We start from the raw sequence: 60,948 nt of genomic DNA, 5'->3' as shown, positions 1-60,948 counted from the left end.
CGTCCATGTCTGTTCACAGAAATTATCATCATCAGCAATGGTTGGAGCGTCGTCGTCTTCATCCACAGTTGGTACGTTGGCACCCCTCGGCGCAACCGCGCAAACGCGTTCGTGCCACTGCTCACAGGTTCGTCGTCGTCGTCTTATTCTACAGCTGGCTCCGTTGCCACTCATCATTCCAGCATAAAATTTCACGTCACTTTTGTTGTGGTAATGGGGAGGCCGCGTTTACGGGGGTATGAGCCATTCAGTGTCTTATGTCACCGACATATTGAATTTTGAAGCAATTTCATTTTGAAGAAGCGCAAGCGGCAATGGCGGGCGAATGCTGCTAACCACGCCACCGAGCAAACTCGAGACATCGAAGGCAAGCGCATGTGGTGCGACTACAACTTCTCCTCATCAGTGTGATCCGCTCCGACGAATAGCGACACGATGCTTTGGAAATGTTGAATGAACATTACGCTACTAGTGGAGGAGACCTTGGTGAACTTAGTTTGCGGTAAGTGTAAGGAATCTTTAATCAAGAGAAAACGGCCTGCGTTGAGCACTGTGAACGGGTGCGTATACCCTCAATTTGTTGTGATGGTGATAAGCCTAGCTTATCATTCATCTCCATGGAGTGGAAGTGCCGACGATTTTTTCATAAGATGAAAGTTTAGCTGGGGGGCTCCTGCCTGAAGATTGGCTGAAGTATAACGCGTCTGAACCTAGTTATCACGAGCGAAAGATCTGTTTTGACTTGGTTTTGCAAAGACTATGCACACAGCGTTTCAATAATGCACGCTTCCGCGCTTGGGAAGCTTCTCTATAACATGCTAATCTGGCCTCCATTTTCTCCGGTGTTTCAGCAGCCAACTATGCCTTTGCTTGAGATTTCGCAGCCTGCCGTCCAGCTATATCTACTGGATGACTGGATTCAGCCTGTCGCTTGCACTGAAGCGCACGCACAGAGGGCCCAGCCGGCGTGGCCCTCCATGGCAGAACTGAGCGACCAAGTGCCGGCGAAGCAGCCGTTAAACCTTCGCCTAGTCACGTGGTACCGCCGCGGTGAGGCTCCGAGTGAGCGCAGCTGCGACGCCTCTCTGCAGCGGATCACGTGAGGTGATGTCACACCTGCCATGCTTGCGCTACAGCGGCTCAAGGTCATTGCGATGCGATGAATGACCTTGCGATACATGGCGTAGTGGAGCTTTCGCTCTGAAAATTCCTACACCTGACTTTTTTTTTTTTTTTTTTTTACAAATACTACCGTCTCAGTGTGAGACGTTGCAGGGGTGGGTACATAAGTAGCCTAAATAGGCAAAATCAAACATTATATAGCATACAATCAGTAGAGCATGTTACATATGTGCATGGTCAGTACAAATAATATTGCGTGTAAAGAAAGGCATGTATTCAAAGCTACAAAAAATAAAGAGTACACCAGCAGATCTTAGAACTACTGAGAGATGTGGTAGATTTCTTTCGCGAATTGTGCGGGAGGTTTCCATCGATCGGATACGGGGGCTAAGATTGCTAAGATAAGGCTTGTTTTTATGACGACGAAAACCGGAAATTCCAGCTTTTCCATTCAACCCACGTGCGGTGGTGGCTTTTCCCTTTCATCTTTCGCGCTGGGGAAAACGGAAGTTGCCTTGTTTTGCCCCAAAGAAGATGGAAGGACTTCTCTTCCAGTTTCCCTGAAATTCCGTTTCACTTAGCCCCGCACTTCGCTGTGTTCTATATTTGTTTTCCTTCGCTGAAGGAGATAATTATTTGTCATTTCTGAATTCGAGGCACTCCGGGTGAACATGGTACCCACAAATCAAACGAAAAATAAATTAGACACCATTTTTTTTAATCGCTCGGTGGAGAGGCGAACCATAAGTGGCAAAAGATTTCACTTTCTCTGCAGTCTATGTCTTATGCTTCTTCTTTCAGCGCTTTCTTCGGTCAGCCGTCAGTGTGAGCAGGACGCGAGAAAATCTGCTGACGTCACTGCAACCTTATCGCGAAAGCACATCTGGTTCTCTCGCATCAAACCCAAAGTGCAGCAATTTTTAGCGAGCTGCTGCTGCAACGAGCCTCCGATGCACCTCCGAACGCTGTCGCATTCAGCAATACCACGTCGGGAGAATTTCCGGCGACAATCTAGCTGTTGTCGCTTTTATCCGATGAGTTCCAACCTAACCTCCTGTGCACACCACCAACTTGGACGTTCAGCGGGACCTTACTATAGAAACAAAATGCTAGTACCAAAAATTATGCAAATACAATGCTCACAGTTGGAATGTATGTGATGGGAAGCTTTTGTGAAGTGTGGGGTGCGCAACTGTGGCGTGAATAAAACGAAGAAAACGAACCCAAGTCCGGACTCCATGAGTGCTGCACCCTCAACTTGTCTATTACAGTACTGACACGACGACAGATAAAAATTTACAAAATGTTGCGCATTCGCACAGATTCATCGCGTCAAAAATATCACTTGGTTATCACTTACCAATAGACATCTATAGAGAAGTATCGTTTACACAATTTGAGCTCTCTTTTGCAGATATGAAAGGTCTCCAAATGTTCGTGTGCAGCAGTTTCATTGCTATTGCCCAGAATCCTATTATCTCGTTAAACGAAGGTTCACACGTCCGAGACATAATCTCATCTCACTCTCGTTTCATTGAATACTCGTGCTTATTTTGACTCCTGTGAAGCAATTCAAAATTATGTACAACTACATTTCACAGATACTGTTCTCTTTAATCTCACCCTGTGCAACGTGTAATCTCACGCAGTGTTTATGTTTATGCGCGACACCTTTTCCAAGGCACTTTAAAAAAAAAGGCAAACAGTGGTTGATGCACGTGCACGACATGAGATGTCGACGAAGCGATGCGACGAGCATGAAGGTGACGTCAGATGTTTCGCGAGGGAAGAATGGCGAGATGTGCGTGGCGAGAAGAAGTGCGAAAAATATGTCAGTAGATATAAGGCACCCACTGCGTCAGAGTGGCACATCACACTCTGCAGATTGGCCAAGAGTGGGCCCATACTCACTGCCCCATAATCAAGTAAACCAGTAATAAATCAAGAAATGGATCTTAAATGCAGAGGTGCGCCTTGAAGAATGAAGATGGAATGCGAAGCTTAATTACGGTATTATGTGAAAGCAATGTAGTGTATTAAAAAGCATCTAAACGATACTGAATTCATTTTTTATGCATTTCTCAGGCATCTGTTTGCGATATTTATGGTTGATCACTCTGCGGAGCAACCAGAGGCATTCGTGTGTGCCCCTGTTCGGCCGAAAAGCTGCCTGTTCAGAATGCAGACCCAGTTGTACATATTCGGTGTAGTGCGGCATTCTTGTGTTTAGCATTCCTTTTATCAATTTGCTGACAGTTGACGTTCGAGCTTTGGGGCGTAGATTAGCTGGTTTCGTGGGGTCTTTGCCCGGCTTCGGTATAGGGTAGATGAGAGATAGTTTTAGTAAATCTGGCACTAGTCCGGATTCCCAGGATTCATTGACAATTGTTAAGAGCTGTTCTTGCTGAGGTCTTGAAGTTCTTGCCAAGTCACTCCCTCGTGCCAGGAAGCTGACTTCGTTTTGCCTTGTACAAGAATCGCTACGAGTTCACTCAGCGTAAAGGGCGTGTCCAGCTCCTCTTTCGCGTTGTCTATCGTGGCAGAAGGCTGTGGTTCCGGAGGTGCTTCGGTAGCATGTGGGAAGAAAGTGTGGATGACGCGGTCCTCCAGCATGGCAGGTTCTCCTCCCAGAAAGAGTTCCGCGAGAGGAGGCGCGCCTTTGTTTCTCCCAAGCAGGCTCCTTAAAATCTGCCATATAACCTTTCAGACCGGGTTCCCGGCCAAGCTTCGCGCACGTATTGTACCACGTGTGTATTGTGCCCGCTTCCGGGGGTGCAACCTTGCACGCTGTATGGGGAGAGGTCAACACCATTCCCATTGACATGGGAGACATTGTGGAGCAGAGTGTGCGAAATAATTATCGGATCCTTACTGACTCGTACGAAGCGGTGACCGAATTAACGGTACTTACGACAGACGATGCTGTGGCCAACGACACCAGAAAAAAAGCTAAAGAGAATACAGGACAATGGTACAAATGTTGAATATCCTATGGACACCGGCGCACACCGGCATGGATGAGGTAAACGTAGCCACTCACGCACTTGCCGCTCAAGCGGGTGGGCTTGATTACACGTACAGCTCCCCACACGCCATTTCCTCGCCAAACCCCGCGGACAAAAATCCATACCTAAAAATATTGGCCGAAGGCTTTCTTAGCAGAGCACTGATGCATTGCATTCGCACTAAAATAAAAGCAGACAGTAAACGGAGACTATTAGACGCTACACCAGTACATGTGTTTTACGACAAGGGCTGGTTTACTCGAACGTAAGAGGTTTTTTTCAACAAGGTTATGGCCAACGCTGCATACACGCCACACATATATACTTGACAATTAAATGGCACCAAACCAGACAAGCTACGACTGCGAACACTTATACCCGATGCACACATTGTCAGAAGTCATGCAGAGCAGACTTCAAACACATAATTTGAGCGTGTGCAGCTTTTTCACAAAGGAGATCTGACATTCGACATTTACAGCACGGAGACATTAGAATCCTAGGAAATCGAATACAAACTAACCCTGAAACACAGAAGCCATTGCGACATATGGCAGACAAAGTGGCTTGTTTCGAGTAGTGTAGAAGGGGTCGACCAGCCCATGTGAAAGCGACGTAACTGAACATGCACCTGAGTCTGCATAAAGCGGAAGATCAAAGACTGAGATGAAGATATGCCTAAGCCAACAGTCCGGAAACCCATCATTCCTTTCCCACCTAATCCCCAACAGCTGCCTAGAGCCGTCCTCTTCCTTAAAATAAAAGCTTTATTCATGCATTCACTTATTTCTCAATTTGGCATTGGAACCTCATATTTTGGAGACGGAAAATAAATTACGGAATTATGGCAGATAATGAGTAAATTAGGGTGACACAAAAGAGGGTAATGTTTTTTGTTTCGTATAGGTAATTATAGACGGCGCGGTAAACGATTCTATTTCGCTAGCGTGGCCCCGATGCCCAGAGTTCACGTAATCCTGGCTGAGTTTACGTAGTACAAGAAACTGCGTAATCAGGCTAAGATCACGGAGCGGCATCTCTAGAGGCCCTCTCGTTGAGTGGAGTAGTCCCTGCAAGGACAGTAAAAACGTCATTACTATACTGCAGCTCACTGTAAATGTAGAACAGAGGATATACTGGCAAGCCAGATCTGCGTTATTAAGGGTTAAGCAATGTGATAGGACAATGTAACGTCGTTAATGAAACTTGAAATCGTTGGGTACGACGCATGCCTGTTCCAAGAGTGACCCCATTACGTGCCACAGGGGAAGAGATTGGACTCTACGCTGGCCGACATCAGAAGTCAATCATTATCATGAGGTGCTATTTTACCTGGATTATATGACCTCATGGCAGCACGGAACAGCTACCAAGACTATTATGAGTAATTTGCCGAGCACCGGACTGGATTATACGCCTACCTCTTTCCTGTCATTATCGTCCTTGCTCATCCTTTACATTCTGTTTTCTCAATTTTCCTTCTTCATCTCATAAGAGTATCAAGCTAGAGCGGATAGCTCATGCCAGCCTCCCTGCATTTCCTACATTAATTTTTTTTACCTCTCCCTTCAGATTCTGTAAGCTAGGGACGTCCTTGTGTCACAACTGGTAGCAATGTTCTCCTGAGCTTCATTTGCTTTTCTGTATACAAAATGTGAAGGCGCTAAACTTTGCTCTGTATCACAGGCCAGCCATGCACTGGGATCCTGGCCTTAAATGCAGCCAGCCAAAGTCCTGGCAAGATCATGTATGGTTCAAGTGCGGTAAACCCCAACCCATTCGTGCAAGCACACAGCTTTTACATAGACTCAAACTTTGAATTGTCTTCTTTACGCTACTTATAAGGCAACATATGATCAAAGCCACATGCATAGACGTTTATTGTACTCGCAAGGCCTCACAAGACTACATAAAGCAGGCCTGACTATATTTCAGAGTATAATTGTTATATGTAGTGCAGATCTGTACAATATACCTCATTTAATATATCCTACTGGCAGTTTCGAAGATTTATTGATAACGGAATTACTTGGCTCCTCCCTCCGTCTGGTTCCCTGAACGCCATCTATTAGAAGTGGCTGTACCGGAAGAAAGCAACGCGCCTTCCAGCACCACACTTCGCTTTTGAGCACCGTTTGCCCTGAAAGCGCTTCCTCGTTTCCCATCGCGACTAGCGTCATCGCCTGTAATATTGTCTGCCACGGGTTCTTCGAAGTGTCCATGCTTCACACCCATGTCCTTGTTACGTCGTGAAACCCTATCCACGTGCTTGCTGGCGAACAGTCCTGACGCCAGAACAAATGTGGCCAATAGGAAAGCCACGGTCAGCAACAGCCGCAAACTGTGATGTAGATGAGCAAACGGTAGTGCTTGGCGGCGACCCATGCTGCTGCCGTTGTTCTTGGCATGAAGATATCCTGATGGTCTCGTACATTCAAGTAGCTTGTAACAACCGAAAAGGCGCTTGAATATGCCACCGCCTGCCGTCAGGTGGTTTCCGTACTGCACCGACACCGAGTCTACCTGAAGAAGGGCGCGAGATAGCCTCCCTAGGCCTCTTTTAGATGCGCTTTCAAGGCGTGAAGAAGGCCCGTTGAGAGCACTGAACACGACAGTTCGATGCAGGTGTGAAGAGGAGGATCGCTCATCGGGCGGGACGGAGGCTGCTCCAATTTTAAGTGGTTGCTCAGGTGTTCTGACTGCGCTATTTAAATCGGAATTCTCTCGTCGGCGGCATTGTTCGTCCACGAAAAAGCAGGAGCGCCTCTTACCTACGCGCATCTTGTGGCGAAGAACCTCCTTCGCGGACAGCGACGAGGGTGGGCGATTCGAGAAGATGCGGTTCCCTGTCGCATCGGCGGGGTAGGCTGCCTCGAAGAGAGGCTGTCGCCTATTCAAGCACGTCTCGACGCGGTGTACCATGTCGGCCTCGCTGAAAAACTCCGGAGCCGCAGGCATTCCCTTATTCTTGGGCAGCATGTCGCGTTCTGAGAAGGCATCATTGTTCGCTAACATACGTAGTACTGGCGCATTGTGTGCCGAGCTGGGGCTCCACTTCTGATCCAAAGTGTAGAGCAATTCTCTTGAGCTGCTCGTCTTCGGAGGTCTTGAGGCCAACTCGTACTCAGGATGCATTTTCTTTGTTGTCTCTTCGCTCGCTCTCATTCCGCCGAATCGTCTCGCGATGATGATGATGATGATGATGATGATGATGATGATGATCCTTTATCATGGCTCGCACCCACTGAGGGGGATAGGGCAAGAATCGGGCGGCAGTTGGTAGCTAAGACAGCACAGGCTGCAGATCTTCTTCGTCGTACTCTACCATTTCGCAGAGTATTCAAAGGTAGCGTGCATCGCCTCGGCAAGATGTCAATGAAGTTCAAATGACAAAGCCTATATTTAGCAGATTTATAGGTACTAATTCTTCCTTGCACAGAAACATAAACGTTAACAATATTCGTCCTATGCACTTAAGTTCTGAGCAGACAGTTAGGCGAATTGTGGGATGGATTCATCTTGTAGTGTTACCCGGTGACAACAACTTACACGCGTTGGTGTTTACGTCAAAACAAGAACTGTTGGGAGGAAGAGAAATAGGGCAGAATAACCTGCTTATGTCATGTTTTATCCTGCCGCCGTATGTTTGGTCTATTCATTGTGGTAGGTGTGCGCCGTCATCGATGATCATCATCGTAATATTATTCTTTGAAATCTTCCTGCATGAATAGTTGACCTTGTTCTCAAGCAACGGCGCTTACCCTTTACGAGTAAGCGGTATTTGTTATCAGCCCCTTTTCCGTTTCTTCTTTCCTTCAAGTTCGTGTGTCTGTTTGCGCTGAGTTACCTAAGATGAAGCTGCAACAACCTGCCCAAATGTCAGTTTCGATACAATACGAGCGAATGGCTATGGAGAAGCTGGTATTACAGTGGAATTGGTGAATCTTATCTTAACTGCATTGGGACATAGAACACAAAAGTATATTAGGTTCGCATTTACGTTGTCATTGCTCGTCTAAGGTAACCATCCATTCCTTTCCAGTATGTGCGTGCCAGTATATCCCAAGGATCTACTACATCTAATCTTTATTACCTATGTGTACTATGGATGCGTACAATTGAGTTCGGTCATATTAAAATTCTTGTTCTGCATTTCTTTATTCGGAGCTTGAGATTTCTCTCAATATTTAGCCATTTCCACATTATCTGAGTATCGGAAGCGTGTCACGCAGAACCTGTCTTCAACTGAAGTAGAAGTCGAAGAAGACATATAGACCACCCACAGCGCGAAAAATAGCAAGTTGCCTCAACGGACGTCAGCGATGGCCGTCAACATCCCGGAAGTTAAGCCAGCCGAAAAACCGGTTCCTGCGGCCGTTTGTATGGATGGTGCCCTGGTTCCCGTTGGCGCTGCTCCCATTGTTCCCGCCCAGGTTGCTCCAGCCCGCGACTACTACGACGAGCCGGATGATGCCGATGACGGTGTTCAGAAGCAGCACAAGCCAGGCGTGCAGGTTGGTCTGCCGCTTTCTTTTCCAAACGAAAATAAGAAAATAGGTTCAAGTCATTATATGACACCGAGCGTCATTTTAAAGCCTCGGCCTATTTTGCCACTTTCCGGGCGCTTGGTACTACTGGCACGATTAGTAGCGAAGGATATACACCGTAAGCTGCTATGGGCTCATTCTAATAGCTGTTTCGGTTGACGATGGTGTCCGCTGCCGTCGGTGTCCGTCGCAGCTATCGTCGGGAATGTGAAAAAAATTACTCCATCTCCCGCAAAAGGGAACCGTGTGTGGATGCGAAGCAGCGGGGAGATGGTTAGCTTGAGCGGGAGATGGTTTCGCGGCAGCGGCCTCAGCGCTCATCGCGGCGCTGCACAGGAGAGAAAATGAGGCGCGCGCGCTCCGGCATTTTCTTACCGCGGAACTACCGTGGCGCCCCCAGCGGAGCACGCAGCTGTCGCACCACCTGTCGTGCGCGCCGCTCCCGATTCCTAGAGGAGAGAAAGGGGGAGCGTAGGAGAGGAGAGAGAGGGGGAGGGGACGCGCATGCGCTGTGGGCGTGTGGGAAGCCGTGGGACGGAGGGAAGGACACAGCCCCCACCATAAGCTGCTTCGCATCTAAAAAATGCCGCGTTTCACCCGAAAGCCGAATCATCAATTGCGATAGCAACTTAGCAGAGAGCTATACGGAGTAAGGATAGTAGTTTTATCAGCTGTATAAACTTGGACATGCAGCAGCACCAGCAACGCGCAGTACTGTTGTCGACGCCGTCGCCGTTTTGCCCGCGTTCGCACCGAACGCGGGCGGCCTTGGTGACTGTTGCCAGGGCCTCTGGGGGCGGCTCGGAGGTTTTCGACGAGATCAGAACGGGAAACTCGTCGAGCGGCGTCGGAAGTCTTTACCACCTTCTCGCCTCGCAACGTTTCTATATAAACACGCATTTGGTGCCGCAGCTAAACGTCGACTCCCCCCCCTCCTTCCCTCCCGCCCCCCACAGCCTTTCGCGCGACGGAAGAAGTCGCGTTTGCTCTCTATATATGGTGATTGTAAAGGAGGAAAGAGATGCTTAATTCTGCAGCCCTTCAGGGAGCACGGCGCAGAACGCGCGTTTGTTCTCCGCCGTGCGCTCGCTCCACCATAGCCTCCTATATTAAAAAAAAGTTGTCGCAGTTTCACCTGAAAGGCGAAGCATCAATTGCGATAGCAAACTTGTAGAGAGCTATACGGAGTAATGATATTAGCTTTATCAGCTGTATAAACTTGGACATGCAGCAGCATCGGCAACACGCAGAACAGGTGTCGACGCCATCGGCGTTTTGCCCGCGTTCGCTCAAAATGCGTGCGGCGTTGGTGACTGTTGCCGGAGCCTCTGATATGAATAGGCACTGCGTGCCGCAGCTAAACGTCGCCTCCCTTCCCTCCCCCTCCCCCACGGCCTCTCGCTCGTCGGAAGAAGGCGCGTTTGCTCTACATACATGGTGATTGTGAAGGAGAACAGAGACGCCTACTTCTGCAGCCCTTAAGCGAGCACGGCGCAGAACGCGCGTTTGTTCTCCGCCGTGCGTTCACTCCCCGTGAAAGACGCGCCCCTCGCGCCCTTTCACTCGCACATACAGCGTTCGGCGCATTGGCGCTGAGCCGTGCTCCCTCAAGGGCTGCAGAAGATAGCGCCAACCTTTCCCTTTCCCTCAAGAACCACTTACCACGGCGACGATTTCTTCTCCAAATGACGTCATACGGAACCTCACGGCGACGGCGACGGCGACGCCGACGGCAGAAATCTGCTTTTGAGTGTCCATATAATTGCTATCGCAATAAAAATATATAGGAGGCTATGGCTCCACGTGAAAGCGCGCGTCCCTCGCGCCCGTTCACTCGCACATACAGCGTCCGGCACGCGGCAACGATTTCATCGCCGTTGACATCATACGGAACCTCACGGCGACGGCAACGGTAGAAATCCTTTTTGAGTGTCTATATAATTGCTATCCCAATAAAAAAAGTTGTCGCAGTTTCACCTGAAAGGCGAAGCATCAATTGCGATAGCAAATTTGTAGAGAGCTATACGGAGTAATGATAGTAGCTTTATCAGCTGTATAAACTTGGACATGCAGCAGCACCGGCAACACGCAGAACTGTTGTCGACGCCGTCGGCGTTTTGCCCACGTTCGCACAAAATGCTTGCGGCGTTGGTGACTGTTGCCGGAGCCTCTGATATAAATAGGTACTTGGTGCCGCAGCTAAACGTCCCCTCCCTCCCCCCCCCCCCCCACGGCCTTTCGTGCGTCAGAAGAAGCCGCGTTTGCTCTACATATATGGTGATTGTAAAGGAGGAAAGAGACGCCTACTTCTGCAGCCCTTAAGGGAGCACGGCACAGAACGCGCGTTTGTTCTCCGCCGTGCGTTCACTCCCCGTGAAAGCGCGCGTCCCTCGCGCCCTTTCACTCGCACATACAGCGTTCGGCGGCGCGCGGCGACGATTTCATCTCCATTGACGTCATACGGAACCTCACGGCGACGGCGACGGCGACGCCGACGGCAGAAATCTGCTTTGGAGTGTCCATATAATTGCTATCGCAATAAAAAACACCGCACATCCACGAAGTGGATGATGATGAGTGGGCGAAGCACCGGCCGGGGGATCGTTCGGGCAAAACGCCGGAAGCGTTCTCCGGAAGTGGAACCGGAAGTCGGAGCATGGCGTACAGATAGTATACATATACATATGTACGTATACACATATATATATATATATATATATATATATATATATATATATATGTTTATATATATATACTCTGCATATGTACAGTATATACAGCGCTTATATAGCCCTTGTGCACCGCAGCGCCCCTAGCTACGGACGAGAGAGAGAGCGCGCGTTGGGAACGAGAGAGAATGAGAAAGAGAGCAAAGCTGCGCCTCTAGCAGTAGCACTTTATTAAAGTATCGAATGTAGCGATACACCAGTAAACGGCAGAATTAAACCACAAGGAGTTAGGAAAAGACGCACAAATGACAAGAATCGAAAACGTAAAATTTGTTACATAAACATGCAGGGTGATCGCAAGCAGGAAAAATGGCTAGAAATCCAAACGCAGCTGAATGACAAAGCGATTAGTGCGTACGCCTTGACCGAAACGCATCTACGAGATTTGGAGTTATTGACAAATTGACGCCTGTAATTGACAATTTTGAATGGGAAGGGTGCAACAAAATGAACGGGTCAAGGAAAGGCAGAGGCGTACGGATACTAATTAGGCAAAGTCTGAAGTGGCAAAGGTAAACATGTAAGGAGAATTTATGGATTAGCGGCACATGGCAAGGCAAAGAGACGTGGGCTGGGAGTAGCTTACCTATGGGCAGGAAGTGATAGCAGAGAAAAAAAATAAGAAATTTGCTGATAGCATTACAAGTGATAAGGAATTCAAGAAATCGGGCAGGTGATATTAGTGGGAGCTATGAACGAGCACATGGATGGTTTAGACGGATATACTGATTACAACGGTTCTCTAGTGCTGGATCTGTGTGGTGAACAGAACCTTATAGTAGTTCACAGGGAGAATAAGTGTCATGGACCGATAACGTGGCAATGCGGAAACAGGCAGTCATGTATCGACTACACCTTAGTCTCCGAAACGGTTTACAAACAACTATACCAAATCATAATAGGCAAAAATGTCAAAAATAGCCTGGGTAGCGATCATAGACGTTTACCATTAAAGTTTGGGCCATATACTAACGCAAAACACGAACCAATAGCATCTGAATTTCTAAACATCAATGAAGAGCAAATAACTGAGGTGGAAAAACACATAGAGAAGAAAATTGAGGCTTTTCCTGCAGCAGTCTGGGAATATGAGGAACTGGCGGACGTTATGCAGCCTGATATAAGGCAGACACGGCAAAACAATTGTTGGATTTGAAAGAGGAAACCACGTAAGTGGTGGAACAAGAAAATAAAGCCAGCTATAGAAGAGCGTAAGCAGGCATCTAGGGATCATCGAAAAGCCAAAAAGTTGGAATTACACGAAGAAGAGGTGCTCCTCAGATGGAACAAATACCGAGAGAAGCTAAGGAAGGCGAGTGAGGCCATGCAAGAGAAAATTTAATGCGCAAGTGAACGTTGGGTGCATATAACATGCACAAAAACACAAAGGCGCCCCACAAAGATTCTGCAACCAAATAAAAGCACTCGGAGCTCCAACTAAAAACTCGCAAACAGCTATAAGGGACGAGGACGGTAACATCTACGAAGAAGACGATGTGCTGCGATACATCACAGACGTTATTAGGGATAACTTTGGCAAGATAGAAAGCGTAGTTCAGACTCAAAAAGATCCAGTAACAATTGAGAAGCCTGAGAGATCAAAATTTAGCAATGATTTTATTGGGAAAAGGCAGCAGAAATTGTTCCTAGCAACACAGTAGCAGGACCTGATGAAATCCCAACACAGCTATAATCAAAAAATGTCACAGTTTCGCCCTAAGGGCGAAGCAATGAATGCGACAGCAACACAGCAATGTCATACGAAGTAAGGTGAGCGGCTTTAGTAGCAATATGAATTGTAGTAAACATGAGCTGATTAAGTAAGCAGGTGTGCTGCGGCGTAAGTAGACCGACATGAAGAGAGACTCGATGACCACGAGAAGGCGCGTGTGAAACGGTGGTGTTGATGAGAAGCGCTGCCCGTGGGCAGCGCGTGCGAAGGGACACACCTGTAGCGCTGCACTGCCGATCCGAGCAGCATTGTATGTGTAGCGTGCGTTGGAAAATGTGGCCCGACTATTACTAACTGTGGTGTGAGCGCGCACAAACAAACATGAATAGATCACACTCAATGACTGCAGACAACGACTGTCAAAACGCTGGCAGCAAGCGCATATACGCCGCAACGGGCGAAGGTACGTGCGGTCTATCGCTTCAACGGAAACTGAGCGGCGAATGCACAGCGCATAAAGGTCAGAGCCGTGTGGAGATAAGAAACGGCGCGAGCGAGCGACGAGCGCGGTTGTCGGCGGAGTAGAAATGCCCCCCCCCCCCCCCCCCGCTCCCTCCGGCGCTCGCTTCCCGCTTCCTTGCTTGCGCGTGGAAGATTGAGTGCGTTCGCTCTCTGTGACAGCGTGCGTCCCCGCACGCTTCCGCTCGGGCATACGGCGCATGTCGAAGATTTTATCTATACGGAACCTCACGGCGACGGCGACGACGACGGCGACCCCGACGGCAGAAATCCGGTGGAAGTGTCCATATAGTTGCTATCGCAATAAAACCGCGGTCCAAAAAGCAAAGCACTGCTGACTGATGCCATAGAGCAAGTGATTGGAACGACGAAAATTTCAGTAGCAAGATGAGCCTCGTCTACAGAGGCAAAGGAGATAGGGATACAGTGAGCTCACACAAGCTAGTTACAGTAACGTCGGTGATATAAATAATGGCAATGCAAGTTAAAACATTAGAACTGCCGAAGTGGGTGGAGAAAAATTATGTACTGGGGGAACTACAGAATCGGTTCAGGCCAAGCAAAAGTTTAGAATATAATATATTTGTACTAACTCAGTGCATGGAAATTTCAGTAGAGCTAAGAATATACCTTTATCAATAGCATTTCTAGATATTGAAGGAGCCTATGACAACGTGGACAGGCAATTGTTATGGGATACTCTTAAGCGCGAAGGCACAGATGATTTCGTAGAGCTACTGAGGGAGATATATAGAGACAACCGAGTACAAGTTGTATGGGAAGGTCGAAAAGTTAATGAAGTGGCGGGAATTCACCAACGAAAGGGGATGTCAATAAATAATCATCATCATAAGCAACAACATCGAATCGTGCCAGTGGTCACAGCTTAACATGCGCGCCGCGAAGCGTCGATACGCGCAAATTGTGCATTACAGTTGCGTTGTATTCCACCAAGTGTACCGACATGTAGCCGTTGCATGTAGTTAGACCGGGTCAACTCAAGCAGCCTAGGTGACTATTTGTCACCGCCTCGTTTCAAAGGGCATGCAAATAAATGATCATCATCATCGACATCGCCGTATCGTGCCACGGGTCAAGCAATGTGACATGTGCGACGCATAGTCTCGATACCTGTGTTTACTCCTCGGTACACGTTATGGCTCCTCCTTGCTTGAACGAACCCTCTTGTGCGTGCTACACTGTGACTGTGCTGCATGTGCCACCCAGGCCTGTGACATTCTTTTTTGTCGAACGAGGGCTGTGTCGGTGTTCCAGCCGGTTTCGCTGCGAAGCAAACAAGCTCAACGCGTCGGCGTATAAACTTGTCACAGCAAAGGAAAGAGAAGTTGGCGCTGCAACAAAAGCATGCGGAGTGTGTGCAAGGAAGTGGCTAGAAAATATAATGCATAAATGAAAGTAAACTGCAAGAATCGAACTGCGCTGCGTAGTTTGGCTCGAACAGATCGAGTTTCGTGGACCTAATACCTCGTCTCACTTTGAATATTAGGCGTGAATAACTAAATCACATCGGCGAGTTATACGGCATGCTCATCAATATTTGTTTTGTAATATCATGGTTACGTTTGCAAAATGTAACCTGCTACTTGTGTAACATCGCAATACATGTATTTCGGATCGCTATCAATGTCTTCGCCTAGTTATCAACTAGCACAGTGATCCCGCCCAATTCCCAGTAGTGGAGGGGCACGCAAAAGAGCAGAGAATAACCTAGCTAGACACAAAGCTTCAGGAAGAGTTAACATATCGTCGTGTGCAGGACAGCAGAGGTAAAGAAATGGTAATTAATATGTCATTGCATTGCACTCTCGCAGGCGGCGAAGTGGAATTAGCCGCCAGCAACTTCGTCGTTACGAAGTTTTCGCGCATCAGAGACCATTTCCGCTAAGTGTAAGAACATTCACCCCATTGAATGTGCCGCAAACAACCGTTGAAACAAATGGTTTTTTTTTTTCGGAATATAACAAGAACTGAGGCAGCAGCGCACAGAATAGCGGTAGGCACATATATAGGAGCCGTGCAAGATACAGGCAGCGTCATCTCTACGCAATTTTCTTCAGTGCGTTTGAAGCAGCTGGCGAATGTCTGCGATAACACGCTCGGATGGCTTACAGTGGACTCTGGATTATATCCTTATGCGCGGTTGGATTCTTTTCATTTTGCTCTGCAGCTTATATGGGTAATGTTTACTGTGCAGGTGTGCCTGCGTGCCTGTGCGTGCGCGCGTGCGTGTGCGCGCGTGCGTGTATGTGAGAGAGAGAGACAGAGAAAGAGAACAAAACAAAATCATGAATGCGGGTGAGAAAATGTGACACGCTCAAGTACTTTACAAACTTGCTGGCTGGACTAGTGAGTTGGTAATGAATAATTGTACGGGAACAGCGCAAAGGCGACACCGCATGTCCACCTGTATGTTTGGATTTCGTCGTGGGCTTTCCACACAGGACGTCTTCCTACAGCTAAAACAACACATTCTAGATTCCCAAACCTACGACACCAAAGCTATCCTAGGTGTGGATCTCACGAAGGCATTCGATAACGTTACACACTCAGCTATCCTACAGAACCTTACAACCCTGGCAGTGGGCGCCATGATGTACAACTATATCCGAGACTTCCTCAGCCACCGCACAGCTACACTTACCTTCGGCGACCACCGCCTGCCCGGCATAACACTGGAAGCACAAGGTACGCCCCAGGGAACCGTCCTCTCCCCTATTCTATTCAACATAGCACTTCTTCACTTACCCCAACAACTAGCTCAAATCCCCGACATCCATTTCAGCCTTTACGCCGAGGACATCACTGTCTGGGCAAACCGCGGCAGTGACGCCGAAATAGAACATCTACAATTGGCGCTAAACACCATCGACACATATGTACAGGAGCGCGGCCATGACCTGCTCCCCTTCCAAATCAGAGCTCTTTCTCTAGCGCCCCAAGCAACACGATTCAGTCATTCCTGCCATCTCCCTTGCGCTAGGTACCCAACCTATCTCACTAGTATCCAAAATCCGCGTGCTAGGACTAGTTCTACACTCCCACGGCACGCACGGAGAAGTCATAAAGACTCTCCAAACACACGCTCAACAGACCACCCAACTTATTCGCCGCATAGCGAACCGCCGGGCTGGCCTAGGTGAGCGAAACGCACTTCGCCTTACCCAGGCTTACATCATAAGCCGCACCGCATATGCCCTTCCATACCTACCCCTCCGACAGAAGGAGAGAGACCGGGTAAACGCACTCCTACGGAGTTGCACGAAAATGGCTCTACACCTCCCCCCCCCCCCCCCCCCCCAGCACATTCAAGACCGACTCCTCAAACTCGGTGTCCACAACACCTTTGAGGAACTCACAGAAGCCACCTTTACGGCACAAATATCCCGTCTATCTAACTCAGCCGCTGGCCGCGCTCTATTATCCCAATTAAGCCTAACTGCAATTACACACCCTACCGAGGGGGTGCCCCTTTCTTCTAACCTCCGCTCTAACCTCAACATACCTCCCATCCCCAAGAACATGCACCCTGAGCGAGATGGGAACCGCACAATAGCAAGGGCTCGGGCCCCCCCCCCCCCCCCCCAAACAGTACAGCGAGGACCATGATGTGGTCTACGTAGACGCAGCAGAATATACGTCAGGCTCCCGTGTGGCCCTGGCGGTAGCCGACAATCAGGCAAAGCTTCTAACCTCCAGCTCAATTATCACCAATTCCACCACAGAGGCAGAAGAGGCAGCCATCGCGCTTGCTCTCATCTCTACATCTGCCACCAAAATTATCACCGACTCCAAATCTGCCATTCTAAACTATGCCAACGGCTACATATCCCGCACCGCTGCTCACTTACTACGCTTCTGGCAGCCCCGGTGCCCCATAACCCTCATCTGGACGCCAGCACATGCCGGCCTCCCTGGCAATGAGGAGGCTCATTTCCTAGCCCGAGGTCTCACATTCCGGGCAGGAGGAGTCGAGCCCCCTCTACGGGCCAGGGAACGCCTGCTTTCTTTCACTGATATCCTTTCGTACTACCGGGACGAACGAAGGGAATACACACCCCCAGCCCCATCCCTCACCATAGCGCAGGCCGCACACTGGCGACGACTACAAACTCGGACTGCCCCATACCCCTTACGGCTACATGCACGATACCCAGGCCAATTCCCCTCCTCATGCAAACTTTGCGGTAAACCAGGAGACTTCCTACACACACTCCTCACATGCCCCACCTTCCCTCATCCCCCATCACAGACCGTGGCGGAGTCTTACTGGGAGACTCTTTTGACCTGCACTTCCCCTCAAGACCCGTGCTGTATCATCTCCAGTGCTATGAGAAGGATTGCGCTCCAAGGGCTCTCCTTCGCTTTGTAAGGGTGCGTCCTCACAGTAAGGGAGCACCGAAGTGCCATGTAGGGGTCTTCGCCCCCAACATCAATGGCAATAAAAGTTTCTACCACCACCACCAAGGCGACACCAGGATGAGAGCGAGACGAGAACAAGTGCTGACTTCCCGTTGAAGATTTATTGGAAGGTATTCGTAAGTTTATACACAATGCCTCACAACTTCAAGTGTACCAGAGAGCTGGAAGAGCGCCAACATTATACTAATCCATAAGAAGGGAGACGTTAAAAAATTGAAGAATTATATACCCATTAGCTTGCTTTCAGTATTGTATAAAATATTCACCAAGATAATTTCCAGTAGAATCATGGCAACACTTGACTTCAGCCAACCAAGATAACAGGCTGGCTTCATGAAGGGATATTCTATGATGGATCATATCCATGTCGTCAATCAGGTAATCGAGAAATCTACGGAGTACAATCAACCTCTCTATAGCTTTCATTGATTATGAAAAGGCATTTGATTCAGTAAAGATACCACAAGTCATAGAGGCATTGCGTAATCAAGGAGTACAGGAGGCATACCTGAATATCTTAGCAAACATCTACAAGGATTCCACAGCTACCTTGATTCTCCACAAGAAAAGTAGAAAGTTACCTATCAAGAAAGGGGTCAGTCAAGGAGACACAATCTCTCCAATGCTATTTACTGCATGCTTAGAAGAAGTATTCAAGCTCTTAGCCTGGGTACGCTTAGGAGTGAGGATCAACGGCAAATATCTCAGCAACCTTCGGTTTGCAGATGACATTGTCCTGTTCAGCAACAATGGAGAGGAATTAAAGCAAATGATTGAGGACCTTAATCGAGAAAGTGTAAGAATTGGGTTGAATATGAATATGCAGATGACAAAGATAATGTTCAATAGCCTGACAAGGAAACAAGAATTCAGGATCGCGAGTCAGACTCTAGAGTCTGTAAAGGAGTACGTTTACCTAGGTCAATTACTCACAGGGGACCCTGATCAAGAGAAAGAAATTTACAGAAGAATAAAATTGGGTTGGAGTGCATACGGCAGGCATTGCAAAATCCAGACTGGAAGCTTACCACTGTCGCTGAAAAGAAAAGTGTACAATCATTGCATTCTACCGGTGCTAACATATGGGGCAGAAACTTGGAGGTTAACAAAGAAGCTGGAGAACAAGTTAAGCACCGCACAAAGAGCGATGGAATGAAAAATCGTAGGACTAACGTTAAGAGACAGGAAGAGAGTGGTGTGGATCAGAGAACAAACGGGGATAGCCGATATTCTAGTTGACATTAAGCGCAAGAAAGGGAGCTGGGCAGGCCATGTAATGCTTAGGATGGATAACCGGTGAACCATTAAGGTTACAGAATGGATACCAAGAGAAGGGACGCGCAGTAGAGGATGCCAGAAAACTAGGTGGGGTGATGAAGTTAGGAAATTTGCAGGCGCAAGTTGGAATAGGCTAGCGCAAGACAGGGGTAATTGGAGATCGCAGGGAGAGGCCTTCATCCTGCAGTGGATATAAAATATAGGCTGATGATGATTGGTAAGTTTCCCCCTTTGCTTTTTAAGGGAATGCTGTAATTTGCAAGTAAAGGAACCACCAGACACGCGTAGTTAGTGAAGCCGCATAAATGGCTTGCTGAAATGGCGCATGCGTCAGTAAGCCATCGGTGGCCCTATCTGATCAAGTACTGCTAATTCTCGCAAGGAGGCAGCAAACAATTGTGACTGTACAGGGTTTTAATGTTTTATGCACGCAATGATTTGATATGATTGTGTACAATTGTATAACTCATGTCTCATCATCATCATCAGCCTACATTTATGTCCACTGCCGGACGAAGGCCTCTCCCTGTGATCTCCAATTACCCCTGTCTTGCGCTAGCTCGATTCCAACTTGCGCCTGCAAATTTCCTAACTTCATCACTCCACCTAGTTTTCTGCCGTGCTCCACTACGCCTCCCTTCTCTTGGTGTCCATTCTGTAACTCTAATTGTCCACCGGTTTAACCATCCTACGCATTACATGGCCTGCCCAGCTCCATTTTTTCCGTTTAATGTCAACTAAATATATCGGTTATCCCTGTTTGCCTCTAATCCACAAAGCTCTCTTCCTATAGCTCTTAACGTTAGGCCTAACATTGGCGTCTACCTACCAATAAATCGTCAGTTGGAACTAAGCGCTTCTGCTAGTCTCGTTCACGTCCCTGTGCCGACTTTGCACTACCCACGTACAACGATGAACAGGAAAACACGAAAGAAGAGCCACATAAAACGAAATGCCCAAACTATCGGTCCCTGTGATAGTGTCAGCCGCAGTGTCTATGTAACATACTTGTTCGTCCGGCATGTCTTCAAACCATAGTGCATTCGAAGTATCTGTGGATCGGGTGAGAGCAGCAGTTTCATCAACGATCACGCATTTGTGCGAGAACCACACTTATGTTTCACAAAATGCGCTTACAAGTGGCGGTAATGGCTTTGATGCCCTCGGTAAGCATTTTGACATAAAATCAAGGTGCCTTGCTGCTTCGCGTCTGATACCGCTATATGCTTTCTTATTGACGCTTCACTGCTTAGTTCACCGACTGGAAGGTGCCACACTATATGTCACTCTATCATAGTGAGAGCTTGCAGTACTGACTTAACTTCACGATTGCTGAGACGGGCTAGCAAAAGCCAATGTCCCAGATTCATGGGTACGTTCGAAATGCCCTCTACACCTTCCGCTACACGTTAGGTGCACTTAACGCATACGAGTGTCGCAATCAGCTTAACCTCAAGGGCATTCTCGTCAAAACAAAGAGGAAATGGAGTTTTAGGAGGGAAGGCCCCCGAGGCATGCTTCCAACAATCGCCAAAGGTCGCGGTGACACAAGCTTGGTGATGCAACCAGTTTGGTGCACAACAAGCAACTTTGTGACGCAACCCACCACCCAGTTTCAAAGGGGACGCTAATAGTATTCATCAATCCCCACGATAAGGTAGCATCGTTAATATGTCAGTGTACCACTGTTTCTGTAAGAGCGTGCGCAAACATGTCCGTGATTATTGCCAGAAGGAAAAAGCTGCAGAGCGTGACACACGGCATGGTGAAGAAATTGTTTCGTTGGCTATTAAGTGTATTTTTAGCAAGTATTTTGTTTAAATACTGGGATTGAATACTGAGCAGGGTTACAACTAGAATCATCATACAACTCCTATCTTTTTGGCTGTGACGGATGCCTTACTATTTTTGCTTATCATATTCTTGGAAAACGATGACCTAGGTTGGGCTAATTGGAACATAGTTATTCTCGATGTTATGTCGCAAAAAAAAAGACACGCAGGCACATGCATCACAAGCGCCACATTTCATGTGTGAGCATTTCATGTATCTTGGTGTCTTCGTATTTTTGCGCCATAGCAACTTGGAACCAGGCAATTAAAGTGTAAGACTATAGTGACTTGTGCCGAATGCACAGTAAACAACAGTTTACCGATCACGAAATCCACCGAAAGGCTAAACATTTCTACAGCTGGTAACGCAATCTGCACGATACTCGAATTCCTAGCCTCTTGCATTATATGCGAACAACATATTGTTGTACAGTTTTATTGGCTATATGGTCAGAACCTTCTCGGATATTCAATATTTGCTGAGATCCACAGGACTGTAAACTTTTCCGGTGGACTTCGCACGGTTCAAATCCAGGTGCCTTCAGAAACGCACCTGTTTGTTGACGGATAAAGATGTGAACCGCGAATTTGAGATGCACATGGCCCCAAACAGTTGGGTGCCACCCGAGCTGTTAATGATGAATTGCGAATCAACAAGAGGCCCTATCGAAACTTTTCTACGTCTTTCACCATAGGAGGCCTTATAGTTAAGCATTCGCGTAGATGTGAGAGGCGTAATTTAAATGTCGCGCAGAACCATGCCGGCGAAACAGTTACAATCGTAATTTCGGTCAATTGCTGGGTTCTTACGGAGCATCGTTGCTGTTTGAAATACAACATGTACTGACCAAGCTCTATCTTGGGCATGCTCGTGCTTTAGCCAGAACACTGACTTTTCTTGGTGCGGACGTCGTGCTACGCCGAGCTTTCGTATAGTAATAGAAAAGTCGGCAAGTAGCTACGGGGCACCTTCGCACATCCCGATATGACGAGTTCTGTCTCTCTCGGTCGATGCAGACTACGGAGCACGGCCCGAGCCTGACGCTCATCTTCGGCTTGGCGGTCGTCGCCATCACCTTGGCCGCCGTGCTCACCTTCTACGCGATACAGCCAAACAGGCCTGAAGGGACACTCCCACGATTCTCAACGACAGCGACCGCCTTGACGTACGACACGTCCGCCACGAACGTTACCGAAGATGAGAATGCCGACGACAGTAGCGGGAATGCCGACGCCAGCGTCGTTAAAAGTGATAGCGCTTTCATTTAGAAAAACAATTCAAACGGAGTGCTACCAGCACATATCCGGCAGACAACTTGACGCTTGCACAATTCGTGTCTTTCTGTTCTTAATATTTTTTAACACTGGGCGTTATACTCTTGTTGCAGCTATAAGCTGTGTAGTCTCAATATTGCTGTATCAGTCCGTAGGTTTCGCCTTTTCTTTATTACAGCGTGAACTTTATGGATTATTAAATCCATATACTATCTCGACAGTAATTTACGCATGCTGGAAATATCTTTACTGACTCGCACGCAATCACGTGAGGTGAATGCATTGCAATTTTATAGTTTAGTTCCCTAGGAATAAAAGTTTCCAGTTTCCGCTAAGAACATTTCTATGAACATTAGTTCGGAAGCCTACCCATAAGGGTTCCACAGGGTTTCTGTATCTCCTACCTAGATATATGTTAATTTATACTCTAAAAGATCAGGTCGCCCCTCCCCGGACGAGGAGATGGGGGTAAGCGAAGCTTGTATGCTTCATCGATGTTCCTCCGAACGAATTTCACTGACGAGCACCACGTTGTGCTCGAACCACAACCGGTCACACGCACTGCAGCTGGCTCCGAAGTTCCGGTTGAGAAACTCGCGTTGAAACATGGCCGTCGCACCGGGAAAGTTGGCGCTAGCGTTGCCGAGGCGTGCAGCACCGTTGTCGGGTTCCTGGAGGGCTAAACGACGCTGACGTTTGGCCTTGACATCACGCTCCGGCATCTCGGGGTCGGCGGCTCTTCTCAGACGTTTGGCCTCAGCATCGCGCTCCCTCAACTCGGGGTCCGCAGCTCTTCGCTGACGTTTCGCCTGGGCCTCGGAAGCACTCACGCTAGAATCGGCACGTCGACGACCAACCCTTTCCCGAGCCCTTTCATTCTGGATTGATTTCCATGAAATTTCTTCAAAATTAAATCTGTCCATTACGTAAGACAATGAACGGATCATACCCACTTAAGCAATGGCTCATAACCCCGTAAACGCGGCCTCCCTATTGTGACGACAGAAGAGAAGTGAAATTCTGCGCTAGAATGATTAGCGCCAACGCAGCCAGCTGTGGAAGCAGACGACGACGACGAATGCGGGAGCAGTGGCACGAGCGCGTGTCGAGAACGAGCCACCTGAGCAGCTGGGTTGTTTAGCGTTACATTGCCGGTGCAGGTTAGCGTATACAAGCTTCGTTTGAAAAGGAAAAGAAGAGGAAGATATATGAAGGCACGACACGCACTCGAACACAAGCGCACAAGAAATGTATCTACGGTCATTAGCACCAAAGTACCATCCAGTAAGGAAGGAAGGAAAGAGTGGAGAAGGAAAGGCAAGGAGGTAAAATAGTTTAGCACAACCGGTTTGCTACCCTACACACAAACGCGCGCGCGCACGCACTGCACACACGCACAGGAGTAACCCGCGTATATATACAGAGTGTTGCAACGAACACGTTCAATTTTTTTTTAAACTGGCCTGTGGGAGATAGCACAATTTTAGTCCATGAGCTGGGAAGTGGCGGACATTACTTACACAAAAATATGAAATACATAATCGACTAATTAACAGACATTCAATTGAGTTTGCAACTGATTACCTTACGGCACATATTGCAACTTACAAATTCCAGCGGGTGAGACTGCACGGCATATTTACTCGAACACAATGGTGTGGATAGCACAATTTACGATATATTCGTGGTCAAACTTGCGGTAAAAATCCACTGTCATTCCACTTTCTTAAAAAAAAAAACGTCGTTTTATGCATTGAAGCACAAAAGTAACTGGAACGCCAATGCACCTTTGCGCAAAGTTTTGGAATGAATATCTTGAAAGTGGTGTCCGGAGGATTCGTTCGAAGTGTATCCGCCTAGCGAACTCCGCGCCTAGAATTTGTAAATTGCAATATGCGCCATAAGGTAATAAATTAAAACTTAATTAGTCAATTTTTGTTAATTAGTCGATTATGTGTCGTTTACTTCTTTGTGCAAATAATGGCCGCCTCTTCGAGCAGAATAGCTCATCGACTAGAATTGGGTTATCTTCCCCAGGCAAGTTTAAAATTTTTTTGAAAGTGTTCACTGAAACACCAGGTACAAGGACAATACAGATCAGTCCGTTAGAAAGGAAGCACGATGTAGAAAAGATAAAGCAGTCATCACTGCCATCCTACACATTAGCCTTCGCTAAAAGAAATCGCCAAAGACACTCATGGCATGCCTCTGCTTATCAGACCTTACCGCGGTACGATCTCTTTGCTCACTCTGAGAGGACGTCTGTCGAGGATGTTCAAACGGTCACGCAGATGAACCAGCTGTTGGTTATATTTAGGACTACATTTTTACATGACTTGATGTTGTGATTAGGCAAGTACTTTCTTAAATCACCATGATAACCTGACTAACTCCAACAGTGAGACAGTCGTTTCTAACGCCAGACTTGCTGCGGGTTCTCTTGTGACATCATAAACGCTTCCAGGATTGCAAAACGCTTACCATTACTGCAACACGGTATTTTCGACGGAGTAATGAATTCCGGCTAGTTCCCGCTCAGGCAGTTCAGTGTCGCTTTTGTGAAGAGAATTAGGTGGCATACATTACTGTGCCGAAACTAGCATCACCAGCGTTTCGTAAATCTGTAAATGGTTATGCAAACGTGGAAGAGAAACCACGGGTTCCAGCCCTTCGGTTCCCCTTCTCGTTCATTGCATAGCGAAGGTCTTGTCTTTGGCGGCTTTCATGCCTTCAGGTAGCATACGATGGTTTCGTGGCCAATTTCCCTGCTCTAAAGTTCACGTGCTATATACGTTACGCCTGCAGTAAGCGGCGCTGGCTAACACTACCAAGGTTATACTTTGCCCACATACACAGAGAGGGACATTTACTTTGATAGAAAAGCTGGGAGCTCGGCTTGAATCAAAGTTCGCACCTGCTACTGAGCATTGCCGAAAGGTACCCAAGAAAGTAGACGGGAGAACGACCGTCGCCGTAGCTAATTGGCCGACTGTAAGAATTGGTAGACCCTACCATGCGTATTGTGGAGGATGTGGGTTCGGCTCCCGCTGGCGACAGCTTTCTTTCCCTGTGTACCATTTCTATATTTACATTCCAGCAATGCATTTCAGTTGAAAAGTGAAGCCGACTTTAAGCGGATCGGTGTAAGCTTGGTCTTTGTAAGCTGGCTTTCCCACGTTCAGTGTTACAGTGAATGACGTCTACTTGCCGTATGCGAACGATGAGATGCGAACTGGTCCCGATAACGTTATCGCGTTCTACTCTTAAAGGCGAAGCTTAATCGTCCTCCAGGTTTTTTACAGCGAAGCTGTATATGTCTAGGCCAAACCGAAATCCGTCAGTCCGATGTGCGCAGAAACTACGATCATCAGCATTGGCTCGAGCGTCGTCATTTTCTTCCACAGCTGGCTCGTTAGCGCCCCACGGCGCAACAGCGCGAACGCGCTAGTGCCACTGGTATGGTATGGTATGGTATGGTATGCCTTATCTGATGGCGCATACCCACTGCGGGGGATTGGCCAAGATTTGGGTGGGATTAGGCAATCTTTTTTAATACTAAAATCGGTAAAGCTAAATGGAGAAAATGAACAAAAATAAAATATTTAAGAATTCAAGAAAATCTATTTGAAGCATTTATAAATTCCTCCACGGCTGAGCGCCACTGCTCCCGCTTTCGTCGTCTTCTTCCACAGCTGGCTCCGTTGCCGTTCATCATTCCAGCGTATAATTTCACTTCTCTTCTGTCGTCGTAATGGGGAGGCCGGGTTTACGGGGGTATGAGCCATTGGTTAAGGGGTCATGAGCCAGTCATTGTCTTACGTGATGGACAGATTTAATTTTGAAGCAATTTAATTTTCAACAATCGCAAGCGGCAATGGCGCGCGGATAGTGCTAAACCCGCCATGACCGAGCAAACTCGAGAGATCGAACGCAAGCGACAACGGCAAACTGCGGGCATACTGTCAGTGACGGCGGTCTCTCTGTCGCAGCCGAACGTGTGTTTAGCCTGATTAAGAAACACAAAGACGTAGCCAATAATTGAGAAAGAGTTTAATGAACCGTCGGGATTAACCGAGTGATAAACAACGGGGCCGCACGTTTCAGCATCGCTGTTTAACCATCTGTACGAAGTGCTTGGGCGGTGATTTTTGACACCAAAGCAGCTCTAGGTTTCTTGAAGTATGTTGTGTTACAGGTTATTAGCTAAAAAAATTCATAGCACATCCTCTCGCCAGAGGTTGGTGCTGCGATAGTTTTTTGTATAGCAGATGCCTCCAGACTCTAGGGATCTGAAGGGATCTGATAAGGCAGTAGTGCTTCTCACAAATTTTCACCGCTGACATATTTTATTATACCATATCATGCTTCCCTAATGTCTCTTTCGTGTTCACAGTGCACTTCATTAGTTCGTGCCATGATCATATTACATATCCATTTTACGCACTTTACAGCGAATGTTCCTTAGTCCCATTTACAGCTACGTCACATCTACGTCTCGCAATTCATCGCTCCATTGCCTGCTCATTAACACTTGCCTGGCGCTCTTTGGCCATACTTGGCCCTTGCGCCACAAAACACTACATTCATTCCATCATTATCACAGCACGAATGTGGAGATAAAGCGGTACCACGCATCACTGTATGTCGGTTTGAGCTTGGTATAATATCTACAAAGTGAGAAGACCTTTAATACAGAAACACCATCGAGGAATGTGCATTCATGCGCAACAAACTTGACACAAGTTCGTTTAACACATTCCAGCATAGACGGGTTCGCATACTATACCACGGATGCATACTGCAGTAAAAATTGTGTAATATTCAAGAAGTAACGGATTTTTATTCTTTAGTTGTGCTTTCTAAATATGTAATTGTAAATGGTTCAGCAGGTTAAACAATTCTGCTGTATTGGGCTGCACACTCCCCGTCAGTGAAAGGTTAGGAGAATACGACAATTTCTAAGTTGTAATGAATCATTCCTACTTTCCTCTGACGATTTTCGACATATAATATTTCCGCGGAACAAGGTGAAATTGCATTCGCGTCAATGCGATGTGACGTTATCAAGCTTCGGTTGCAGAGCTCCCCACTCAAAATTTTTGCCTTCATTGGTCTGGTTTATCTATAACTGACCTCTGCTCTTTTTATGGAATGAACCAAGAACTATTGACTATTTCTTTCTTTATTACGGCCGCTTCTCTTCCCTCCGCAGAATGTTTTTTTTAACACGAAAGTGTTTTATTCCGGGGTCCACCAAGACTTCACTGACGTATTTCCGTCACGGAAATACGTCATAGAACATAATACAAAGAAAGAAACCAGAAGAAAAAGTTCCACAAACATGCAAAATTTGGGAATCGAACCCACGACCTCTCGGTCCGCGACGATAGATCGCCGAGCGTTTAACCCATTGCGCCACAAACGCATTCGCAGAGAGCTACACAGACGCGCCTTATATATCTAACACTCCTCCGTGTACCCGCGCTCTTGCTCGGGGCGGTGCCGCCGCCTATGAGCAGAAAAGAGAAGTACTGCATTATGACACTAAAGCCCGGGATACATGGAGCGAACTTTCTCGACGAACTTCACGCGTCAAGTAACGACGCGGCGACACGACGCAGGATGTTTGCTGTGTTGCAATACATGCGGCGAACGCCGCCGCGCGTTGGCCGCCGTGTTGGCGGCGGTCCCGGCCGCCCGCTTCGAACTGAATTTGGCGTTGTCCTTGTAGAATTCACTTAGTTGGAAGCAAATGACTGCGTAAACGGCTTTCGCTTAGTCTCAGGCCGCTTCGACGACAGAGTATTATGGATAACCTTGAGTAGTTTTCGAGATCGCTTCTCGTTTCGAACGCGTCTAAGCCTAGCGAAAGAAATATCCGATGCCAACGCCATCTATCGGGGAAGTCGGGAGATAGGCATGACGACAGCATGTGGCCTCTGAGATCAGAAGATTTCTGTTGAAGGTTGTTGTAGAGAGCTTGCACTGCTTGTCTGTTTCCTCGCAGATCAGCGGATATGGGATGTACAAATACAACGCGATTCCTGAGAGATCATACTAGGAACTACTCAATCGGTGCAGAGACATGCAGACACGGCAACACCAACGCGATTGCAGACGACGCGAAAAGGCGCGCGCGCGCGAAACACCAGCATGCATTGCGACCGGAACTAGTGCCTCCTGATTGGCTGTCGTCCACCGCTGCGCGCTAGACGCTTCCGGCGGCGGCGTTCGCCCGACGAAAATGTTTGGACAGGCAGATCGGCTGCGGACGGCAAATTTCTTGACGCCGGCCGTCGGACGTTCGCCGCCCGACGAAGTTCTTCGCTCGGACGCCGGTTATTCGCTCCATGTATTCCGGCCTTAACGCGCACCGACAGTGAACGCTTCGGTGGTCTCAGTACTACGACGCCTCGATGCCAGCATTCGAAGTGTTTTTCATATTTTTGACTGGTAATCTGGGTTTAGCACTTACGTAACACCAAACACATTGTCCTCTGGTGCCAGTAAAGTAGGCACAAGCCATGGGTCTATGACTACTGCTCTGCATAAGCTTATTGAAGCGTTTATAAAATTCCGGTGTGTTCTACTTTATTCTTTTTTCTATGTTTATGAATGAACGCTCTTGAAATTGTTGTGATCCTTTAGTTGCTTAATGTTTCGTATTGAATGTTTGCTTTTAACCCTCTTTGTCTTTTGTTGTGTGCGCTTTTCATTAAGTCCAGCGTGGCTCGCCCCCCCTCATGGGTACGAGCCTTGTATTGACGCAACAACAACTCTGAATTCTTGCCTATATATAAGTTTCTATAGGCATTGTGTCGAGAAAACGTTCATCGGTGACTCTCCCGTTCCTACACGTACGGGAGGGTACTTCGCGGAGTTTAAAGCCGTATCGTATCCTTCTTCGAAAGCCAGAGCTTTCTATTCATCCCAGATGACGTCGAAGCTAGCAAATATCTCGTGGACTATTTAAGGCACGTGTAATAGAATTCATCCACGTGCAACAAACAGGCATTCATCCGCGTACAATAGAAGATTCTATGTATACGTCCTGAAAAGTGGCATTTATGTATGTCAGGAATAATGATTCTCCTCTTGTTGTATTTATTGAACCAATACACTTTTACCCTTTATTCTCCATGAAATGCCCAAGCAGAGAAATAAACCCGCGATAACAGCGTCATTTAATGCCTAGACGGAGGCCTGAGCGAGTGCCGCCGGCACGGCACGACAATATTAATTATCCCGGTGCACACAACTCGACAGTCTAGGATTAACGGAGGCTTCGGCGACTCATCGTGACACAAAACATCGTGGTGGCCCCAGACAAAGCACTTGTGTCGCAGAGGGAGACGTGAGACAACTGGCAAATATATATATATATAAGTAACGAAGCATTTTTATTGAGTACTTTCTTGCTTCCAAAGCGCGGTCTACACGTGATTTACACGCACACATCGTTGACCACGGCAGCAATATTTCTTCAACCGTTGTGGCCATTCATATTCCCTCCAGACGCAGCCTTTATCGTTTCCTTTGCTGCTTCTTGGTGCGTCGTACTTATTCGTTGCGTTTAACCGGTTGTTCGAATCGACCTCTCGGCATTATACATCACTGGCGACAAATGCGGTGTGCGGTGAACCGAAGAGAAGAAAGAGGAAGCTTCGCATTGAGGTCAAACATAAACTTTCAGGACTGTCACATCGCTCTTGGAAATGCAGTGGCTTACTAGACCGCCATAGACATCCTTACTTCACCCCTCTTCCCAACTCCATACACTACCCCTCAAGCTTCTGTAAAGAAAAAGAATGCAATTTCCTAGGTGGTAGAATAAACTTACCTTAGCAAAAAATTCCAGTTTAGTCGAGGGTTACATATTTATTCAGCAGTTAGTACAGCCCATATGATAAAAGATAGTCAACCGTATTTAGATCACTGTTTTTTTTTATTTATTTAGTTTGTTTGTTTGTCTTTTTTTCTTTTTTTTTGGAGGGGGGGGGGGGGAGGGGCGGTTACGGAGACACTGCATGCCAAGCTTTTACGAACGCACTGTCGAATAAAACTAGCCATTGTTAAAAAAAGTGCACCGTCAAATAAGCAAATACGTACCTCTGCGGGTCATCCGTCCCAAGCGAAGTTCTCCTTGGCTTAATGTGTCCTTAAAGCTGCTTCAAAATCAGAAAAAAAAGCTTGTTTTGCGAGAAATAAAGCTCAAGAATGGCCAGGGTTACTGCACCGCTAATCAACGGATCGCCTGCATATACAAAAATGCACTTACGAACGCCAAGCACACTTTATTTGGCAATACTCTACCTGCTTTGCTAAAAGACGACCCCAAAAAGTTCTGAAGTTTTGTTAAAGGGCGCACGCGAAAACGTATTGCCAATAACGGGCGACAGTGGTGTTACCTTTTCTCGTTTGCAATGCTATTACGTGTTCAACGAAGTATTTCAAAAACATTGATGAGCGTGTTGAGTGCCTGCCGGAATATTGTAACGTGAACTTCGCTACAATGGGTCCTGCAGTAATTGACTACGATAGTGTTGTTAGCCTCATTAACAATTTAACGGTTTCGTCATCGTGTGGCATCAAAGGTATCAACGCAAAATGTTTCAAAAGTACGGTTGTTTACTCATCCACTTTCTTGTATGAACTCTCTCCCGGACTTTGAATTCTGGTGCACTGTCTTGTGATTGAAAGGTTGGCAAACTGGTGCCGTTTAATCTGGTGATACTCACTCTGCGCTAAATTATAGACCAATATCATTAACCAGTGTCCCTTGTAAGATCTTTGAACGTGTCGTTTATTCTTATCAGGGTAACTTTCTCGAAGCTAATTTTTTTTCCCATTTCGTTAGCATGGTTTCCGGAAGACATTCTGCCGTGAAGCTCAATTAGTTTCATTTGCTAAGGAACTCTTAGTAGCTCGAGGCTTGGGATTTTATATTGATTGTGCCTTCTTATATTTTTCCAAAGCTTTTAACCTTGTCTGTCATGTGCTACATTATCTTAAGCTCAGTAAACTAAACCTTCACCCGAACATATTTGCATGGATAAAAAACTATTTGTTTAACCGACAGCAATTTGTAAATGCTAATGGCTGTGATCCTTCTCTGTGTCCTGTTCGTTCAGGAGTGCCTGGTTGGTGATTTTCGGTTGGAGTAACACGTGGAAAATGAAGCTCAATGCTACGAAGTACGAAGTGATGTGGATTTATCGTAAGCTTTCCGCCAGCGCTTGTAATTATAACTATAATGGTTCCATTCTCGATGAACTGAGTACTTACAAATACTTAGGCGTCCACATTAACTCTAACCTGTCTTGGCAATCACACATTATTTATGTTGGTGATATTGCTAACCGCATGCTTGGGTACCTCCGCCGTAACGTTTCAATGGTCCATTGTTCTGTTAAACTCCTTCCTTATAAATATTTCGTTCGTTCCAAACTATAATGTACATCAGCTGTGTGGGATCCATCTACCGGGAGTCTTTGAAGCTGTGCGGATCGAATCGTAGCGCACATTTAATTTTCTGAGACTACTCCCGTCTTTCCCGCGTTTCATCTATGAAAAGTGCGCTACGGATTCCATCGCTTTCTGCACGTAGAAAGATTGCACGTCTCGCCTCATTTCATAAGATTTATTACCAAAACCCTTGTCTTAAGCAAGAATGACTTTCCCCGCCTTTATTCATAACATCTCATAGCGACCATCGTCATAGAATGTTTGTTCCTCGTTGTCATACTAACCACCACTTTCATTCTTTCATTCCTTCAAATTGTAATAATTGGAACCACTTGCCCAACTCCGTTGTATATATTACGAATCGCAGTGATTTTATAAATGCCCTTGAGGAAAATGTGACTTCATATTTGTAATTGTGTTTTTATTCTATTCAATGTTCCCACTCCTTTGTGTAACGCCTGTTGCGACGCCGCTTACTTTAAGCTCCACCGGCGTTACTGCTGGGTAGCGTGGCGTTCTCGGCAGACTGCAGGCGTCCGGTAGACCATGGCGACCAGGCAGCTGCAAGACGATTTCTTAGTGCGAAACTTGCACAGTTTATTTCATGGTTCATGAAGGATAAAAAAAGAAGAGAATGATTAGAATATACCTGGCGGGGCCGTTTAAATAGGCCCGCTAAATCGTAGGCGGGATTTCGCTCACTTCAACGTCATGTGACAGGTACTGAGTCCAGTCGGGGGTGCGGCGGCTGCTCCCTCTCTCCCAGGCGACGTTTCTCGGGCTTGCCTCCGCTAGCGGTGACTCGAGGTCTCCGGTGGTGCACAGTTCGCTCCTGGGCGCATGCACACAAAGGGGGACATTAATCACTGCGACTCGCCCGCCAGATTGAGGACCACTCGAGACAACCATAGCAAATCAGGGATTCATCCTCCGTTGGTTTAGACATGGTCCTCCGATAATCCCCTCCCCACCGGTGTCACACGTCAATCGTAACAGCATAATCCTTTTTGAACGAGCTGTCACACATCAAACGTAACACGCCCTACTGGCCCTAAAGGTATTCAAATAAAAAAGAAAATATAGCGAACCAGGTCTGTTGAAGTAAACCAGGTGGGCGAAGTTTCATGACACGAAAAAAAATATTCATCAGGGAGTAGAACAAAGCTTAAAAGGAGCTGAGGAAACATTCGTCCTCGTCCGGTGGTCAAACTCGGAACCGACGCCTTAACGGGGCAAATTTCTCTTCAACTGCGAATCTCCCTTTGGAGTTCATACGGGAGAAACTCGTGTGAGTTTCAGACTTGTACACATTACAGGAAAAGGAGTAACCTAATAGTATAATTATTTCAATGAAAAGTGTAATTGACTGCAGTAGCCCATTACTACCTCCCCCCCCCCCCCCCGAAAGTTTTTGAGAAATTACTGCGAAGTTCTACAATCTGTGCTATCAACTCTACGTCGCGGGCCATACGAAGAGCTCGTATTCGATATTAGATACCTACTGCATACATCACATGAGAAAGGGCACCAGTGGCTTGCAATTCACTGCGGCATCATAGGGAATGAAAACGCCCACAATGCCGCTCGGGCAGCTCTTGACGACACACAGGAAGAGGACATACCGCTCTCACGGTCCGACGCAGCCAGCAGACTTCGAGTGCTTGCACTGGAGATCACGCTCTCTCTTGGTGCACACTAAGCAGCCAGACCAAGCGGAGCAATCGTCACTACCACCTGCCCACTTTGATGCATCTCTGTATGCCAACTGGACTCCGCCGAAAAGAGGCCACTATGCTTTATCGCTTATGGCTAGAGGTGGCATTCACGAAATGTTATTCATTTCTCATTGGAATAGCCGACAACGCTTTTTGCAATGCCTGTCTTTGCGAGGAGACGCTAGAACATATTCTATGCGACTGTCCTGAATATAATGTTCCGAGACAGTCCCTGGCGTCCGTTCTAGCGCACCTGTAATCGACCAATGTCAATTGAAACGATTCTCACGTGTCGTCGACAGAAGACATCGCAGCTGAAGGCGACGAAGGGATTACTTAGGTTTTCAAAAGAAACGGGCTTGGACAAGCGGCTGTGACAGTGATGTCACGTACCACGCAAGAGTGACGGACTGTGACTGACGATGAGTGTGCTGTGTTATGTGCTCTCTCTCTCCTCCCCATCTTTCATTCCCCCTCATCCGGCTCCCATGTGTAAGGTAGCGAACCGGTTGTGCTGAACTGGTTAATCTCCCTGCCTTCCCTTCTTCACTCTTTCCTTCCTTCCTTCCTTCCTACTGCGAAGTTATCGATTACTCCTGCGTCACTTACCTTCCAGTGTTTAACATTGCACAAACACAGCAAGTATAGAACGAGCTGGCCTGGCTCTTTCACTGCGCCTTTTGCAGCCTTTCAGACTTTACTTATCTTCACTATCAAATTCTTTTTAAAAATTTCGTTGGTCACGTTCCCTTGTTTTCTTGACGAGACGCCAGCGGCGAGGCTGAAAACTGGCACTGATCGCGCTCGAGGAAAGGGTGGTGTACTAACGAATATGGGCACCTTGCGCACAAGATTGAGAGATTGCTTCCGGCGCTTGCAGTTAGCAAAAGCATGGCCTACAAGATCTGTTTCTTTTACCCAGAGGAAGCCGCAGCTAGATCGTGGACTTATAAAACACCTATTTTTAACGTTTCCAAACGCAGTGCAGAATGTGAACTTTACTTATATTAGAGTTAGGACGAAGCCAAATGCCGCATAATTTCGTTGCAGGGAGAAGAACGTGATCGTTTCTTCTCCGTACTTGGAAATTAAATAACATTGTACGCATCATGTGTGCATTCGCATGGCATATAACTAAAACGTTACAAGCTGATTCCAATAGGTTCATTGGATCAGAAGAAATCTTTTTTCAGCGTCCTGTACATGACCGCTGTATACCTGAGCGTTTCAAGGCACTTCTATAACATTTTAGTTGAGCAGGAGTCAATCAAACTTGCAGCCGCACACGGCGGGCTTTCCGAACCACGAGACCACATGACAGCCAGCCGGTGATTGAATACTTCTTATGAAGAGACGCAACAAGTTCAAATGGACAATAAGCCAATATTTAACTACTCTGCAATTACGAGGACTCATTATAAAATGCACAACGCATTGTCACACAAATTTAGCTCTCTTTCAATTTAGACTGCTGCGCCTCGGAATAAAATTATGTAACTTTGACAAACTTATTGAAAGTCCAGCGTAGTCCACCATAGAAACAGAACAGTTACTATAGCAAGTTTGGATAACTTTTCACGCACCAAAAACGGACATATACGACCTATATAACTTGAGATTCGTGAGGGCACAATCATCTACCAACGCTGAGGTCTCGGCATGAAATTCAGTAAAGTGATGTTTGGCCGTCATGTTCGACAGGAATAACGAACTCTTTTTCTCGCATATCGATAAAGAAGACGAGTTTCCAAGGAGTAATTCTCATGTCCAAACTGCTTTCCTTTTGAGCTTGAGTGTCCCTTCAACACCCTTGTTCTCCAGTTAATTTAATGTGGTACTGCCACCAAGCCACTCTATGATTTGAAAAACTCGAAAGACAACAATAATAGGAGGTCTTGCGCATCATTATTACAGGCGAACAACTTTACACGTCTTTGTTACATTCTGGCCTTACAAGAACCGCAGTAAAGATTTTTTTAGTGTGCTTGAAGGCAACTATGCTATGCAATAGATTCATATTGCTGCTACCGAAGCCTAAAGACGAAAACTCGTATCGCTATTTTTAATATTTAATCTTTCTCTTAACAAACCGCATTGTGTGCTTTATTACAGCTACATAAGTCTATGGTTGCTTTTTGCAGTTGGTGAAAGCGCTTGATGACTACATGGCGCATGTTTCGCTAGCCTTGACTGCACAATTCGAGCATGAATTATCGGGATCTCACATTGAAACTTCGTTCGGAGAAACACCCTTTTACAGTACAAGAGGTAAGCGCCTTGATTCATAGCTTTGTGCTTGCTTGTGCCTTACTGAAACCTTTCTTCGTGCACCATTTCAGTTATAGCTAGGGATCAACCACGCCTTGTCTATTCCCAAGTAGGAAAAATTAAGCTTTGTTCGTGGCCTCACGCATTTAGCGCAAGCAACCTCCTGCAAAGGAAAGTCATTTCCAACAGTTGGGTTTATCTTGCACGCAATATTAATTTGCCAATCGGTGATATAGGCGCAGTTCATAAAAGGGGCAGTAAGTTGCCGGCCACCACATTGTGGAGTAACAAAGCTAGGAAGTTTCACACATGAGTGACTCCTTTGTCACTCGAAAATTTTTTGACAACCAAGTTACTGTCATTGCGTAAAGTTCTATGCAAGCGTACCCAGTTAAGTGACACGCCTTTGTAATGGAAATACGGTGTCAGCATCTTACGTGCTGACTACTACGGTGCCTTTGTACTCGGCAAGGTAATGGTACATTTCTCAGGGAATAAAAAACACACACATAACGTGCAAGGGACATATACTGCGAGTACAGCGGTCAGATTCCAAATGTTTATTTGAAAACATAAATCGCACATAAAGGCACTTGCAAACACGTTGCATACGAGATCACAAGGCAGTACAGATATCAAGCACCCACTGTTCGGAAGAAGAAGTGGCGATAGAGAACGTCTGTGTTTTCGGCTGTTCCACTTTGGCACTTTTTTTAATTCCACTTTTTTTATATTGTGTGTACGCAGTGATCGCGTCATCCTTCGGGATGGCGGGCACACGTCCCGAGCTGGCTTCCCGTCGACGCAGTCGACCAAAGTGCTGCTCAGCTAGTTGGTGCCTTCTTTGCTACGGCCGTCACCGAAGTGGAGCTTCCAGATTCGGCGGATGACTCCACGGTGACTGAGATAGATTCCGACAGTAGCAGCTTCACGCCTGTTGAATCGCGCCGCCTGAAAAGGAAGTTGCGCCGGACATCAACAGCTGGTGAGTCGACTACAATGACTGTTGACAAACCTGGCGTGTTGCGCCGAACATCAGCAGCGAGAGAGTTGCCTACAGAGAATGTTGACGCACCTGACGGGTTTTCTGTGGCTTTCGTAGCCCCAACGGAGACGGCTAATTTAAATACCATTAACAGACAGTGGTTGACCAAATTTTTCGACCAGGTGATTCCGGGACAAGTCCAAGAGGTCAGAATCAACGCATGGAAGAATGTCGTTACCGTAGATGTGAAATCTCAGGCGTCAGTGGACAAGCTGAAAGAAATTGGAGTGTTAGGCGGTATGCCGGTCCGCCCCTATCTCTCTCATGGAAAATGGACTTCCACTGGAATTATTACAGATGTAGATCCTGAAATAACTGACAGTGACCTGCGGACACTCAAATTGTACGGCCAGGATTGTCGACATCCATCGTTTCGGCCGATCACGGTGTGTTAAAGTAGTTTTTGAAACCGACTTTATCCCATCCCTTTCATCCTTCCTTCTTTATCCATCCTTCTTTCATCGTGAAATATCATTAGACAGCCTTCCTTTTGATAACCTCATGAACAAAAATAATACTAGGTTTTCAGAACGCAATAATCTTCTCTTACCTAAAATCAGATCCAACTATGGAAAATTTACACTTCGCTTCTATGGTATTTCACTTTGGAATCGCATCCCTATTAATATTAAGTCATCTCTTTCATTGCAATTTTTTAAACACAATATGAAAAGAATACTGTTAGCAGAACCATCTTTTCATTTATCATAAATAGATTTTTCGTTACATTATTCTATTACTGTATCGTTAGGCTTCATATTTTTGTAAAATAATTTGTATTTGGATTGTTCATTGATATGTAGAAGAGCGAAATTTTTAGTTACGCATTACTAGATATTCCTGCCTTGATTATTGATTGTGATATTATTGTATAGCGCTGTTTTAATACCTATCTAATTGTTTTCTATTTATTATACCTTGTTCCCTACGAACTGTATTTTTGACGTGTTTTTTCCCTTTTTTGTTTTGTTTGTTTGTTCGCCCTCTTCTTGCTGCTCTAATACTCTTATGTATCCACTAATGATAGGAGGTCCCCCTGGCAGTTTCTTACTCTGGGACCTCCTGATACTGTATATAATATATAAGCCCTTTTTCTTTGTACATGCAATAAACAAACGACTAAACTAAACGTTAAGGTGGGCTATGTGCGGCATCCTGTCCGTCTGTATGTTCCCAGGCCTGTTCAATGCCACAAATGCAACAAGATTGACCATGTGAGTGCTGTTTGCCGAAACGAAATATCCTGCTGTCGATGCGGTGGCTCACACCAGTATGATACTTGCACGACAGAGACTGTCAAGTGTACCAACTGCTCCGGTGCTCATGAGGCGAAGGCTAAAGACTGCCCTATGATGAAGAACGAGAGGCTCATCCTGAAGAAGATGGTAAAAGACAACTCAAGTCACCAAGAAGCGGCCGCGTCTATTCGTCGCCGCAAACGTCGTTCCCGAAGCCGACGCTCAAAGTCACACGCCACTAGTCTGGCTCAGCCACCGTCACAGAAACTCTCAGCTCAGTTGCCTCAACGTCTTGAGCTACAGAATAAGACGCCGCCTGCTGCAGCGCCCCATGTTACCACGGTGGTTCAAAAAGATGCAGGTATATTATCCACCTCCTCTGATGTTGAATGGCCTGCTCTGTCATCGAAGGTCGTCGAACCAACGCGTCCAAGATTCCATGTCGTTCAACCGGACAATGTGGACAAGCCGGAAGGCCACCAGGTGAACGTTCTTTTAAAACAACTTGTACACTCCATGCGCACGCTGCTTTCAGGCATCAATACGCCAACAGGAAGGGTTGTTGTTCAGTTTTTGGACGTAATTGAGCCGCTCTTGGCGGCACTGCAGTAATTCGCTATGGCGCTACCACACAGCCCCTCCTCTGTGTCGATGCGCATACGTCGCAGTGTAGTTATGCAGTGGAATGCCCGAGGTCTGCATGGTCGCCTGAGTGACTTCCAACGGCGCGTCCAGAAATACCGCTTCCCTGTGATTGTGATATGTGAGCCCAACGTGCCTTCTGCTTTCCGCCTTTCTGGATATGTATTGCTGTGGTCTCGAGAAGCTGATGAAACCAGCAAGGTGTTAGTGTGCATACGCCGAGATATCTCACACTACCGCCATGTCCTCCAGCCCCATAACACGACCCACTACATTTGCTTGACGTTAACGCTTAAAGGACGGGTCTTCTCGATACTCGGCGGCTACATTCCACCTAGAGATCACATTGATTTCTCGTACCTGTCTTCAACAATCAAGAGTTGTACAGCTCCTTATCTTATTGTGGGTGACTTCAATGCTCATCACCCCCAATGGGGAAGTGCAGTAATCGAATAACCGAGACAAAGCCCTGTCCAACTTTATGCACTCCCAGGAATTCGTCAATATTAACGATGGCTCTCCTACGTTTCTGCGTGGCACGTCCTATAGTAGCGGCTCTGACCTGACGTTTGCTTCCTCGCGACTACAGTCCTCTATTAGCTGGTTCAGTGATGTGGAAACACATGGCAGTGATCACATACCAACGTATATCTGCGTGAAGTGGTTCGCACCTACCACTTCATCTCATGTGCGGTGCACAGACTGGCCCACCTTTAAAACATTCGTGGAGAATTCCTGTGCGGATCTCGAGTCACCAACCCAAATAGAAAGCTTGATCACGTCCGCCCTCGGTGAGGCCACGCGGAACATATGTGCACCTACGCCGGGGTCTCCTATCGACGTGGAATTCGAGAGGTTACGCGCAGTCCGACATCGCGCTGAAAGGAAATACAGAAGGACGAATTCTACGTACGATCTCGCCCTTTGTCGCCGAGCTCAACGACAAATAAAGCGCCATCTCGAGAAATTAGGAAGGAAGCGCTAGAGAAAGTTCTGTTCATCACTGGATCCTCGCAAGCCGCTGTCACGTAGTTGGCATGTAGTCAGGAGCCTGCGTTCTCCCCCACAAGAAAGGTACCCTTTCAGTGCTCTGGCCCTTTACCAACGTCGCACTGATGTAGAGGTAGCGGACGACTTCTGCAAAATGATTGTGGGCACACCTCGGCCAGCCTCAATTCAATTCGAGGTTCTTGCGCCACCTTCCCCCAGTGACCACTACGACTTGCTCTTTACGATGCCTGAATTAGAGGCTGCTCTTGCGTCGTGTCGCCAATCGTCTGCCCCTGGCCCTGATGGGATTTCGTATTCGTCTCTCTCACCTTGGCAGGGCTGGTCGCACTGCGCTGCTCAATTATTACCATGACACATGGGTCGCCGGTATTGTTCCGGAGCAGTGGAAGATCAGCCGCCTAGTTGCTCTCTTGAAGCCTGGAAAGACTCCTTATGAGCTTACCTCATACCGGCCAGTTGCATTAGCCAGCTGTGTTGGAAAAGTTATGGAACGAATGGTCCTAGCGAGGCTCGAATGGTTTCTGGAGAGAAATTATCTTTATCCGAACTTGATGACCGGCTTTCGGCGAGGTCGTTCTTCGATTGACAGCGTCATTGACCTCGTTACGACAGTGGAACATGAAAAACGTCGACGCCGACTTGTCGCCGCTGTTTTCTTAGACATCAAAGGGGCCTACGACAACATCCTTCATGAAGCCATTCTCGATGCCCTAGATGACTTGGGCATTGGCGGCCGGCTCTATCTGTGGATTGTGAGCTATCTCAGCGGCCGTTTCGTTTACATGTCCACGCCTGACGGAGAGACTACTCGTCATCAGGTATGCCGTGGAGTTCTCAGGGAGGAGTTCTCAGCCCAACATTATTTAATATGGCACTGATTGGCCTGGTGAGCGAACGTCCAGCTCACATCCACATCAGTGCATATGCCGATGACATCTGCATCTGGGCTTCTGGTACAACACGCCCACAACTACGTGCGAGATTACAACGTGCTTTGTCATCTACTTCACGATACATACGGTGTCAGGGTTTGCTCTTAGCTGCTGAGAAATGTGCTGTAGTTGCATTCATATGGGTAGGGTTGCTCTTAGCTGCTGAGAAATGTGCTGTGGTTGCATTCACGCTGAAAATCCGCCTGCAGCTATCCGATCTCCATTAACGGTGTTATAATACCTTATGTCTCCCACCACAGATTCTTGGGCATTATTATTGACCGCGGTTTGTCGTGGTCGAGGCATGTGAATATGTTGAAGCAAAAACTTAATCTGTTTTGCCATGTTCTTCGCTTCGTAGCACGCATAAAATGGGGCCCCACGGAAGGCTCCCTACTACGACTTTATCAGTCTCTATTTGTAGGCTGCATTCGATACAGCCTCCCGATACTCTCAAACTTGAGTATTTCCTGCTTACGGACATTAGAGAGCGTTCAAGCGCAGGCACTCAAAATATGCCTCGGCTTGCCACGGCGTGCCTCCAACAAAGGCACAATTGAGGAAGCCCGCGTATGCCCATTATCGGTATACCTGTCCCACGAACCACTTCGAGTATATCTACGCTTACTTACACGACACCATTGCCATCCATTGACGTCGGTTCTACATGAGCGGCCGGACAGCAGTTTCACAAGTGCACTCCTCAGCCATCTACCCCACATAACATAAGGCTATGCCCTTCCATATGACCCCGTAAAACCACCGTCTGTGATGATTCAACCTTCGGTATGCGTGAACGTCCCTGGCATACTAAAGAAATCATTGGTTCCCGTTAGCGGACTACAACTTGCTTTGGCATACATCTGGTCAGAATACCAGACCTATGTTCATGTCTAAACAGACGGTTCGTGTCACCAAAGGCATCGACAGCAGCTGTGATAATACCAGCCCAGCAGATGACTCGAGGTTTCATTCTAGATCATAATTCAACATCAACCGCTGCAGAGCTTGTGGCTATACTGGAAGCGATTCGCCACATCTGCGGCGAAAGACCTCAAGAGTGGTGCATTTTCACGGACTCAAAACCCGCGCAGCAAATTTTGAGATGCTTCCTGCGCCACACTGCATATCAAGTTCTGGCACTGCAGATCACCGAGCTACTTTCATGCGTTCAAGAAAAACACCACCGCATAGTGTTCCAATGGATCTCGGGACACTGTGGGCTCAATGGTAATGAGATGGCCGATGCTGAAGCAAAGCGCGCCCTCAGCAATGGCCTGCGAACTGTAGTGCCGTTCTCTAGACCGGACATCACATGCCTCCTGTCGAAATTAATGAGGAGTGCGACGAAAGCATACTGGGCCCAGCCAGACGCTCGTCACGTTCGCCTTAAAAGGCTGGATTCCGATATGCAATTTCCTGTTCTGCGTGGCATTCCACGCCCTCATACATGCCTGATACACAGACTGCGATTAGGCGTCGCTTTCACGCGCAAATATTTGCACATCATTGGACGGACAGACTCCCCGGAATGTTCCGTGTGTGGTGTTATAGAGACTATAGACCATGTGCTCGTGGTGTGCCCTGAGTATGCGCGCGAAAGACTCACACTGGCAGCCACCTTGAGGCATTTATATAATAGACCACTGTTGGAGGACCTCTTGCTGGCGCAGGGCCACAGAGTTGGCAGACAATACAGGCAATGCGTGCTTTTTCACGTTTCTTAGGCGACACGGGCCTGGACTCACGCTTGTGATAACATTTATGCAATGTGTCCTTTCACCTAGTTTCTCCCATTATCATCCCCCATTGTGACCCTCTTTCTTCCCCTCTTCACCTTCCCTTACGTAAAGTAGCAGGCCAGATGCTCCATATTCCGGCCGACCTCTCTACATTTTCAAATCAATAAACTACTTCTTCTTCTTCCGCAATTTTCAGCTCCTGATCCCACAATACCAAACACCGCGTGTTGATTCGCTCATTGTTTGATTACCTAATGTAAACGGCTTCGATCATCCTTCCCTCTATGCATGTGTTATTGGCGCCAGAAGAAAGTTTGTGTTCTTCAGCTCTGGATAACAAGCACAATGTTGACTATGTTGTGTGAAATGTCCTCTGGCGTAGTAGATATCTTCTTTTTTTCTCCGTCAATATCCGATTTGTATACTAGAGCGCAAAGCAGCTGTGTGCTGTATTTCTTTTTGTATGTCGTTAAGGTACTTGGCTATTCACTGGTAGTTCCGCGCCAAAAACTTTCCACTCGACTGTAATCCATGTAGCGGAGAAGGCAGTCGCAGTTAAACTCATTAGTTGCCCTGACGTTGGTCTCCGAACTCTGGTCAAACTTTGTTATTTGCTGTTCTGTGCGCTTTCATCGCAACTACTGGTCGTCCATCACTCGAACTTTCTCCTAAGGTCGTGGCCCCTTCGCCATCGCTCCCTCGAGGCCCTTTGCGGCCAACTCATCTGCATTGCCGTTCTCACTGCGCCATTAACTTTTCATTGAAACGAGATCCAATTTGCCCGCCGGTAATTTGCAGCCATGTCCTCAGCAGTAGAACCGGTGTCCTCAGATTCTCTACTGTGCCTAATTAGCTACAGGCATCCATCATTGAACTTCTTCGCTGAAGCACTCACGCTAACTTTTTATACGTTTATTTCAAAATTCGTTTTATTTATTTTTTTCGGCTGTGTCCTACTTCAAACGCCGAGTTAGGAGCTTTGTACGCCACGTCGAATGAAGGCACGATGCACTGGAAAAGTAGCCGTTCGTCACTTCTTCAACACATTGGGTCCACGCACTGTAAATACGTTCCCCAACGCATGAGTAACTGACCAGCTCTGCTGCAGATCAAGCCTTCGGGGTTTTAATTATCAGTGAAGACTTTCAATGAAACGATACGCGTTTTTTTCTGCCCTCTCGGAAACACTCTCGCCCACAGCACTTAGAAATCACAGTCGGCGTCGGGTGTTCGTCGCTGGAAGGCACGTCAAACCTAGGCTGTAAAATCAAGAAAGATTCGCTTTTATATAGCTAGTTGGTCCTGTCACTGGAGAGGCAAAATGCCTACCGGGCCTGAAAGAATAAAGGTACAAAATAATTTTGCAGACCCAATGCTCAAGTGGGAATATTTGTGAAGTGAAGCTTTAGCGAAGCGGATAATTAAATGCTTTACAACTAGCGGCGTTGCATACCATTTTATTTACTTTCATGCAATGTCCCATGTAATTTCACGGAATCTTTATGTTTATCCACCACATAGGTCACGACTTTATTTTCACAACATTTGTATGTTGATACAATACATAACTTTAAATCGTTTGTATTCACAGCGTAAGACGCATACGCAGCGATGTAACAAGAAAGAAAGCGATATTTGATGGTTGTCGAGGGAAGCATGGTGATGGCAGGCGTATGCATAAAAAATTCCGAGACGTATCAAGCAACATTTACGCGTTTTAATTATGTCGTATGTCACGGTGTGACACACTGGACAGCTGGCCAAGAATGCCAAATTACTAAATCAAAGAAAATGAGGTAAACAAAGGAATCCGTGAAATATATACCACGCTCCCACTAACTGATCAGTGTGTTTAAAAGATATCTGTGAGACGACATTATATGTTCAGGTTTTGTGTAGGAAATATAGTGAGACATTCTTATTATATCTGAGAATAGGCGCACAGGCAGGGGCACATACTGAGTGGTGAAATCAAATAATTTGTGAAATATTTTTTACCATTTCATTAACAGATCGGCATGCTTTAGCGATGCCTGTAAACCGACAAAATATATTCATGTTTTATGTACGAAGTTGTTGTTTTCTTTTGTTTTTTTGTTACGCATTACAGAGGTGTGCATATTTGGTCAGCGTACAATGGTTATGTCAGACCGTTCGCTGGTAATTTCACTCTGCGCACGTACAACGTTCGTATATATATCAAAGATGCAAAGATTCAAAGAGAGTTTTGCTTTAAAAGAGATTGTTGGTAATGAATAGAAGAGAGAGAAAGAATGTTCAGAAACATAACAGAGGAGAGATGACAAAAGAAAAAAGTGGGTATAAAATTTAATTTATTACACTAAAAAACAACTCAATAACGAGAAATGCATACGGACAAGTCGCAAAGCGACAGCATGCTTGCACTCAGCTCCCTCGACAAATATTTCAAGTGTCTACTTTCTATGATCCCGTAATACCATGAACTACACCTTGTCTCGTGAAGTTGATGATGATGATGACGATGATATATTGTCCCGTGTAAATAGGTCATCGCTCCTTTACTAAAATTTCAGTTGAGTCTTGTCGTTAGCAAATTCATTGACACATTGTTGTGGAGAATAATGCCCTGCACATTGTGCTGCATCCACAGCCACGTGTACTGCAGCACTGTGTAACTTTTTATTGCTTCAATGTTGGCATGGGACGTCTCATATAATAATTGGTGAACGAATTCCAAAGAGAAGCTCTAAAATATCCTAGACTGGTAAATTATTTTTATCCGCTTGTGAATAATAGCAGGCCAAAATTATTTGCGTCTAAACTTCCACGTCATGCGTCAGAGAAACCCTGTGAATTTAAAAGCTCACAACACATTTGATCTTGAGTCCTTGGTTCCTTCAATTGCAGTGTAGTTACTTTTATGGAGAAGCAATTAACTATAGACCCGCAAAAATTGCCTGTAATATTCAGAGTTGACGATCTCCATGTTCATAACTGAATATTTCGCATACTGACAACTGATTTGAAAAGATGTAGTGGCATTTGTTTCCTTTCTTTCTGTTTTCTTTTTCTGGCCGCGAGCACACAAAAAATTAACTACCGACATATTTGCGATAGTCTAGAAGACAACTAATTTAACCCTCGTATTCAGAAATGCATCATAACTTGAAGCCCATGCTTGACTTGATTTATATGACGCCTGGCATGAGCTTGCCCAAGACGCTCATTGCGTTTCTTTCCGCACGTTCACAACAGGCGCCATTTAAATCAAGCCAAGCAAGAGCTTCAAGTTAAGATGCATTTCTGAATACGGAGGTAAGAAACACTTGAGATTTTGCCCTTCAAGGCAGCGTCAGGCTTTACACTTTGCTTATCTCCGGCACGTTAACATTCATGAAATGTTCTAGCAAGTGTTTAACTTCATTTTAAGCATGAAATGCTTTTAGCTCCCGTTGTCGGCGGGCTTCAAGGGACCTTGAGCCAAAAGCCAGAGCTGTTACCCGGGCACTCAAACTAGGACATTCAGCCGCCATTGGGTGAACAAAACGAAATCATCTGGGAAGCCAGTCAAAAATTAAGAAAATGCGGTCTGTGGCCCCCAACCCTTCGTGCAGGACCGCATTACATGCGCTAGTTACTGGCCAAATAAGTTACAAAAAATATTGCTTCCGGGTTCTTCTTAATATTTGTTCGCAATGTCACTCAAGCTGTAACTTCTAGTATGCTGAAGCCGTGTTTGTCACTTCCAACAGCTACGTTGTAAAGGCAGATACAGGATACCATACACTTGATTGTCATCTTTTGGCGCTGAGACAGGTTTGCTTGGGCTCTCTTCAACGCCAGCGGTCCGCGAGTTCCACGTTGCTGTTTTGGCGCCGCCTCCTTCGACAGATGGCGCCATGCCGCGTGACCAGGCCGGCAACGTCCGGCCCGACACGGATGGTTGCGTGGTGGGGTAGGGTGTTCCCTTGCGAACATGCACTTTACCCATTTACGATTGTGGCTAGTAGCATCTTCAACCAATCTGCTTGGCCGGTAGCCATTTCATACTTACACCTATTCTCGATTACAGGAGAGCCAGCATTTTTAAGTCGCATAATGTGTGAACACCACGTTCTCATTTATTGTCCCCTCTCTCGTTTTTCTATCTCCCTTCCATACGCAGAGTAGCAGGTGCACAGATACACGCTGGCAATAATGTCTACTTTTCAAGAAATAGCTTTCTGCCTCGCTCGTGCACTTTCACGTTTCCCAATTTACCGTTTCGGACCAGTTGGCTAGTTATGTGATACTATTTCATGCCACCTCCATTGACTGTGTAAAGATGATGTACACAGGGTGCTCATTTTTAAGTTCTATGGAATTTTTAAAAATCGCCTGTGGCAGGTAGCATAATTGTTATCGTTGAGCTGGGTTATTCGAAGAGGTGGACATTAGTAGCACGAGAAATTGAAACACATATATTCAAATAATTAACAAAAATTTACTAATGAACTTCTTAGTTAAATACTTTACGATACATATTGCAATTTACGAATTGTAGCCGGTGAGTTTGCAAGACGCATCAACTTGAAATGAATTTCCAAGATGACACCAGTTGCGAGATGGGAGCGGCCCGCATCAGTCCCAGACTGATTCCTCAGGACCCAAATAAAGTTCTTCATACCATACCAGTTGCGAGATATTATTTCCCAAAGCTTGGGACAAAATACATAGGCGTTCCAGTTACTTTTGGGCTTCTACGGATAAAACAGCATTTTCGTAAAAAAATAATGGAACAACAGTGCATTTTTACGGCGAGTTTGATGGCGCATATCTCCAAACTGGTGTGATTCTGGAAATTCATTCTAAGTGGACACGCCTGACAAGCTCACCAGCTACAATTCGTAAGTTGCAATATGTGTCGTAACGTAATTAACTAAGAAGTTAATTAGTGAATTTTTGTTAGTTAATTCAATATGTGTTTCAATTTCCCGTGCATGTCCGCCTCATCGAATAACCCTGCTCAATTATAAGAATTATGCTACCTGCCACAGGCGATTTCTAAAAATTCCGTAAAACTTAAAAAAGAACACCCTGTAGATTGGCGCTACACATCGAACATCTGGCACCTCCAGTACTTCTTGAGTTCCGTCGTACTTGCCCTGACTAGCAGGAACTTAGCTTATAGCAAGGTTTCCTGCATGCGTAAAATTTGCCGCTGTTGACTTAGTGAAGTTCTCGCCTCAAAATGCCAGAAAAGTCCGTTGTGGCTAAGTTCGGTATTCGTTTCTTATTTGCCGGAGTCTGAACTGTAGTTTCTTACATATGATGCCAAGAAACGCGACACCAAGGGTCACTCTTAAAGCGGTCTCCAAAGTAGTGTTCAAGCGGGACGTTGTCCCAGCATACTGTTTTATGAACTGAACTGGATGAGGTTAAAGACTTAGGTAGGCATCCATTCACTAAGAGTTTGCTTCCAGATATTTCTCAATAAATGTTTCCTTGTAATCACTGCTGGAGTAGTGTTCCTTGGAACGTTACTGTACCTGCGTGCATATTTTCTCTGCCAGCGTTTCTATCAAGCATCTGCTGTCGCTTCCAGCGCTTTAGCATTCATACGCTAACACGGAGTGACAGACTTTTTGCACCGTGGATTTCTCGCTTATGGCAAAACCTGAACGATATATGGTTTACGGTTCGGTGACATTTCAGCCTAGTAGATCATATTTATCTTGAACAATACGACATGCCACGGGGAAGCTACTTTCAACCCAATCCTGCCTTGCGTCATTGAAGCTGAACCCCACAGAATCAGAACTCTATAGGGCTGCACTCTTTGGGGAAGATTGCAGCGCAGTGATAGTGTCGCAACGCGTGTGAAGGAGAAAAAAAACGATAGTTTTTCGCTTTATTTGCTTTTTGTGACGTGTATACAGTTACTTATCAAGCAATAGGAACCGAAGAACGGCCCACCACAGAACTAAAGACGGCGACTTTTCCGCCGCAATTTTGCTGTCGCATAGGCGGACAGTAAGCATACGACAGGACAGTAAGTACTTGCAATCATCAACGGCGTAAAAAAAAAACGATACGTACTTCGCTACATCAATAGTGATATGATTTGGACTCAACGCCCCAATTGAGCACCCAGTTGGACTCCGACTATCGTTTAAAGACGATCATTAAAAATTAGGTCAAGAGTCTTATTCCCGATCCTGGCCGAATACAAATACTCTCGCGTACGTTGCTTTGTGTGCGCGTTAAAGAACCAAAGGTGTTCAAAATTAGTCCGCAGCTCTCTACTACGGCGTCCTTGATAATATTTTTTTAATTTATTTATTTATTTAGACACCCTAAGGGCCACAGGAGCATTACATAGGGAGGGGGACATAAAGCAGAACACAATTTTCACAAATGAAGGAGCATCGCAGGTGGTAAATAAAGCACTTTGGGGTACAGCAAGTCGTGAAACATATTAACAAGGTCAATATACTTTAAAAAATTCACACTCAACGAAGCAAGAACAAACTAGCAACAGCGAATAAGTGCTCTGGGAGAGAAAAATGTTACTAAAAGTGCTAGGATTGTAAATACGTTAGTAATGCTGGATGAAATAAAGAAGACTGTTATCGTGGCAATTCTGGAGGGTAACTCGTTCCATTCTTTTATTGATAAGGTTAACGGCGAATTCTTGTACTTTTCCGTCCGGGCGAAGATAGGGTTAACTTTGAAGGCAGGATCGATGCGATCTGAAGTATGAGGTGGCGGTAAAATGTGTGACCGGGCAAATGATGTGTTGCTGTGATACAGTGTGTGAAAAAAGCATAATCTGGCGAATTTTCTAGGCATAGCGAGTGGCGGCATGTTGAGTGTTTGCTTCGAAGATGAAACGCTTTGAAATCGGGAGTACGATGACATGATGAATCGCGCTGCTTTATTTTGGACGGCTTCGAGTAGATTGGTAAGGGTGATCTGGTAGGGATGCCAAATGACTGATGCCTATTCCAGGGAGGGACGCACGAGGAAAGTGTACGCTTGAAGCCTGGTGTCCCTGTCGGCCAGATACAAGCGTCGCTTCAGAAAGCCAAGTTTCTTTTGCGCTTTAGTTGTGATATATTCTTTATTGTCAGTCCATGTTAAGCTAGAATTTATGTAGACACCGAGATATTTACCCGATGTAACCGAGTTTACTATGCTATTGTTTAATATGTAAGTATTTGTTTGAGACTTTGGAACGGAAGTGAAGTTCAGATATTTGGTCTTTTCTGTGTTAATTTGCATCTGCCCTTTGCAGCACCATTCCGCTAGTTTATTAAGGTCAGATTGCAGTGTTATGACGCCGTTAGGGCTAGCTATCTCTCTGTAAGTTACACAATCATCAGCAAAAAAGGCGAACTGTTGAATTAAGGTTTAATGCTATGTCATTATTATATATAAAAATAAAATCGGACCTATTACTGTACCTTGAGGGACACCCGACTTGACAGGGGTTGAACTGGAGATAGTGTCATTCAATTTGACCACCTGAAAACGATTGGTTAGAAATTCTTCAAGCCATCGTGTTGTTTGTCTATCAAGTTCGAGGTTTCGTATTTTCAGTGTTAATCGTTTATGAGGTACACGGTCGAAAGCCTTCGAAAAATCAATAAATATACCATCGACAGAATGATACAGGTGCAGTGACTTATGAAGGTCTGTTACCAACTCGTAAAGCTGCGTTTGGCATGAAAGCTTCGGGCGAAAACCGTGCTGGTTGTTTACTAGCAAATTGTTTTGATTGAGATGTGCCATAATGTGCGAGTAGAGAATATGCTCAAGGCAGTTTGCAACTAATTTAAGGTTAACGAAATAGGCCGGTAGTTAGTGAACACAGTGTTATCACCACTTTTAGGTATTGGCAGGGCATGAGCTATCCGGTACACATCCAGAGTCAAGTGATTGATGGAATATTAAGGAAAGTACAACTTATGAGAAATGACTGCCTAGTTTTAAATGTTTTGCACTGATGCCATCGGGCCCTGGGCTGATCTTGAAGGGCAAGCGATCAATAGTGCATTTTCCGGGTGTCCCGGTGCTTCGGGCGCTCAAAGGCAAGGAACCCCCGAAAGGGGAAGAGATAGAATTAATCTGGGTTCCGGCCCATTCCGCAGTGGAGGGCAATGAATTTGCCCACCAGCAGGCCCGAGCGCTGTCACACCGAGCCGCAACCGCGGAGAGGGAAGAGGAGAACGCAAAGAGCCTACCACTGGTCACGTACAAAGACATAGTGGAATATTACAGAAACGGGAGACAGAGCTTCCCCGAGCCACACCTCAAGTTGACGAGGGAGCAGCAGACAACATATAGGCAGATCCAGACAGAGTCGTTTCCCCACCCCCGATTACTAAACCGCATGTACCCGAGCCAGTACGGGCAAGAATGCCCCGTGTGTCACGAGCCAGGTACACTCCAACACATGATAGCAGAATGCAAATTTAGCCAACAACACCCACCACTCCTCACCATTCCTAAACCCAACATGATCCCGCTACCCATCCTACCCCTTAGAGAGCGATGGAAGATCTTGCTGTCCAGCCCCGCCCTGGAAGACCAGCTTTAGCTCGTAACCAGGGGCCAGGCGGTGAGAACAGCATATGGATTCCCGTGAAGTGGGGACCACTTCCATCCGGCGCATGCGCTGAAATTCTCACTAAATAAAGTTTTTTCATTCATCATTCATTCATTCATTCATTCATTCATTCATTCATTCATTCATTCATTCATTCATATGCTGTGAGCACTGATGATAATAGGTGGAAAGTGAAATGGGATGGTTAGCTGCGGGAGGATTAGGGAATTATTAATAGGATCTTCATCTGTGTATACCCCGGCGAAGTACCTATTAAATTGATCAGCACACTGATATAGTGTTAGCACGCTGCCTTCTGTACCTAATATGGACGGCACCAACTGATTTTGTTTAGGGTTTACTACGTTCCAGAACTTTTTTGGATCAGTTTTTAAGAGGTTGGGTAGAGTACAATTGAAATATTTGTTTTTTGCTTCAATAACTGTATTTTTGGTTTGTTTCGAGATTTCCTTGTAATTTTGCCAGTCTTCAGGCCCATTTGACCGACTCGCTTTTCGATACGCCCTTTTCTTCCTGTTTAGAAGCCTCTTGACATCGTGGGTAAACCATGGATCCCTTACACGTGATGTTATAGAAAGTTTAGGCACACAGGGATTTTCTATATGCTTTAGGTGATCGCAAAATAAGCACCAGTTGTCGTTAGTTGTACGGCTTGCGAAGCTTAACTGAAACTCAACTAGGAAGCGTTCTAACATGCAATTCATTTTTTCCATATCTACCTGCGCATAGTTGAGTATTTGTTTTGTTATTTTTCTTTTATCGAGGCGTGGTAGAGTGAACGAACAATGCACGGTCCTGTGATCACTTATTTCTTCCAGCATTTTAGTATATGCCAGATCCGGATTGCTTGTCAGGATGAGATCTAGTGTATGATTACCGCGAGTGGGTTTGTGAACTATCTGGGTGAGATGATGATAGCGAAGGCACTGAAGAAAGCGTAGACGCTCCGCGCGGTCGCTTTGGCTGTTAATTGATGACCTAATTCAATATATGCCTTGATAGTTAAAATCACCGCATATAATTAAAAACATCGAGGAAACTTCTCCATGATTTCATCAGTAGCATCATTGAAAAGGTCAATAAATTCAGATCGACTATCTGGCGGCCGGTAACAGGCACCAATGACGCAATGGACGTGGCGAAAATGAACAGCTAGATATCCAGATTAATTAGACAGGTGATTCAATGGCTATAAGCGACGGCTGAAACTGCTGTTTCACTGCGATGAGCACTCCACCTCCACCAGTCCCGATCCTATCTCTACAGAAAAGCACAAAATTCGGTGAAAACATCAGCTCATTATTGGCGATGTCTTCGGAAAGCCAGGTTTCCGTTCCGATAAGGATATCGGTGGAACACGTATGCATGATTGTTCTTAAAATGTAAAGTTTATGAAATATACTGCGGAAGTTCGCAAAGAGCATGCAAATCGGAGCTTTTGTGGTAGGTTTTCTTACCGTGCTTTTCATGGTGTCATATCGTGGTCAGCTCTGGTGGGGCATAAATACGAATGATATGATCTGAGGCCGAATCGTAGCGATAAATGCCGCTCTTCATGTGCAGTTTGTTGTACCGCACAGAAAACCACTCATTTTCCCTGCGGTGCTCCTTGGCGAAATCGCGCAGTTTTTTCCTTTCATGTAGCACTTTGGGAGAGTAATCCTCGACCAACCAGACTTTGGGTGATTCGAGGTTTCTTAACTTGAATGCATTGCTCAGAACTTCTGTTTTGGATTTGAAGTTAAGAAATTTAACAATAATCGGTCTATAGCTATTAGCACGGTGCTGGCCTAGGCGGTGGGCTCTTTCTATGTCGCCAGCCTGAATGCCAAGATGAACATCTAAATACTCCTTAACAATGCGCTCAGATTCCACGCATCCCTCGTGCTCAGCTTCAGGAGGTATTTCCTGTCCACTGAAACTGCAGAGTTTCAGTGGACTAAACCACCCCTATAAGTTATTTAAGAACAGTGTTTCTTGTTGTTCTTTTGCCTATATGCAAAACGACGTACTGTGTAAACCACATAAAACACTCGCAACGTGCCGGTTTTGTGCTTATGGAAGTCCCAATTTCAGTGAATAAGTTTCACACACCCTATAAAGAATCTCAGAAGAGATGATAGCGGCTCAGGGCTGAACGATCTCGGAGAACGTGATTCCCGACGGTTTCCAGTACCGAAGGTCGTCCACCGACGGCAGAGATACCGCTGCTATTCTTCCTTGAAATTCCGAGTGACAAAAACGACCCGGCGAAAGAAAAAAAACGTGGGTGGCATTACATTCGCCGAATTTCATAGTGCTTCGATTACGCTTGCCTTTATAGAAGATCAGGTGATTCTACAAATTGCGTCTGCTCAGTCTATCGGCAGCGAAAAAAAAATGTCGTTACGGCGGGGAATGAAATAGACAAAGAAATACGTTTACTTTAGGAATGCAAGAAAAAAATAGGCAAAAAAGTATTTTTGTAAAGCCCTAACAGAGTTCCCTTTTGTTTTTTTTTTTTTTTTTTTTTCGTGGCAGTTCAGAAGAAAAGGGGATTGCCTCTGACGGCCAAGTTGAGAACTGATTCGAGCGAAGGTGTCTGTTTCTTTTGAACGTATAAAAGTATCTCTGTGACCGGCGAAGGGAAAGTGATAAAAGGGCGTTTATCCCCGCTAGAAACAATTTGCAGAAGGAGGCGTCTCAGGTCTCCAGCAATATGTCCCATCAAACTGAATTCTCCCGAGAGAGGAGAGAACAATCATTGATACAAATGAGACTGAATTACGAGGCTGTCTTTGTCGCGCAGGTCGTAAAGTGTCTTGCTGTGTCTGATGAAATGGTAATCTTCAGTGACTGCTGCGAACGCTTCCGGAGAACGGGAGCCAAATAGGAATGAAATATCGGCGTCGTTAGTTCGCAAGCTCCAATACTAAAAAGTAAAGCAGACGTCTAGTTTCTTTTAGTTAAATGCAAGTTACAAGCAAAAGAGCTAGACCGACATGATCACTTTGGCTTTGTTTACAGATCGGCCGTAGAGGAGGCATCCAAAACTCATGTGACGACGTAAACAATACAATATCTGGTAATAGCAAAATATTTATTTAAAAATTTTTGTTTTCGGGTTTTATGAATGTGAATTTTATTGTTGCCGCCACCGCTATGACTAGCACTATACTGTGAATTATCCCTCTCTATGTTCTGTCTCACTAGGCTGCTGGTTGGTTATTTATGATCATTTCCGAATTGCAACATCTTGTAATTTTAAATATCTGACCACTAGTTTTGTACTTACCTCAAACTTGCATTATATCTTTTTATTCTTATCCTAATTTGTATTGACTTTTGTATTTTACCCCCCTTACACAATGCCTCTCTTGAGGCCTCTAAGGGATTTGTCAATAAAATCTAATAACAGCTCCTGAAACGATGGACGAACACAGAAGAAACATACGCAGCCACGTCACAGAGCTGCATATTTTTCTCGTGTGACTTTACCTCGATTTACGCGTGGTCATTTTATTTATTGGTTTTGTAATTAAGAAGAAGAACAGGAAGCAAGCAGTAGAGGGCTCATCGATGTAGCACGCGAACTTAGATCACGAGCTGTTGGCGCCGAGACCGTTGTTCCCTTCGAGCTGCGTTGGTTTTTCGCCTGTCGCTTTCTGTTAATAAATCACCTTATCAAAGTGGTGGAGGTGCGGGGAACCTTCCTCAGACCTGGAGCTCCGAAGCCGCACGTTGCCCAGCGCCGCTCCGACAATGCCTGATGACGCCACCCAGCAAGGCGCGGCTCAATCTCCGTCGGTCATTGTGTCAAGCGTACCGCGCCAACGCGATCCTGCTTTCTTTAGCGGCGTCGATGACCATGACGTAGAAGATTGGCTGTCGTCGTTTGAAAAGCTGAGCGCACACAACAAGTGCGACGACGCTACGAAACTTCGCAACGTCCTGTTCTACGCAACAGATGTCGCGAACCTCTGGTTTCGCAACCATGAGTCGAACTTCGCCACTTGGACTACTTTCAAGACGAGCTTCGCAGAAGTGTTCGGTCGCCCCGCAGTGCGTAAGCTTCTCGCTGAACAGCGTCTACGCAGGAGGGCGCAGCAGCAGGGCGAAAACTTCACGACCTATATCGAAGACGTCATTGACTTGTGCAAGCTCATGATAGATCCATGACTGCGCAAGACAGGATCACGCACATCATGAAAGGCATAGACGACGACGCCTTTCAGGTGTTGCTGGCTAAGGATCCGCGCACCGCGTCTGAACTCGCTAGCCTGCGCCAGAGCTTCGACGAACTACGTAAGCAACGCGTCTTGGCTCGGCGGCAGACGTCAACAGACGCTCCTGGCCCAGATCAAGGAGCTTGTGCGAGAGGAAGTTGCTCGACAGCTTTCGTTCTTCCCGGCCACGCCAGCGCCTACGCACTACCTGAATCCTACCATTCTACAGGTGATACAGGAGCAGGTCACCGAGGCTTTGCTGTCTGGCTGCCAACCGACACCTGTCGCCGCGCCGCTATCATTTGCGGTGTCGTCTGCCTCTCCACCGACTCCTGTCGCCATGCCACTGACGCATGCGGATGCCGTCATGAAGCCACGTCCTCTGTCGGAATCGACCCCTCAACCACCAGTTCAAACGCTTACTGACGGCATTTTTGGGGATACAGCCGCAGTAGGCAAATCCTTGGCGCACTGCAGACAATCGACCGATCCGCTACGCTTGCGGAATTCCGGGTCATGTTGGCCGCTTCTGTCGCCGGCGTTTCGCAGCGACCCCGAGTGCACGAAGATATCCGGAATCCCCTTATCAGTTTAATTAATGTAATAATTTTTCGTCTCGGAATCCCATATTTTCTATATATATTCCCATATTTTTATATAATAATAAATAAAGGAGTGTTTTCCGGTTTAAGGCGAAGCTTTGTATAACCAGGCGAGATCGCATATGGCTAGGCGAAATTAAAGTCCCTAGATATTTTTTTTGCTTTCTTAAGTAGCGACAAGCTTTGAAGCACCGCCGAGGAATATCATCGGTCGGCGCTCATTTCGGCGGCCATGTTCTTCCTAACGCTGTTCCCCGCAGTCACTTACATGCTGCTGCGAGCAAACTTGAGGGCAGGCTGAAGACGCATTATGTTTCTGTGTGTGTTTATCTTTTTTTCTTTTCCTTGTGCAAAGGAATTTCTGCGGTCGTCGCGACCGCAGCTAGAAACGCAGCAGGCGTCGTATTGCGCGACCGCAATACAACGCGGCAGGCGTCGCCGTAAATAGAAATTTCGCGTTCGGCCTCAGCAGCGCAGTACTAAGCCGCTTTTGGGTTCGTATTTGGTTGTCTGGCCCCATGCCTGAAGCGTATATTTCACTTGTGTGGTGCAAGAGCGGCCGTTGACGGTCGAATGCTATTTACGCAGATACGCCGCTTCAGAACGTTAGGAAGAACATGGCGGCCGACGGAGGTAGATGTCGCTACTTAAAAAAGAGCAAAAAATCTAGGGACATTCGGCGAAATCACCAGAGTACTGGAAACTATCATCATCAGCATTGACTCGAGCGTCGTCGTCTTCTTCCGCAGCTGGCTCGTTGGCGCCCCTTGGTTTGCGCTCGTGCTCGGCACGCGCTCGGGCCACTGCTTCTGCGTTCGTCGTCGTCTTCTTCCATAGCTGGTTGCGTTGCAGCTCATCATTCCAAAGTAGAATTTCATTTCTCTTCTGTCGTCGTATTGGGGAGGCCGCGTTTACGATGGTATCAGCCATTGCTTAAGGGGGTATGAGCCATTCATTGTCATATGCAACAGACAGGTTTTATTTTCAAGCAATTTATTTTCGAAGAATGGCAAGCGGGAATGGCGGTCGAATGCTGCTAACCATGCCGCCAAGCAAACTCGAGACATCGAACGCACGCGAACGCGGCGGACTGCGGGCATACCGCCAGGGACGTGCTTCTGAAGCGAAAAAGAAAGAAAAAAACAGAGAAAATCTAGACGAAGGACCAGAAGGAGGCACACACACACAGTCGCCTATTTACGCGATGAATAAACCAATTCCGCAAATTGCCTTTGCTGGAAAAAAGGTAAGCCTATAGCCCAGTAAAATGTCGTCCCACCCACGAATACAATCACTTGTCTGGAAAAGCCCTGATTCGTCCCACACAGCACTCTGCATGCTAATGGAAGTGTTTCCGCTTATTTACGCGATGAACAAACCAATTCGGCAAATTAGCTTTTGCTGGAATAAAGGTAAGCCTTATAGCCTAGTAAAATGTAAAACCACAAAAATTTGTCGCAGTTTCACCCGAAAAGCGAAGCATCAATTGCGATAGCAAATTAGTAGAGCTAAAAGCAGTAAGGATAGTAGTTTTATCAGCTCTATAAACTTTGACATGCTGCAGCACCAGCAACGCGCAAAACTGTTGTCGACGCCGTCGGTGTTTTGCCCGCGTTCGCACCGAACGGGCGCGGCGTTGGTGATTGTTGCCGGTGCCTCTGGGGGCGGCTCGCAGGTTTTCGACGAGGTCAGAATGGGACACTCGTCGAGCAGCGTCGGAAATCTTACCTACCTTCTCGCCTCGCAACGTTCTTATATAAAAAGATGTCGCAGTTTCGCCCGAAAGGCGAAGCATCGATTGGGATAGCAAATTAGTAGAGAGCTATTCGGAGTAGGGATAGTAGTTTTATCGGATGCATAAACTTGGACACATTGGCTTACTAACTGAATTAACAATCGTGGTGTCAGCGCGCACAAGCAAACATGAATAGATCACACTGAATGACCGCAGCCAACGACTGTCAAAACGCTGGCAGCAAGCACAGGTTCACGCGGTCTATTGCTTCGACGGAAACTGAGCGGCGAATGCACAGCGCATACAAAGGTCAGAGCCCTGTGGAGATAAGAGACGGTGCGGGCGACCGGCACAACCGGGCAAAGTGCAAAGGAGAAGTTGTTGGCAGAGGAGAAGCTGCCCCCCCGCCCCCCTCTTCCGGTTTCTTGCTTTCGCGTGGGAGATTGAATGGCAAGATACGCCTTTGGTGCCGGAGCACAGCGCCGCCCCGCCTCCGTCCCTCCCATACCCCCACGGCCTTTCGCGTGACAGTCGCGTTTGCTTTCCGTCGTGCGTTCGCTCTCCGTGATAGCGCGCGTCCCCCGCGCGCTTTCGCTCACGCATACGGCGCGCGGCGACGGTTTTATCGCCCTTGGAATCTATACAGAACCTCACGGCGACGGCGACGACTTCGGCGACGGCAACACCGACGGCAGAAATCCGGTTGAAGTGTCCATATAATTGCTATCGCAATAATATGCATTTGGTGCCGCAGCTCCCTCCCTCCCTCCCGTCCCCCAAGGCCTTTCGCGCGACGGAAGAAGTCGCGTTTGTTCTCTATATATGGAGATTGTAAAGCAGAAAACAGACGCTTAATTCTGCAGCCCCTCAGGGAGCACAGCGCTGAACGCACGTTTGCTCTCCGACTTGAGTTCGCTCTCCGTGAAAGCGCGCGTCCCTCGCTCCCTTTCACTCGCACATACAGCGTCCGGAGCGCGGCGATGATTTCATCGCCGTTGACGTCGTACGCAAACTCACGGCAACGGTGACGGCAGAAATCCGCTTTTGAGCGTCCATATATTTCCTATCGCAATAATACAATCACTTCTCTGGAAAAGCCCTGATTCGTCCCACACAGCACTCTGCATGCTAATGGGAGTGATTCCGCCTATCTACGCGATGAATAAACCAATTCCGCAAATTGGCTTTTGCTGGAAAAAGGTAAGCCCAGTAAACTGTCGTCCCAGCCATAGTACAATCACTTCTATGGAAAAGCCCTGGTACGTCCAATAAATTACTCTGCATGCTAATGGGAGTGTTTGCGCCTATGTGCGCGTTGAATAAACCGATTCCGCAAAGTGGCTTTTGCTGGAAAAAAAAAGGTAAGCCTATAGCGCAGTAAACTGTCGTCCCAGCCATAGTACAATCACTTCTCTGGAAAAGCCCTGGTACGTCCAATAAATCGCCCTGCATGATAATGGGAGTGTCTCCGCCTATTTACGCGATGGATAAACCAATTCCGGAAATTGGCATTTCCTGGAAAAAAGCTCAGCCTATAGCCCAGTAAAATGTCGTCCGAACCATGATACTGACACGTGTACATGTTTATCTTTCACCGGTGACACTTTTCACCGGCTAAGAAATGTTAAACATTATCGCTCGGCGCGGGACGCACCTGCGTGTATCGGAAATTTCTCGAACGTTATCGATGCTTCTACCCGTTGTCTGTTGGCACCGACGCTGATGTAATCTGATTGTCTGAGCGATGCGAATTGTCTAATACTTTCTGGAAGGCACGCGTACACCATATATTACACTGGAAGCTTAGATGACTCATGTATTAAAGCCGACGCGTTTCGCCGCTGATCAGATTTCGACGATCGCCGAATGGTTTCGCCGCTATCGTTGTGTTTCGAGTGCAACTTGCCTTTGTGGGCACAGGTTCACCCAGTAAAATGTCTCTTTCATCATTCACAGTTTTGTTACTGTGTTCTTCACCGTCACTACGTGACGGTGATACAATCACTTGTCTGGAAAAACCCTCATTCGTCCCACACATCACTCTGCATGCTAATGGCAGTGTTTCCGCATATCTACGCGATGAATAAACCAATTCCGCAAATAAGCCTTTGCTGAAAAAAGGTGAGCCTATAGCCTAGTAAAATGTCTTCCCAACCACGATACAATCACTTCTCTGTAAAATCCCTGATTCGTTCCACACAGCACTCTCTGTAAAATCCCTGATTCGTTCCACACAGCACTCTGCACGCAAATGGATGTGTTTTGGTCTATTTACGCGATGAGTAAACCGATTCCGCAAATTGGCTTTTGCTGGAAAGAAGGTTGGCCTATTGCCCATGCAGTAACATGTCGTCTCAGCGATGATACAATCACTTGAGTTGAAAAGCCCTGGTCCGTCCCACACACCACGTTGCATGCTAAAGGAAATGCTTCCGCCTTTTCCGCGATGAACAAACCAATTCCGCAAATTTGCTTTTGCTGGAAAAAAGGTAAGCCTATAGCCCAGTTATATGTCGTCCCAGCCACGATGCAATCACTTGTCTGGAAAACCCCTGGTTCGCCCCGCACAGCACTCTGCACGCAAACGGATGTGATTCCGCCTATTTACGCGATGAATAAACCGATTCCGAAACTTTGCTTATTGCTGGAAAAAAAGGTAAGCCTATAGCCCAGTAATATGTCGTCCCAGCCACGATACAATCACTTGTCTGGAAAACCCCTGGTTCTCCCCGCACCTCGATTCTCTATTCTGCGAAACGTCGATTCTGCGAAACCTCGATTCTCGATTCTGCGAAACCTCGATTCAAAGTCGGTAGGGGCCATCACCAAGTACATGACCGAATGCTGGAAATCCGGACAATTACCCCTGGAATGGAAGCACGCCAGAGTCACCTTTATACAGAAACCGGGCAAGAAACTCGACCTCGGAAATCTGCGACCCATATCCCTGACCTTGGGATATCGGTCCATTAGCTTGGGCAAGCTAATGGAACACGTCGTGTTCTGCCGTCTACAAAACTACACGGAAGAGCACAACCTACTTCGCCCCCTATGCTAGGCTTCCGAGCTCACCTATCCACCCAGGATGCCCTCATCCAACTGCACCATGATCTCCTAAGACCAGAGAGTGGTACAAACACCAAAGCCTTACTCGGCCTAGACCTTCACAAAGCATTTGATAACGTGAAGCACACTGCCATAGTAAACAGCTTGGCCGAGTTGCAACCGGGAGAACGCACGTACAATTACATATGTGCTTTTCTATCAAACCGTACGGTAGAACTCTCGGTGGGTAATCTACTCTCCAAACCAATCAATCTCGGAGATCGTGGCACT

General features: G+C 46.6%; 1 protein-coding gene across 1 annotated transcript; it reads left to right on the top strand.

Moving 5' to 3' along the window:
- Positions 1 to 8,362: 8,362 nt before the first annotated feature.
- On the top strand, positions 8,363 to 22,519 carry LOC119456851 (uncharacterized). Its single transcript, XM_037718669.2, has 2 exons — positions 8,363 to 8,641; positions 22,162 to 22,519. The coding sequence occupies exons 1-2, from the start codon at positions 8,450 to 8,452 to the stop codon at positions 22,411 to 22,413; spliced, it is 444 nt and encodes a 147-aa protein (XP_037574597.1). The 5' UTR covers positions 8,363 to 8,449; the 3' UTR covers positions 22,414 to 22,519.
- The last annotated feature ends 38,429 nt before the right edge of the window (positions 22,520 to 60,948 follow it).

This window comes from Dermacentor silvarum, chromosome 6 (assembly GCF_013339745.2).
Source record: "Dermacentor silvarum isolate Dsil-2018 chromosome 6, BIME_Dsil_1.4, whole genome shotgun sequence".
NCBI classification, from domain to species: domain Eukaryota; kingdom Metazoa; phylum Arthropoda; class Arachnida; order Ixodida; family Ixodidae; genus Dermacentor; species Dermacentor silvarum.
The sequence above is the reverse complement of the archived record's forward strand: the minus strand, read 5'-3'. Positions and strand labels throughout refer to the sequence as shown.

Coding starts and splice junctions, on each gene's coding strand:
- LOC119456851 (XM_037718669.2), top strand. CDS start 8,450: ATGGCCGTCAACATCCCGGAAGTTAAGCCAGCCGAAAAACCGGTTCCT. Junction 8,642..22,161: donor AGCACAAGCCAGGCGTGCAG/GTTGGTCTGCCG, acceptor CGGTCGATGCAG/ACTACGGAGCACGGCCCGAG.